A 72,089-nucleotide genomic window follows, 5' to 3' on the forward strand; every position below is an offset into this window, starting at 1 on the left:
CAACCCGGCCCCTTCGCTAACAATGTCTACCTCCACCCACATGCCTCTATGCACGAACTTAAATTGCGTGCAGCCGACTATGTCCACATGGAGGAAATGCAGACCCTCTATACCAAATTTTGTAATGACTATGCAGCCACCACCGCCAACCCTACCCCGCAACCTCCCCGCCCTAATACCCGCCCACGCGAGCCCTGCCAACCTCGCTTCACCCGATATGCCCCTCTTACCGTAGCCCGCTCCCGCATCCTCGATGAGGCCCTACAAGCTGACCTCATCCCTCCACCACGTAAGACAACCACACCTCCTAACGCTGATATGACCAAATATTGCTGTTACCACCGCAACCATGGCCACACTACAAAAGACTACAAAGCACTCCAGGATAAGATAGAAGAACTAGTCCGTGCTAGTCACTTTCGTCGCTTCATCCGTAGAGATGACCATCCCTCTCGATCCCGCCACCCCCTCGATCCGAACACAGACGCCCCCCACACGACTCTTGTAACATCCCTAAGGAATATTACTTTGAAAATATCATAAATAATTTAATTAAATTAAATTAAATACGATAATATAAAAATTATTCCTCATTTATATATGCATGTTCCCAAAACGTGGGAAAATTAAAGTCGTAATGTCAAATCATTGTACCGTTTAATAGTTCAAAAACATTACAACTCATAAAAGCCAAAAGTGGCTAATGTTCCAAAACATAAGTACAAAAATTCAAATCTTCAAAAGCTCATAACATGATCCCGCTCTCCAATCTCAAGCGTCTCCTGGCTCACCTGTCAAAACATCTGCTCCCAGATAGTAAATTATCCGATCATCGCCACACACACACAAATAGAGTGAGCTATGCACATTAAAAACAAATTTAAATATGATACCCATCCCAATAAAAATTTACAGGTTAATGTTAATTACAAATTATCCACCCCTGATCTCAGATTCCTTCCCGAGTCATGCATGAAACTAGGTCCTGGGATTTTCACTGTGCTTCCACGAAACTATTCCTTTCGTGGTCCAACCCTACGAGCTAATCCTGCTCATAGTCCAACCCTATAGACTCCTCGCCTGTAGTATCACATCCAAGCTTACTCAGCTTGGACCCTGGCATGCAATCACCATACTATGGACTCCTCGCCCAATAGTAGCCGACGGGAACATCACAGTTCCTTGCCCATCGTGCGCCCAACGCATGCAATCACCATACTAAGGACTCCTCGACCAATAGTAGCCGACGAGAACTCAACTAGTTTCATGCCCATCATGCGTTCAACCACTCAAGCACGTCCCAGACCCCTATTGGACTTAGTCCGTCAAGCCCAAGCACAAAAGGAGTGAACTTAGTCCTTCAAGTCCACTAATCAAAGCAAAAATCAATTATACAACCATATACACCGCCTGTCACCGCCTAGACGCCGCTAGACGGACACTGCCAGAATATCGCCTAGCGGCCAACACTCTACCGCCAGGCGCCTGCAACCATACAAGAGCCCTCCAGCTCCGTTACCGCCTGGCGGGCACAACATCGCCGCCAGGCGCCTCCTGCGAATAGTGGCCACTGCCACTAATTTATGACTCTATCGCCTGGCGATTTTGTCCCGCACCGCCGAGCGCTATACCAGTAGTGTTGTGCTACTGGTTTTTGGCATCTTTAACAGGTCTCCTGAAACCTCAAACATCTAATTCAGTGTTCACGCATCAAATATAATATTTCTCTTGATTATCACTAATTGACATACACCTTAAAAACACAAGATATTGCACCCTACAACACGTTCTACAGGTATTCCAAATCACCCACTCTCATATCACGAGTTCACTACATACTGATGTTCTGCTGCTGATGAGCCGCCTGGCGGTAGCCTCAGTGCCGCCAGGCGGTGCGTGAAAAGTTGAGTTCTGCCCAGATTCCTCTCGCACCCAGCAGAATTCTCCAACCCTCCAACATTAATGTATACCTTAGAACAGATACAATTTCGCATACCCACCATATCCAGGGTTCAAAACCTAATCATTCTACCAACGATCACACACAACCAAACCTAGTTCTCCTATCCAATATTATGTAATTCATCCCTGATCTACACATGAACCCTAAAACCCAATTTCAGACACAGACCATCCAATTTCTCCCATTTAGACATTTATAGATAACAACTCATGCAACCAAGGATTATCATATCGTAAGCATTACTTCCCATCATTTCCCACATCATGAAAACATCACGATTCAGCAAAACTGGTTAGGTCCAATGGGTGTCGCCTGGCGGGCAGCGCATAGCCGCCAGGCGGTACATAGCAAAAAACCCATAATTAGCGTCTGGAGGTACGAGTCGCCTAGCGAGCCTTCAACACCGCCAGGCAGTTTCTGGGAATTTCCAGAAATCCGACAAAGTTCAACGCAATCTCAAAGTGCACATTTCAAATCATCTAGAACAGTACGAAAACATATACATGATATATATAACACGCAAAAATAAGCTCCCCTAACCTGGATTAAAGCTTTCCTCGAGTCTTCTACTTCTTTCCTTGACTCCAATTGATCTCCCTTGTCTTCTCTCAATTCAGCCCCCACGGATCCACCTACACTCTCAGTTCCTCATTGAATTTCGCACTCTCTGTCTACCTCACAATACCCTCTGCAGAAAACTCTCTCTTCTCTCACAATTAGGCTCTTTAGTGGTGTTTTAATAGTGGGTTAAGACCTTAAAACGAAAAATTGCATTAAGGGTTAAGGTAATGGCCATTCAAGCTCACTAATTGACTTGTTTTTCCAACTACCCTTGACTGATATTTCTGCTAGGTTTTTCCTCAACCCTTCAACTTCCAAGCAAATCCAAAAATGACAAAAAAAATAGAATTTCATTTGGATCTCCCAAGGTTTGAACCCACACCCATGCACATGCCAACTTAATGCCTAACCAATGCAACCAATTCATATTTCATACTAAACAATACAATTCAATAATTATAAATATCCACAACACGTTTTAGTATACACAAAATAATACTAATTTAATAACACACAAAAATAACATACATAGGACTCGAACCCAAGTCCTCTCACATAAACCAAGTACTCTCAACCATTTGAGCTATCACTTTTCCACGTCATACACCCCGCATTTATTACCTTAAGGTTCTCTTTACCCACATTTATCCAATAATTACTTAATTAATTATTTCATTTTTCCCGGGTCTTACATTCCCCCACCTTCAAAAGTTATCGTCTTCAAAAACAAGACTTACCAGGAAACAGATGTGGGTAGGATAACTTCATGCGGTCCTCCATCTCCCAGGTCATCTCCTGAGTTGCCTCATCCCAAAGCACCTTCACCATCTTTATCTCCTTACCCCTCAGACGTTTGACTTGAGAGTCAAGGATGCGAACCGGTCCAGCTGGTATGGTCAAATCTTCCCGCACATGTACATCATCAGCCTCTAGTACATGGTCTGGACTTGCAACGTATTTCCTCAACTAAGAAACATGGAATGTGTTGTGCAAGTTCGCTAGATGAGGTGGCAAAGCAATCTCGTAGGCCGCTGGTCCAATTCTCCGTGTGATCTGATAGGGTCTTATAAACCGGGTGTCAACTTCCTTGATTTTAGAACCCTTCCAACTCCCGTGGTTGGGGTAACCCGTAGAAACACATGATCACCTTCATCAAACTCCAATGGCCGCCTTTTTTTATCAGCATAGGACTTTTGCCGACTCTGTGTGGCTCTCATCCGATCTTGGATTAATTTAACTTTTCTAGTTGTCTGCTGCAGAAACTCGGGACCAAGCACAAGGGCTTCCCCATCCTGATACCAACACAGCGATGTTCTACATCTTCAACCATATAATGCTTCGTAAGGGGCCATTCCAATACTAGCATGATAGCTATTATTGTATGTGAATTCCACCAAGGGTAATACATCGTTCCAATTTCCCAAATGGTCCAACACACAAGATCGTAACAAGTCTTCCAATGTTTGTATAGTATGCTCAGACTGGCCATCCGTTTGGGGATGATACGTTGAACTCATCCTCAATTGGGTTCCCAAGGCTGCTTGCAAGGATTACCAAAATCGTGAGGTGAACCTCGGATCCCGATCCGACACTATGCTTTCTGGCACCCCATGTAACCTCACTACTTCTCGTACATAACTTTTTGCTAGTTTATCCATCGACCATTTCTGATTTATAGGTAAGAAGTGCGCACACTTAGTCAATCTGTCCACAATTACCCAGACTGAGTCATGACCTCTGGTCGATTTCGGCAAGTGTGTCACAAAATCCATGGAGATACTATCCCACTTCCACTGAGGTATTTCCAATGGTTGCAGGGTACCTCCCGGCTTTTGATGTTCAATTTTGGCCTTTCGACATACCAAACATTGAGCAACAAAGTCGGCCACATTTGAGCTAGCACTTTTCCACGTCATACACCCCGCATTTATTACCTTAAGGTTCTCTTTACCCACATTTATCCAATAATTACTTAATTAATTATTTCATTTTTCCCAGGTTTTACAACTCCCGTCATGACAGATGCCCCGCCCAACCTGCTAACCAGGAACTCGAACCGGCCCGCACCGACATCACTCCCACCGACCCTCCCCTGCGTGGCACCATTAACACCATCTCTGGTAGTTTCGCTAGTGGAGGATCCACCTCTTCTACACGAAAGAAACACCTCCGCCATATCCAATCCATCAACCACATCACCCATTCCCACCACAGACGTTGCATGCCTCCCATCATCTTCATAGATGACGAATTTCATGGCCTCGACCATCAACAAGATGACCCCATGGTCATCACTGTTGAAATCGAAAACTACGCCGTTAAGAAAGTCCTTGTCGACCAAGGCAGCTCTGTTGACATCCTCTACTGGGCCACCTACCAAAAACTCCAACTTCCGGACACCACCATGGTCCCGTATGACGAGCCGATCTATGGCTTCTCTGGCGAACAAGTATCCACCCGTGGCTACATCGACCTCCACACCATCTTTCATGAGGGAACCCAAACCAAAACCATCCCAATCTGTTTCCTTATCGTCGACGCGCCAACATCCTACAATGTCCTCCTGGGTCGTCCTTCCCTCAACACCCTTGGCGCTGTCGTCTCCACCCCCCACTTGGCCATCAAGTTCCCTTCTCCCTCCTGTGACATCCTCACAATCCACTGCGACCAGCGCTTAGCACGCGAATGTTACATGGCCAGCCTGCGCTCGCAGCTTCCAATTCAACAAACCAACCACATCGAGCGACCACCTAGCTCCGGCATTGCCCTGTCAGGCGAAGATCTAGATCCCAGAGTAGGCCGTGATGTCCGTCTCGAACCAGTTGAAGAGACCTCCCCTCTTGAACTTCCCAACGACCACTCTATCAACCTAGGCACCGGTTTGAACTCTGACGAGCGTACCATCATCACACCCATCCTCACCAACAACACAAACCTTTTCGCTTGGTCAGCCACTGACCTACATAGGGTGGACCCTCAAGTGGCATCCCACAAACTATCTATCTACAAAGAAGCTCGATACGTATCCCAGAAGAAATGCAAACTTGGCGAAGAACACTGATTAGCGGCTAAGGTTGAGGCCAACAAGTTACTGAACGCATAATTCATAGAAGAGGCTCACTACACCACTTAGCTTTCTAATGTAGTCTTGGTGAAGAAAGCCAATGGCAAATGGCGGATGTGTGTAGACTACACGGATCTGAACAAGGCATGCCCTCGCGATGCCTACCCCTTGCCCAATATCGACCGACTTATTGATGGTGTAGCAGGGAATAAGGTGCTAAGCTTCTTGGATGCATATTCTGGATACAACCAAATCTCCATGGCCATATCTGACATGCACAAAACCGCCTTCATCACGGACGACGCCAACTACTTCTATAAAGTTATGCCTTTTGGTCTTAAAAACGCTGGAGCAACCTACCAACGGCTAATGGACAAGGTCTTCAGTCATCTCATGGGACAATGTGTCGAAGTATATGTTGACGACATGGTTGTCAAGTCTCCAAGCCACCATCAACATGCCGAGGACCTCTCGGTCGTCTTCTCTGCACTACGCCAATACAACCTCCGCCTCAATCCTGACAAATGTGTATTCGGCGTCGACCGTGGTAAATTTCTTGGGTTCATGTTGATCCAACGCGGCATAGAAGCCAATCCCGAAAAATGTAAGGTCATTATTGAGATGCGTAGCCCCACTACCATCAAAGAGGTCCAACGCCTTATAGGCCGTCTCACAGCCATTTCCCGTTTCCTACCAAAACTAGCCGAACAAACCCAACCCATCATTCAACTCCTAAAGAAATCCACCCTGTTCACGTGGACTGATGATTGTGAAAAAATCTTCCAAAAATTGAAAACAACCCTTACTTTGCCGCCTATCCTCCATAAGTCGGACACTCGCCAACCCCTCCTTGTATACATCACGACCACTGACCACACCGTTAGTGCTGCGCTCATACAAGAAATAGAAGGTACGCAACATCCTGTGTACTTCGTTAGCAGAACGCTGCAAGACCCTAAATCCAGATACCAAATGGTGGAGAAACTAGTCATGTCCCTGGTCCACGCAGCCTGCCGTCTACGCCCATACTTCCAAAACCACAGCATCACCGTCAAAACCGACTACCCAATCCAAAAAATATTGCGAAAACCAGATCTAGTCGGACGGATGTCATCCTGGGCCGTCGAGCTGTCGGAATTCAACATTCGCTACGAACCCCATGGCCCCATTAAAGCCCAATGTCTCTTAGACTTCGTCAACGACCTCCAGTACACACCCACAGAGGACCAGTGGACGCTCCATGTAGATGGCTCCTCAAATCCAAAAGGTGTCGGCGATGGCATCGTGTTAGAAGGCCCTAATGACATCCTCATCGAAAAATCCCTTCACTTTGCCTTCAAGACATCAAACAACCAAGCCGAATACGAGGCTATCCTCGCCGGCCTTTCCCTTGCCCGTGAAGTAGGTGTCAAGACGCTAACATGTAAAACCGACTCCAAGCTTACTGTAGGGCACCTAAATGACGAGTTCCAGATCAAAGACCCCATCCTTCTACAATATTACCATCTGGTCTGTGCAGTCATTCAATCCGCCTTTGAACGAGTCTGCATCGAACACATTTCAAGGACTGACAACATCAGAGCTGACATCCTCTCCAAATTGGCCAACACCAAGTTAAAAAGCCGCCATCGATCCCTGTTACAACAAACATTATCTATGCCCTCCATCACACATACCTGTCAAAACCTAACCCACGCCCCAGTTGACATCATCACCCCCTCCCAAAGCCATAACTGGACCACCCCCTATATCCAGTACCTAAAAACCGACAACCCCCCTCAAGATGCGGACAAAACTTGGCTGACCAAGGCCGCTAGGTACACCATGATAGGCGATGATCTTTACAAATGCGGGTACAACCAACCCCTCCTTAAAGGCGTCACGGCAGAGCAAGCACACTATATTATTAAAGAACTACACAAAGACATTTGTGGCTACCATTCTGGCGCGCGTACCATGGCTACTAGAATTCTTAGAGCCGTGTACTTCTGGTCGAGTATAGAAGCAAACTGCCAAGATTATGTCTGAAAGTGTAAACCATGCCAGAAACATGGCAACCTTATCCACCAGAAATAAGAACAACTACACCACATACTATCCCCATGGCCATTCGCTAAGTGGGGAACGGATATTCTCGGCCCTTTCTCACCCGGCAAAGGGCAGGTGAAATTCCTAATTGTAGTCGTCGACTACTTCACCAAATGGATAGAAGCCAAGCCGCTAACCACCAACACGGCCTAGCAAGTTCAGCAATTTGTTTGGAAAGATATTATATGTAGATATGGCGTCCCACATACCATCATCACAGACAATTGCCGACAATTTATAGATAAGGAGCTAGCCAAGTTCTACACTAGCCTGGGCATCAAACACATCACAAGTTCTGTAGAACATCCACAAACCAATGGACAAGCAGAAGCGAAAAATAAAGTTATCCTAGTGGAGCTACGCAAGAGATTAGATACCGCCAAAGGCCGATGGCCCAAAGAGTTAGTAGAAGTGCTATGGGCTTACACGTGCACCCCTCAATCATTAACAAACGAATCCCCATTCAGCCTAGTCTACGGTGCAGACGCCATGATACCAGTTGAGATTGGCGAACCATCCTTGCGCCAAGAACTATACGACCCAACCCACAACCACCAAAACATGGCTATACATCTCGACCTCCTACCTGAACTTAGAGAAAAAGCCCAGATACGCAATTTAGCTGCCAAACAAAGAGCTGCCAGAAAGTATAACACAAACTTATGTCCACGATCGTTCGCAATCGGGGACTTAGTATGGAGAATGGCCAGCAAAGCAAGAAAGAAGGATGGCAAATTCTCCGCCAACTGGGACGGCCCATACCGCATACGTGAAGACGCAGGAGGAGGAGCTTATCGCCTTGAACATTTATCCGGGGAAGAAATACCTAACACTTGGAATGTATCCCACCTCAAACTTTATTTCAGTTAAATGTATGTTGCAATAAGCCGAACATAACAAAATAATGATAAAATGATCACCATACCAAAGCATTCAAGTAACCGGCCTAGGCTGGCCTAACCGGCCAAAACCGGTAACCTAGACGTCTAAAGGAATGACCTGCCTAAGACAACCCATGAGTAACACAAACCGCTAAGGAAAGTAGTCGGTTTAGGCCGACAACCTCATTATACTCAGTAAAATCGAAGCCCCCCGTGTTCAATAGGTCCTAAGGGCCTGGGTTAGGGCCCAGACCCACTTATAGCCCAACCTAGAGCCCAAGCCAAGGCCTGGCCCATGGGATAACCAGACATAATTAATGCTCTATAAATACACATGGACCCTAGTAATTAAAGGTACGCATTCATTAATCACTGATTTAACCTTTTGAGAGTTTTGACTCACTTGAGCTTCAGAGCCCCTTCTGCAGGTAACCCCTTCTGGGTCCAAACCGACATGTACCAACCGGGAAGAGGCCAACTGAGGAGATAGCGGACTACACGAGTAAGGTGACGTTTGTGCCTAACTTATCTTGTTTGTTTTCTGCAGAAACAGTACCAATTTTCATTATATTTGAATACACCAATGTGATTTATTGTGTGATTTTTTTTTCACAAAATATTTTTTATTTATTGAAAACATGCACAAACTCACAAATTATTATACTATTTCTTGGTTTTGGCTTTATATATTATTGTACTTTCTTCTTTCTTAAAAAAATAATAATTAAATCCATTTTTTAATTTTCTACTTTAATTAATTTAGCATAAATATTCTATTATTTCAATAATGTTCAGCATAATTATACTTCTATCATATTATGTTCGATTAAATATATTATAACACACTAGCATAAACATAGGTGCGTTGCACATGTGTGTTTGCATCTTTTAAATATTTGTATTATAACATAAGTTATTAATATTTGTAAATTATCTCGTGTGTGTGGATGGATGTCTGTGTAGGTGCATGCGTGTGTAGGTGTGTGCAAGCATGTGTGGGTGTATGCGTACATGTGTGTGTGTTGTTAAAAAGAAAGTATGAACTAAAAATATCACATATTTACATCATTAAAATTTTCTTAAATTGGCAGAGATCAAATAAAGATTAATGTTCAAGATATGTTTAAGCTTCCATGCCATTTATAAGTAAATATTTTTGTTAATATATATGCAAATGACAAAAATAATATGTAGCAATTGGGTTTAAGTAGATGTAATAAATAAAAAAACATAATTTATCTTTTAAGGAGTATCCTTAATTCTTTTTAGAACAAATGATCCATAATTTGTTGAGTTTTAAAAAACTACAAATATTTTTTTTATGTTATGATTTACATGACACATTGTAAGTATATAATTATATAATGGTATAAAATATTGAATAAATAGTAATAACCTAAGTGATGCATATATTTTGATGTACACAAATGCATTTGTTACAACGAGTATGAATTGATAATAAATTTTGTTATGTCTTGATAATGGAAAGAAATAAATAAAAATATACAGATTTTGTTTGGTAAAACTGTGATTATAAGTAACATTAAACCCTTCCCCCACTTTTCTCCCCCAAGTCTTACAAGTAGTACAACCATTGGCGGAAGTATGAAGGGACAGGGGGAGCCACGGCTCCCCCAACCATTTTTTTTTAATTTTTTTTCTATATATTTAAAAAATAATTTTTATAAATTATTATTTTATTTATATTAATTAATTTTTATTTTACTTTACTTTTTATATATTTTAAAAAAATATTTATATATTATTACTTTATTTATATATTATTACTTATTTATATATTATTACCTTATTTATATTAATTTAGTTTGAAAAATCTTTTTTAAAATTTAAAAATTATTTTTTTTTCTAATATAATTTTTAAAATTTTTTTATTTGGTTTCTCTCTTCCGTGCCTTTATCTCTTTCTCGCGTTTTATTTTCATCTCAATTTTCACCATCAATTTCTTATTATTTTAAAAATCAAATTGCACTACGACAAAATTGAAGAGTTAAGTAACATTTTGGACCGAACAATTTCTTCTTTTGAGTAAGTTCATCTTTTCCTTTTTATTTTTGAAGCAATATATTTCTCTCTTGTACGTGGCTTTTCTACGCTCTAGGCATATCTTTATCTGTTAAAGATCATAAAATCATGCTTTAATTGTTGATCAAACTCTTCTTTGTGTAGATAGAGCTATTTTAGGCTTTGAAGTTGTGTAAGGGAAGAACAAGATTAGAAATCTACTCTAAGGTAAGGGAAGCTAATCATTTAGAAGTTATTAATTTTCTTAAAATATTGAGTCTTGCTTTTAAGATTTAATTATTCATAATTTTATCTTTTTGTAAATAGGTGAGAGGTAAAAATTTTATATTAGAAAAATTATGATAAAGAGTAAAAGAATTGATTCTTTTTTCAAGAGGAAGGCTTGTGATGAAGATGAAAAAAATGCATCTACATCATCTAAAATTGAGAATCTTTCATGAGAATCCAAATATTGAAGAAAACGAAAAACAACTCTCTAAGGTTCCTAAAGTTACATATAATGAATTTGAAAATACTTTAGAACGTGATCCAGGAAAGCGTCTTCAAATTTGACAATACCCACCAAATTAAATTGATGAGGTACGAAGGGCTTATCCAAAATGGGGTCCATATCAAATGTGTTTAGAAAATTGTCCATTGTTATATTGTTTAGATTCTATTGTCATGAGTGCTTATTTTGAATAAAAAAAATAATGTACAGAAATTAATTTTTTTTTAATTAAAAGAAATTAAATTTTTTAATTAAAAGAATAATTTATATATAACAAATATAATTTGCCCCCCTAGAATTTTTGGTTAAGTTCCGCCACTGAGTACAACACACAATACACAATATGAAAACCCTAAAATATCAATACACCAATAATTACAATAGCGAGAAAACTCACTCTTTTTTTAAAAGACTAGCAAATCCACCATCAAGTTCAGTAATAAACCTTTTAAGGATCGTTATGTAAAAATAAACAATTACAACATGAAAAAAATATTTGTCATAGTAAAATATCATCATGTTAGTGACCAAGTAACTCAAACTCTCAATAGGAAAAAAAAAGGTTATATGCATTAATACAAATATATATTTAAAAAGTGTGGACACACGTGATAATACTTATGTTTTTGCTAGTATATGTAAAGAAGATTTTTTTTTTTGATATCCTTTTTTTTTCAATTTTATAAAATAATTATTAAATTTAAATAATTATTTTATCAATTTTATTCGACAGTTTCATTAAATTTTGTTCGATTTGAGAATTTTTTAAAATTTAATTTTTTTTAATTAAATAAGAAATATTTACAAGAATCATAAAAATTATTTATATTTAATTTTATCATTATAATAATAATAATAATTTGATTATTTTTTACTATCATAAAAAAAAAGTGAATACACACCTTTTTACTAGTACGTAATTATATTTTTACAATTGTCCTTTAACTACTGTAAATAAATATAAAATATTAAATTAAATTATATAATTAAATATAAACTAAAAGTTGTAGGTTCTGAAGTGAATGCTTATTAAAGTTCCACATATGAAGAACGGAGATAAATATACAAAGAGTTGTTTTCATAGATATCAAGTCGATAATCTATTGGTTGTATGAGAGACTTATAGTGTCATTAGATTAAATTTTGGTTAAGAAAATTTGCAGATTTACAATTTAGAAAAGTTGCTCCCAGTTTTTGGCATAAAAATGTATTAAAGTTTAAAATTTTTATCTGAAAATTACATTTTGAATAATAATTTTTTTGTTATTGTTAATATTTAGACTTTATACAATTTTACAAGGTTGTTACATATATTTTTTCCATAATAATTTCCTAAGTGGAGGGAGGCAATGATCTCCTAAAAACAACAGTGTAGACTTGTTTTACATTAGTTGTAATTTCTCTCTCTTCATTTCATTTTTAAGTGAAATTGCATAATGAATATATTTGTTTCTTTTGAAAAGAAAAATACATTTTGACTACTTATTCATTAAAAATATCTACTTTACACTTCTTTTTCTTAATAAAATATTATATATAACAAAAATAATACATTGAATGTAAATAAATTGTCAATTAAAAATTCCCACTACATGGAATCTCGATGGAGGGGTCTCAAGCTTTTTAGAACATAACAAACATTGTATTGTGTCGCTTGTCCTTTAAAACTTTTTCAATAAACATTTACACTTTCCAACACACTGAAAACAAGAAATTAAATACACACAATCGTATTATAAAAATAAACTTTAAAAAAGAAAAAGATGATAAGTGAAAGAAATCTTTTAACAAACATGATTTTAACTCCGGCTATATCACCTTGTAAGCGTTCGAAAACGTATTATATTTGGCCCGACTTGGTCTTGAACCTGGAACCTCCTAGTAATTAATAGGATATTCTAACCAACTGAACCAAAAAACCTACATGATCTTACATAAACATATATATAATATTATAAAATATAAAGTATTTATTTGCAAAATGAAAAAAATAATACATTTGGCCCATGCAGGTCTCGAACCTGCGACCTTCGCGTTATTAGCACGACGCTCTAACCAACTGAGCTAATAGGCCATTTTATTAAATTATTGCAGTTAAAAAATTTATAGTATTGCAATAATTTCTGGTTCACATTTTAAATCAAATAGTTCAACTTCACTTGAAAAGCCGTCAACATAGGTTAATTGAATACAGAATTGATTTACGATATATGAGTTACTATGATGTTTTAAAAAGAAAATTCTGTCATTGATTGAATCATACTATGCGGATAAAACATTTAATAGCTTAATCCCAATTGAAACATCATCAATCAAATAATGATAACAATTAAATATTACAAGTTTATCTAATAAATTTTGGTAGTATTCATAATTATTTTTTCAGTTTACTCTCTAAATAATCTCTGAAATTTAAACTTTTTTTTCTAATTTAGCCGTTTTGTAAAGTTAATTATTAAACTATCTATAAAATAAATATAACTTTTTTTTTCTAATTTAGATGTTTTGTAAAGTTAATTATTAAACTATCTATAAAATAAATATAAATTATTTATAAAATATTATCTATATTAATTTTATAATTATAATAATAAAAATAATAATAATTTTATTATTTTTTATTATCGAGTAAACATTCACACAGTGATTTGTGTTTTATTAAAATAAAACATGATTATATTTTGTCAACATTTAATATATATTTATACATGTATGTAAACTTAAAGTAATATATTCTAATATTTAAATATAAGTTTTCAAAACACACATTAACATTGATTAACAGTGATAACTAAAAGAAAATGAGAACTACTTTTAGATTCAGAATTGAAGTCGGAGAAACCACAAATCCAATAAAATCAAGTTAGGATATCCATGAATTTATATTTAGTTATCTTATCGTGGCCATTGTTCCGCATATAACTACTTCTCAATCGTAAAATATGCACTTGTTTAATTTTGTATTCCTAAATTCGCATTTAAAAGAAAGAAAATTTTTAGATCAAGTTTTAAATGATTTTATCTTAATTTAGTATTGTCAAGCAAAATTTCACATGGATTAAGGTATGGATTACTTCAATCAAATAGTAATCTCGAAGTTCTGACTTTTATCTTCACATAAATTTTGACGTTTACATTTCTGCTCATTTTTCATAATAGGATGAATTATTTTTTCAGTAAATATATAATTTATTATCATATTCCATAATTATATAACTTTTCATATTTCATAATTATAATTATATGACCCTAATATTTTATAAATATATGACTCATAATATATCATAAGTTCATATCAAACTCTCTCTATCAATGAGTTCTAATATATCATTTTTTTTCCTTACTCATGTTTAGGGAAATCTTTGTCGTAGATAACTTATTATCTACCATTAGTGTGTAAGATATTCAGTCAAGTGTAAAATTGATTACAGAAAATATATTCAATAAACTAGGAAAATCCTTGAAAAATTAAATAAATAATAAGTATAACAATACCTACCTTTACAAGTAAGTATTATGATTCTATTTTCTGAAAAATTAGTTTCTTGTAGTAAAAGTGAGAGCCAGAGAGTCCATGATTCGGTCCATTTTAATCCATTGGGCTGTCATTTGGAAGAAAATAAACATGTCTTAACCAACCAATTTGGCAATTGCTTTCTGGACTCCATCAATTTCTTCCTACACCAATCAATATAAGAAAAATACTTAAATATTATTCACCATTGAATCACGCACCTGCTTTCTTTGCTGCCGTCACTGCCACCATAGTAACCACCACCGAATCACTATCGGAGAAGAAAATAAGAGAGAAAATTCTAAAAGAATCCATTTCGAAGAGGTTTTTCCAGAAAATATTTCATATGTTCTGAAAAGTTTTATTCGAACTCATTTCATGTAGGATGCGCCGGAAAATTCATTTCAAAATGTATAATATGCTTTATGGAAGGTGTATTCAAGAAATCTGTTCCAAAAAATATGTTTCAAATTTTATTCTGAAGATTTCATTTGGAAAATTTTGTTCGAGAAATATTATTCTGGAAATTTCGAAAATCTTGTTAATATGAAAATCACTACTTAAGTATTGCTTTAGTTGCATTTTGAATATGTAAGAATCTCCATCTACTTTTAATCTTTTAGTTATTACTATACGAAAATACGAAAATTGAATATTATTTACGAAATATTAGTTACAAAATATTTTTTGTAAATAATTTTATTTTACCTACGAAAATTGGTTGTAAATAATTTCATTTTATCACATCTGTTTGGTTGTTTTAATTTATTTAAGAATTTCAATATAAAATCATGGTTTGTATAAGGGTCGAGTACCTTTAAAGTGCCTTAAAGTGCATCGGTATATATATTTATATTTTTTATTGATAAAAAAATAAAATAAAATAAAAGATAAGATGAGGATGTTGGTGTAGGAAGAAATTGCCACAGAATTTGCTTGACTTCCAACCTTTCACGAAACATAATTGTGGTAGATGTTTCGGTTGTTTAATAACCAAGGTCTAAATATTGGTCAAATTTTCAAAATTATCATTGGACGGACCCTTTTAGGCCTCGATTTTTATAATCATCCAGACAACTTCTCCTTTAACCCTTGGTTTTGAAATAACTGAGACGTAAAGGTGTTTCTAGGAATCAAAATTGCAAAATGTGTGCCATTGTCGTTGCCCTATGCCGTCGAACACACCCCGTGTGCTGTGTTCTTGTCCATCGCCACTATTCGCGCCAGGTACGTTTTTTTTTTCGCATTTTTTGTTTTTTGCATTTTTTTCTTCCATTTTTGTTGGTTTATTTGCTTTTGATAATTGCATCTTTTAATATATCTATATGTTCAGGTATTGTTACATTTGGTGGTTGACTATGTAGCTCTCCAAAATGCAGGTACTATTGCATCATCCTTAGAGCCAATAATTTTTCTAGTATACTGTTTTTTTTTTTGTATGTTTCATAAATTAAATTAATTATATGCTTAAATAATATGTATGTTGTTGTATTTTATTTAATTGTATGCTTAAATCAATTGATTTATTTGGTTTGATTTGATATTGTTATTAGATTTAGTCTTAATTTTCCGTTTGAGATTGAATACGAAAATTATTTATTGTCTCCAACATTTTGTTTTTTGAAGAAATTGTATTTTCTAAAAAAATAATTTAAAAAGAAGACAATACTAATAATTTAAATATATTTAATCTTGAGATTTAAGAAGATTAATCACTTTTTAGTACTTCATTAATATATATATATATATATATATATATATATATATATATATATATATATATTAATATACATATCTTAATATTCATAAATATTTACCTGTGTTGTATTAATTTTCATATACATATTTATTTGATTGTGGTTGATAATTTCACTTTCATTACATTTCATGTAAGTTAGACCTTTTAAGTTATCTAAGAAGTAAGGTACAATCACTTGCATCTAGGGGTGTCAAAACGGGCCAGCCCGGCCCGTTTTTGGCCCGTTTTAAATGGGCCGGGCTGGCCCGACAAGGCAAAATGGGTTGTTTTTTTGGGCCCGGCCCGTGGGGTGGCGGGCCGGCCCGCCATCCTTTTCCTGATATGTTCATTTTGTGGTCCAAAATCAGATTTTAAATCTTTTCATTTCAAATTTAGTTGACTATATGCAAATATGCTTATATTAACATACTGCATATGCATTAATACAACAATAGTCCATCATCACAAAGTCCAAACAAATTGAAATGATTAAAACAAAATGTAAATGACGTCTGCCTCTTTCATAGTCATCATGAAGATCACGGTTGCAGTTCCAAAGTGCAAGCTACATAAAAAAAAACAGAAGCATTATTTATCACAATGAATATACATCAGAAGTTCTTGACTTTTCAGTTTTCTTACTACTAGAGGATTGTCTAAGTTTTACACTATCATCCATATCCTCTTCAACCGCATCAACATTCTTAGACTCATACTCATTACACACAGTTTCAGTTTCATGATCTTTACTTGGAGGAGGACTACTATTAGACTCATGCTCATCCATGATATTAAATCTGGTTCACTAAATCCTAACAACAAGATGATAAAACAAAAATGAGTATACTGACTCTTCTACAAAGTTACATCAAACTTACAGCAAAATGAGTATACTTACATCAAAATTAGAAATTCCCCCACCATATAGCATCCAAATGGGGACTGTCTTCTTTTCAACCTTTCGCAAACGTGAAAATTAAGTGGCCAAATCCTTAAGAACCTGTAACATCAAGTCAAACACAATTTAGTACAACTTATTTAAACAAAGGATTGGGGGAATTTCAGATATCAGAACAAAATCCAAATATCAGAACAAAGTTGAAAATTGAAGGATTGGGGGAAAATTGAAGGATGAACAACGAAATTGAAATTGGGGGAAAGTCACGGCGACGGGGGAGTTAGGGTTTGGAAAGTACTGCGGCGGGGAAAGAAGGGGATCGGAGTCTGTCGGGGTGGAGACAATCGGCGGCGAGAGCGGGTGGTGGTGGAGAAGCAACGACGGCTTCAGCATAGGAAGGAGGGTCGAGGTAAGACGGCGACGGGGGAGTTAGGGTTTGGAAAGTACTGCGGCGGGGAGAGAAAGGGAATCGGAGTCTGCCGGGGTGGAGACAATCGGCGGCGAGAGCGGGTGGTGGTGGAGAAGCGACGCTCTCTGTGTGTGTGGCGCAGCAGAGGTGAGAAAGAGTCGCGTGGTGAGAAGGAAGAAGAGTCGCGTTGTGGTTTGGTGGTGGGGTGGGGGGGGTGCGCGCAGTAGGAAAGGGTGCCAAGGAATAGGAAAAAATTAAGAAAAGAAGAAAATGTGTGTGCGCAGCGCAGTGTCCTCCACCTGTTTTTATCTTACGGGCCGCGGGCTGGCCCGACGGGCCAACGGGCTTGACGGGCCGGGCTGGCATGGGCTGGCGGGCTGCAATTCGTGGCCTGGCCCATACCTTTTCAACCGGGCTGGCGGGCCGGCCCATCGGGCCGGGCCCATTTTGCCATCCCTACTTGCATCCACTCAATCTTTCGACAAATTATGCTATCCATATTTGACACGAATTTATTTGTGGTAGTTTGGGAGTAAGTTTTAAATAATGTTTTAGTTTGTAGAAATTGATAATCATACTCTAAATCGATGATGAACACTTTTTTTCTTATAATTTTAAAAATTAGAGAGGAAAAAAATATATAAAAGAATTTGAGTGACAGAATGGGGGTTTAAAAAATAAAAAATTGTGCATTGTGTTCTTGAGGATATTACCAATATAGGTCGACCCAAGTGTTGGAAATTTCCAAGTTGTACCAAAGACTCAAAATCATCGATTCCATGACTATGGTCAACACGATATACGTGACTGCCAACCACTACGGAATACAGATTCAACAACAACACAATCAAAATCACAGAAATGCGATTGCATTTATGTAAGGTATAAAAATAAGTATTCAAAAGCATATATAGGCTTAAATATGACCCGTTAGATTGAAGACCAATTAAAAGCAGCCCTTGAGTCAACAATATAACTTCACAATTAATCAACCGCTAAAAATTCATTAAATAAAATCCCAAATTAAACAAAACAAGAAAACAAAGCATGATTGAGACATCTGCGTGCTGCGTATCTTCATAGAGCCAACCTAGCAGTTTCTCCTTCTTCTTAAATCAAACAAACACACGCATCAAGGAAAGCCAAAACGAAGATCAATTCACAAGTCGTCTTTTTCTTCTTCGATACAATGGCAGAACCGTCTCCTCTCACTGGAAGCAAACCTCTAATCACGGACTCAGATATGGAAGCTGCGCAACATCTTATTCAACTGAGCGAAGATAGCAGCAGCGACAACATTGCCGGTAACAAGAGGAACAAAAGCTGTGACGGAGAAGAGGTTCAACAAAGGCCCAGTGTCAAAACCGCTAGGAAGAAGAGTCTGGAGATTTTCGGGGAAGACGAGGTTTCTCAGCCAAAGAAACGGAAGAGGTATCGATCTCTTGTAAGCATATACATGGCCACTGTACCTGTATCATTGTTTCAAAGGTGAGTGATCATAACCTTCCTCGGTAAGGGTAAAAGAGAAAACCCTAATTAACCCGAGAGATTAATAGGAACAATTAGATAGGATAATTAGATAGGATGTAGAAAGGTAGATGATCTTAGCATTTCTTAAGATAACTGTACTCATCATTCTTTGTATAAAGGTGAATGAATTTTTTCTTCAATAGAGAATTGAAGTCAGGGATTTCAACTGCACTGGATGGTGTGCTTGTATGAATTATTAGTTACCTTGTTCATTCTCAATCTCATGATCGATGATACAAAGTGCATGGTGCATGATTATCGTAATTGAGTTCTCACTTTTTTATTATCCTTTTGTTTTTCTATATTTATGATCATAATTTTGTATACCTTAGGAGTTAAAATCTTTTTCCTGCATTTCATGGTGCAGGCGTGTCTGTAGATGTAAATGTGTGAATCCGCTATGGAGGAACCTGGTGAATGAGTTGTAGTTTATGTAAGTTCTTAAGTTCAAATCTTTTAGAGGAGGTAGTTTTACCAAGTCTTCTCTGCATGAATAGGAGACTGTGATGTTATAAGGAGACATGACCAGTTTTGGTTTGGCCTTTGCAACACAAAATATATGAAAGGTTTGTAATGTGTAGAGTTAATTGGACTTCGTATATGTGAGCCAAGTCATATGCTATATATCAATGTATCAGAAAATGAAAAGGAGGAAAGAAGATGGGGATAGAAAGAAGGAAAAGAAAAATGAAAACTAAGAGGGAATTTCATACTTACACAAGATCAGAATGATTAATAAGAAGAAAAATGGTAGAGAAAGTTGAGGTACGTGAAGAAGTGGAACAAAGGAAGGAATTCAAAGGAAGAAGAGGGTCAGAAAGGCACCAGGAACTATCTGAATCTACTATCGACCGGTTGATAAATAAACGAATAGTTGATAAATAAACGAATAGTTGCGCGTCCACATTTCTAAATTCTAACTTCTGTTACTGTTACTGTAAAGTTTAGGAATGCTTGGTGCATTACAAAGTAAAAGAAGAGAGGAAGAGATTGAATATGAAGCATGATGTTGATACAGATTAATTGGTAAGATCTTTGAAGTTGCTCCTGATAAATCAGCCATATATAGCTTTCCTAGGGGTTTTTAGCTTTCCTTATCTTCTCACGTAAAAATGATTTTCTTAGGTTGCACACCTTTGCCAATAGTGAAACATGATAAAGGAAACTTATTTCTGTTGAATGCAGACTCAATTTAATTAAGTGTCAACACTATAGCTTGAGAAAGATTTACGGCATATCTATATAAAAAGAAGGAATATAACTATTTTCTTCTTTGTGTGTCTTTCTTGTTATCATCTTTCAACTATATTATTTACTCAAACTTAATACCCAAATCAATACACAAAGGTCACAGAAAATGGACAAACATAGTGAAGATCGGGACTAATTCCTCAATCATGTATTATGTTTGGAAAATTTTGTAGTAAAATGTGTATAGATCAGACTAAACGATTGTATAATAGTGCAGACAAGGGAATCCATAGGTTAAGTTTACTTAGTTGTAGAAGAGAGCTGATACATCCACACTCTATTTTTTTACTTCCTCCTAAAAACTTCATATGATCATTCTTATAATTTTTATTTTATAATTTAATTTAAATTTAATATTTTATTACTAGACATGATTGTGAGATGAGAGTATTTACAAAATCCGGTGTGAAAGTAACTTTCTTCGTTGTAGAATTCAAGTGGTTTATTTAACTCTTATTCTTCTTCAACTTATTATTATTATTATTATTATTATTATTATTATTATTATTATTATTATTATTATTATTATTATTATTATTATTATTATAAAGAATAGTTAATTAGTTAAACAAACTTTCTAAAAAAAAGGAAAAGAAAGGGATAATGTGTTTGTACATTAAAGATGTTCACTATTAAAATAATTCATATTTTTTTTAAGGGTTAAATATGTTTTTGGTCCCTCAAGTTTCAGCGAAATTTGGAATTAGTCCCTCATCAAAACTTTTGACCAATTTAGTCCTTCATCTTTCAAAATGCATGAATCTAGTCCTTTTAACCAAATTTTGTTAAGTTTATCTGACGTTTCAAGCGTATTTCATGATAGTATTTAAATTATTTACATTGTTTGACACATTTTTGCTTTAATATTAACTTAAATACTATCATGAAATGTGCTTGAAACGTCAGATAAACTTAACAAAATTTGGTTAAAAAGACTAAATTCACGCATTTTGAAAGATGAAGGACTAAATTGGTATAAAGTTTTGATGAGGGACTAATTCCAAAATTCACTAAAACTTGAGGGACCAAAAACATATTTAACCTTTTTTTTAATTTTGTTTTGAAAATTTTTTCGTAAGAAATACTTACAAATTTTGTTATGAAAAAAATTTGTAAGAAATTACTATCAATTTTCTTGTAAAATATTTTGAATAAAACACTTTTCACAACAAATTTTATAGAAAATATTTACAAATTTTATAATTTTGTAACAAATGATTACCCACAAAGGAATTACATGTCAATTAAACTTTTTTAAAAATGGTAGAAAAAAATATTTTCTTACAAATTTTTTTAACAAATTTGTAAAAAAATTTCATGTAATATAAGAATTTTAGTAGTGATAGTGTGACCTATAAAAGAAAACTAATTTCTTTTAATGTATAAACATCATCAAAGTAAATTGTTATTACCGAAAACTCTTTCATATTATCTCATCAAATAAACTTCTAACAACAAATTTAAAAGAACACAACTTTCCAATTTATATAAAAAGTATCACTTTACTTAAAAAATCATGTTCTAAACATTTCCATTCCTTTATTGTGTTATCTAGATTTTTTGTCATCGGGAACAAAATTTATAAATCTAATTAGCACAGGCATGATGGTTGATTACAAAGCGTAGTATTGAGCAGAAAGTATCAACCTGCTTAGTTTCAAGGGGAAATGGAGGTTTTTCTTTTTTTCAACAAATATAGGAAAAGGTTAAAAAATACATTAATATTTCATCGTACAAACAAAATAAAATACGAAAAGGACAATAAAAATTGTGTTAAAGATTTATTTTAGTATTTTTTTTTTTACATTATTACCATTAAATTACATACTATGAAATATAGCTCGACGTATTTATTAAAAAATAAAGAATCATATCACAACATATAATAATACTAAAGTTTATTATATTTAAATTCACAATTTAATGCTTTACCACCACTAAAACAATTAAGACGACGTTAAAAGTTGCTAGCACGTAAAAAAGAAAAACCAAAAAATCAGTTAACTATGCATGTGGATAACATGTTGGTAGTAGGTTCCAGGAAACTCGAATTCAATAATTGAAAATATAGTTTACTGGAGAGTTTGATATGAAATACTTTGGAACAAACAATATATATTTTCGAAGCGTAAGTTCACCGAGATAAATATATATATGGATATCTGACTTTGTTAGAAGAATTATTTTATGAAAATACTGTGGCAATTTCAACATATAAAAGATTGTTAACAAATCTTCATATCTGTTTCCTATCAATCGTAATTTATTTCAAGTATGAGTCCTAACCGTAAAGTAAAGAAGATGAAAATATGTTTAGTACCGTACAAGAACTGTGAGAAGCTTTGTATATATCATGATGATTTGTACAAAATCAGATATTGTACATGTAGTGGAAGTGATTACTGTCTTCTTCATGATAAATTTTGGTGAAAAGCATTGGAGTGTTATTAAGAAGATCATTTAATACATTAAAAAGAAAGCTCAAGTATTGCATTATGTTTGAGAAAATCATAATTGGTTGTGAAAGGCCATGTTAATTCGTATTTTGTAGTTGATCTTCATAAAACAATATCTACTACTATTTGTGTCAAGCTACAAAGATGATGTACTTTTGTATAAAGTTGGATCCATGGTAGTTACCTAAGCTATGGATTCAAAGATTAATGGAAGAACTCGAGCACAAACAACAAAAGATTATTATGTGTTGCAATAATCAGAGTAACTTATACATTGTAAGAAATCATGTATTTCATTCCAAGACAAAACGCGTAAGAAGGAAGTATAGATATGCAAAAGATCCATACTATACGTTCGATCCTACACTCACATATTAAAATGACAAAAACATAGATGACAAAGAACAAATCTTTTGGAACTTAATTTTATTAAAATCTTCGAGAGGTAAAATGTGAGAAGAGAAATAGCAAATAAGGTGATATTTACTTTGATGCTTCCCTTTTTGTTATTGAAGAACAATTATTTTCTTAACAAGAGTAGTTTTTTTTTTCTTTAGAATTTTCATGTTTTCTTCTTGAATTTAGAGAAAAATATATAATAATTTCTTTAATAGAATTATATCATTGTGATTTCTTATATTGTGAATGAATTATTTAAATATTTAACCCACTTAATGTTATTTTATTTTTCATGGTTGATTAATTTTTTTCCACTTCCTTTAGCCTTCCCTTATGTTATGTCGTTACACATCTCTTAAGAAAAATTCTTTCGAGTAGAATGTTAAGAATCCAAGTGTGAGTCTAAGTCCCACATTGACCAGAAATGAGAAAGTAGAACACTATGTAAGAATAAAGACCCATAAACCCATTACCTTAAGGTTTTGAGTTGAGAGTGGTGTCAGTATCTTATGTGGTTAGGCTCAGATCTCATTGATGTTGTTCTCCCCAGTGAAACCCCTCTGTAAAACCTAACATAGAACTGGGTCCGGTCAAGGCTGGATTTGCTTATGTTGAAAGTACATTTATATACTTTTAATATTGGTGAATGATGCATGCTGTTTTTGTTTTTTGGTCCAACTACCAAAAGCACAGAGGAGATTACAGGTGAGAGAAGAAATGAAGAAATTTGAGAATTTCCATGAGGGTCAAACACTTGATCCCCACCACCCATAAACAATTAAAACGGAAAAATGAAAAGCAAAACGTAAAGAAAAAGAAGATGGGTGCAATGACGCTACCAAATATCATCCACATTCTAAATTCTAATTAACACTTCTCAAACACATTCATTCCATTCCACGTAATGCATGAAATCATGGTTCATTCTTGTTATGACTTTGCTCAACTTTGTTAGACAGCGTATAATACCACGCCATAAAGCAAGGAAATATGAGATGCATGAGAGAGAGGGAGAGAGAGATGTACAATTATAATAATTAAAACAACTAGGAGTTGTCTTTAAAGTTTAAGGGTTTATTTTAACATGTGGATTATATAAACTATATTACATTTAGAATGTGTAGAAAATAAATAGTTGTGTTGTGAACATGTGAAATTAATGACCTTATATAATTCTCTGAAATGTACTTTTTAAAATATCATTCATCTAACACTTACTTTTAAAATAACTAGTATTTATAGCCGTGCATACGCACGGGTAATTTTTTTTTTCTTTGTATTTTTAAGTTATTTGAAGTGAATATATATAGTTACTTATTAAAATGTAGCAGAAAGATAAGTATGTGTTAGTTTTCCTAATAAGGATTATTAAATTAGTTTACTTTGTGTTATATATTAAAATGTAGGGAAAAGTTAATCAGGTCTTAATGGTATTGGTTAAAGAATAATTAATGTGTGCATTAATTTCATCATTATTATATACACTATTAAAAATTCTCATATTACGTGGGATTTTTTTTGCAAATTTGTTAAAAAAATTTGCAAGAAAAGACTTTTTCCTACTATATTTTCTAAGAATTTTAATTGGCAGGTAATTCCTTCGTGGATAATTATTTCCTACAAAATTTATTGCGAAAAGGGTTTTATACATAATATTTTGCAAAAAAAATGGCAGCAATTTCCTACAATTTTTTTTTTCATAACAAAATTTACAAGTGTTTCCTACAAAAAAAAATAAAAAAAAATTGACAGGAAATATGAGTTTTTGTAGTAGTGATAGAAAGCTGGAATAATTAACTTCTATTAACTAAAATAATATAAATGCATATAACAGATTTTATAAAGACAAAATTTTCCTTTGAAATTTCTAAACAATAAATCTATGATACAAAATAAGCATTTTGGAATTTTTAAGGTCTCTACTAAAATGTAAGAAAAAATGTTTTTGTGGCATATTGCTAGCTCACTACTAAAAAATTCATATTTTCTGCGTATTTTGTTTTGAAATTTTTTTCGTAGGAAATACTTACAAATTTTGTTGTGAAAAAAAATTGCGAGAAATTGCTACCAATTTTCTTGCAAAATATTTTGTATAAAACACTTTTCGCAACAAATTTTGTAGAAAATACTTGCAAATTTTATAATTTTGTAGGAAATGATTACCCATAAAGGAATTACCTGCCAATTAAAATTCTTAGAAAAAATGGTTGAAAAAAGTCTTTTCTTGCAAATTTTTTTAACAAATTTGCAAGAAAAATCTCATGTAGTATGAGAATTTCTAGTAGTGGCTTTATGTATTTATAATTAATAATTTCAGATATTGAAATATTGTTTGTTTCTTTAATACAAGAGATTTTTGTTAAATTAAGAGGAATGTTGCAAAAGATTATCGAGAAGTCAAAGAAAAGATACTCAATGAAGTCTCAAATTGATACTTTAACTGTTTAAGTTTTATAAACTTCTTAGATATTTAACACTATTTTTTGTTGGTTTCTATGTTAATTTAAACTTTTTTATGTTTATTTTTTTTAACCTTTATTGGTGAGCATTATATAAAATATTAAACACAATTGTACAATACTTACGAACATTTTTTTTTTCTTTAAATAAAATAAAATTACATTAATGATTATTAGATCATATTTCATTTAATATCACAATTAACTAAGAACTTTTGCAAAATTCAATGTGTATTAATTATTCTTAACTAATGCCTTAGGGCATTGGTTAGCAGGAACCTATATTAAAACACTAGTCTTTCGAAAGTAGCATCTAGATGTATTTCTCTATTTAAGCCATTTAGGCTGAAATGTGCTTGAGATTAGAGATGACAATTAAACTCATCCTCGTGGCTATTATTTGAGCTCGTCCCCGTTTTGACGGATAATTCTCGCATTGAATGGGTATGGGTATGGGTATAGGGAATCCCCGACTTTTTCAATTGGGTATGGGGATGGGTATGGAGATGCGATAATACTCATCCACATTTAAATTATTAAAATATTCACAATTAATTAAGTAACTATATATATATATATATACTTAGTATTTTTTATTTCTTCTAATTATTTGGTTTGTCATGAAATGCATTCGTATCTCAATTATATTTTTCATCTTATCATAACCTTTATGTAATTATGTTAAAAAGATGTATGTCAATTAAAAAAAAAAATTATGTCTAACATTTGAATATTTTTATTATTTTTTAGGCTTAAATACATTTTTGGTCCTCATTTTCGTAGTGTTTGTTGCGGATGGTTTTCATTTTGACAGAATGTTTAAAATAGTCCTCATTTTTACCGAATGTTTAAAATAGTTCTCATTTTCGCAATTCGTGTTTTATTTGGTCCTTTTCTGTAACGTCGTTTAAATCATTAACGGAGCATTGTACAGGTGACACGGTTTGTATTAGGGTGTGTTACGTGTATTGTACATATGACTAATTAACGTTAATTTTTCAATTTAGGAGAAATTTTGCAATTAGGGAAATTTCTTCATCTTCGTCTTTCTTGAGCTCGGATTTGTAGAGGAAGCAGCTAATACTTGTAATTTCATCATTGGATTGCAGTTGTGCTCTTCATTTCAATTTTCCAATTAATCATCATCAACGAGGTAAGTGGGTTAAGGGTTTTCTGGGTTGTGTTTGCTCGTGGGTTAGGATTTTCGTAATTCTATTTAGGGGTTTGTTTGTCTTTCGATTGTTGTGATGTTCTGCATGGTTTCTAAATTACTTCCATGATTTTGTGTAGTTTGTGTATGTAGGTGGGGTTCAGTGGGATATTATTTTAGTTGGTTTGTTTGTCGGTTGTCAGTGTTGGTATAATGGTCCTTGATAGACTACATAAGGAAAAGGAGTTAACCAAATATTGGATCCCAAGGTTAGGTTTTTGCTTTTTTTAACACAATCAACTTATTCGTATAGTGATATGTGTAATGATATTTGCAGCTAGTCAGGAGAAAAACTATTTGAAGTGAGGCACATATCCATGGTTGGAGATAAGTACATAGTGAATGTGGATGCTCAACATTGCAGCTGTAGGAAATGGCTTCTGACTGCTATCCCTTGCTGCCATGTTATTGCAGCAATAAATTTCATCAATGTCAATGCTGAGGACTTCATACCAATCTGCTTCAGGAGATCCATCTATGAAGAAATATATCAATCCATCATCTTTCCAGTCAATGGTGAAGTCTTATGGGAAAGAACTCCCTACCCTGACGTCCATCCACCACATAAGAGGATCTTACCAGGAAGACCCAAGAAAAAAAGAAGGTTGGAATAGTGGGAGTTAAGAAAGGATAACACACAAATCAGCAAAGGAGGTCATAGAAAAAAAAATGTAGCATATGCAGTTAGATTGGACATAACAGGAATAATTGCCTAGATAAGCCTGTGGATGAGCATACTACAACACCTATTGAGACTGCACCAGATGCTCAAACTGCTAAGAATGCACCAACTGCTGAGAATGCACCAATTGTTGAAACTGCTGAGAATGCACCAACTCTTGAAACTCAAACAACTCAACCACCAAGGAATGAAGTCGAGAGTCAAGCAGCACCACTACCAACACCAGAAGAACCATCTCAGCAGTTTAGAATGAAATTACAGATTAGGAGGAGGCCATGATAGCAGCTACAAACGTCTTAGTTATTTTTTGGAATTTCTAATGTAGAATTCATTATCGATGTACTATATTTTGACTTTCCTTAAACTTCGTTAAATTTCACTTTTGCCAAACATTGATGTAGTGCATTTTGATGAGGATGAATTAATGTTATGAATTTAACTTCTTCCAAACTTAGATCAATTTAATTTTTCCCAAGATTAGATCAATATCACTTACTTCAATGCTCAGATTAAGATGTCATTTTGAACATGTTAGGACTAATATCAACATAATCAAACTAATTCATTTCTTCATTTAACAATAGTACAAAACATATTGAACTTTAAAAGATTACACACAATAACAATATGAATAATACAATAACAAGTGAACCTTATTACTAACTGCAGCCTCTTCTCAGCAACCTTCAATGACTTCTCCAAATCATTAATCTGCCTCATTTTTGTCATGATGATGACATCTTTTTCATCAACACCACCATTTGAAAAAGTTGCAGCCCACATTATTGGAACCACCACTCTGTAAATCAATAAACCAAAAATTAAAACTAATTTATTATTAACACAAAAATAAAAACAAATTGTACCCAAAATTTTCTACCAATATTCTTTGGAGTTCTTGTCATCCTCAAAGTTGTCATCTCTCCGCAACTACAAATTGGGATTAATCCATTTCTTGTTAAACCACCAACAGTGCACGAAGTGATACAACATGATTGCCTCCAACGATTACAACCAGAGGTAAAGGAAGAAGATTGGGACCGTAACATACCTATATAATGGGATTGCAGGAAGAAGAAGATTACAGCAACACCAATTGGGAATGGAGGAACAAGATTGTCAAAACTCACCAACTGCCCAAACATTCCTTACCAAAACTCTAGCTCACTTATTTATTCCCAAATATCTAATTACCACACTTGTACAGTACACGTAACACACCCTAATACAAATTGTGTCACCAATACAATGTTTCGTTAATAATTTAAACAACGTTACAGAAAAGGACCAAATAAAACACGAATTGCGAAAACGAGGACCATTTTAAACATTCGGTAAAAATGATGACCATTTTAAACATTCTGTCAAAATGAGGATCATCCGCAACAAACACTACGAAAATGAGGACCAAAAAGGTATTTAAGCCTATTTTTTAATATTTTTATTTATTGTATATTTTCCTTTCACATGAAAATGTTTAATACTCTCAATTTAAGTATTTAATAGCACAAACCTTTTGTTTACTAAGTAATATAAAAAAATTATTTACTTATTATTATTAGTTTTTGTTTCATTTGAAGAACTCTTTTGTTTTGATAACATTTTTTTTTATTTCTCAACCATTAAGTATATATGTTGATATTTGAAAAGTTTTTTTAGATCTCTAAGGTATTTTTCATCTTATCATACTCTTAATTATACATTTGTTTTTCTTTATGCGATTTCTTTCTATAGTCTCTCAAATTGTTTCAAAACATTTGTTAATTTTTTAATATTTTTATTTGTTGTTTATTTTCATTATGTAGAATATTATTTTGATATATTTTATCTAATTATTTTTTATTTTCTATCTCATTATCAATCATACTGTAACTTTTTCACTATAATTGTATAAATAACTTTTATTTACTACAATATACAAATTTAATGTAATTGTCATGAATATTTTTTTATCACCATCTAACATAATTGAAGTTCAAAAGATACAAGATCTATCTTAAAATTTTATTATTATGATTATTATATGTTCTTTGTATCATTTTGATCAAGTGATGTAATATAACTTTTATTAGTGTATAAAAAATATATTCATTAGAATTTAAAAGATTGAAGTAAACAAACATTTAAAATATATTTTAATTGGAATATTTGTTTTCCTTTTATATTTTTTAAAAAATATTTTTAAATTTTATCAACTAGGTTTCATTAATGTTTGCAAATTTAATAAATGTGTTGATTCTCGTGAAATTTTATTTGGTATTATAATCTAAAATGTAAGCAATTATAATTCAGTTTAAACTTTTATTATGATTATTATTTGTTCTTTGTATCATTTTGATCAAATGATGTATTATAACTTTTATTAGTGTATGAAAAAGAGATTCATTAAAATTTAAAAGATTGAAGTAAACACATATTTAAAATATATTTTAATTTTATATTTGTTTTCCTTTTATATTTTTTAAATATTTTTAAATTTTATCAACTATATTTCATTAATATTTGCAAATTTAATAAATGTTTTGGTTCTCATGAAATTTTATTTGGTATTATAATCTAAAATGTAAATAATTATAATTTATTTTAAAGTATTTGATATCGAAGAAACAACCATCTTCTAATATTGAATATTTTGATAACATTGTGTTTCTTTTACCATAATTTTTTATTATTTTATAAAAAATAATTAAAATTGATATTGAAGTAGTAAGAAAATGGGTAAAAATTAATTAAAATTAATATTGAAGTAGTAAGAATACGGGTATGTGTATGGGTACGAGATTATACCTGTTACCCAGTGGGGATGTGGATGGGACAAAAGTTTGATACCCGTTTGGTTTGAGTATAAGGATGAAGATGAATTTTTTCTACGGAAATGGGTATGGGATAGCAAAACCCATGCCGTCCGCCTCGTTGCCATCTTTACTTGAGATTTTGGATATATTTGTGTGGACTAGTGTTAGATAGTTGATTTTGATGAATGTGAACTACTTGAATATTTAGACTTGGTTTTTATTGAAAATGGTCATTGAATGAGTATTTAAGTGGTAATAGACGGCGAAATGAGAAAAGTTAAGCTAAGAACTGAGTTCTATTATGTTATATTTTCTTTTATCTTATTTTTTTCATTTTAAATGCATTAACTTACCCTTGTTTTTCTTTTTTTTTTCTTGTGTTTGTTTGATTCTTCTTCATATGTAATGATCTTACAATAATAAGTGAGAAGAGGTAGTCACAAATGATGGTAATAACACAGAAGTTGAAGAAGGTTAATGAAAACTATAATAATAATTAATCTTAATAATGATGAATACCATCTTTTGAATATTTGTATCTATCGTAGTCTGTCATTTTTGAAATACTTAATCTTTACACTTATATGTTATTTTGAACTAAATGTAAATTGATCTTAATTATTTCTAGATTTTTTATATGTATGTTAATAATCATTTCTTCAAGTAGCAAACTAAAATTTTAGGTTGTTATACTTATTAAGTACCATTTCAATCCTACATTGTATCCACGCAAGATTTCACTTTTAAATAAAGTAATATATATATATATATATATATATATATATATATATATATATATATATATATATATATATATATATATATATATATATATATATATTAGCTTCAATTACTTTAAACAATAAAATCAGGTATCCTTCCATTCCATAATAATCATAATAAAATTACTATAACCAGCAGAAACACTTAGGCTGGTGGCACCTTTGTGTATCCGCTGTTTGAATTACATAAGAACTGAAAATGAATGTTAATATACTATGCATTAAGTTTGGAATAGTAGCAGTTAGTTTGTAGAAGGTGGAGATAAAAATTGAATTGTGATAACTTTTTGGTAATTTAGTGATTAGATGGTAGTGAAGGGAGAAAAAAGTTGTGACAAAATTCTTATTTATACGCCAGATTGACATGTTAAATAATGTCATAGAAATCAACATATACACAATATTATACACATTTTCTTATGACAATGAATAATGAAGAGAGTCAATGATTGGAAACTCTATGTCGATTAAAATGGAAGTAATACTCATATAGTTGTTAGAAATAATATTTTTTTGTCTTTTAGCTAAGGGGTATAATGCTTTTGGTAATGAAATATCATTTCAATTTCTCTCTCATGCTATTTCTATAGAAGGTTGGTTCTACCTTTAATCAGAGCTTTTTATCTTTCTGGTAAGTTGATAAGTGCTGGTAGAAGTTATTCATTTAAATGAGTAAAAAGGATTAGTTGAAATATGTTTGAGTAGTTTGTTAAAATGGCGAAAAAAAACCAGGTGAGACAAAGATGTCTGAAAAACGTGTAAAGCAAAACATGGTATCCCCTCTCAGATCACATGAATTTATTAGAAATTTTTGGTGCTCACAATCGAAGGTGTTACGCTAAAGTTGATGCAAAATTCAATTTTTTAACTATAGACTCTGCTTTTAGGTGCCAGACTCCTTCCCAAAATTTCAGTATACACAAGAAATCAAATGGCCTCCACTTGCGTGTTTCATCCTTTTCTTTTGAAAATTTTGTAAAATTGAAAAAAATACAATTCCTTCGAGATATACAAAACCAATCACACTAAATCAAACTTCAAGAAAAAAAGAAAAAAAAAACTTTCTGCAATAATTCCTATTAAGAAATTTTACAATTGTGATTTTATCTTTAAACAACCGAAAATATATCTAACTTGACCTACCCAACTAAGCAAAATTAGAGGTTACAGAGGGGGAGGGACGGGTACATAATCAAAACTGCAGGAACATGGCTGCAACATTGAACGCTTCAAATAATAACAAAATTAAAGTAAATCTCACAGGAGAACTAAACAGAGAGGCACCACCTTCTAACTTAACATATACATGATAAGCAACAACAACTTGATCAAGCAGCTACTCCCCGATCCCTTCCACGACCACGGCCTCTTCCCCTTCCACGACCACGGCCTACAAAACCATCAGATAAAAATTATATTAACAGGTCTACCAAGGTAGCAACTAACTAGGATGAGAACTCCAAAAGGCTGATACAAGAAGGAATAAAATAGAAAGGAGGAAATTAGAAAGATATCAAGGAAAACTGTCTGAAATCAAATCAAGTAATTTTCTTCAGTTTCTTTTATAGCCTGACTTTATCAGAGGCGCCATGTAATGCAAACAGCAATAAAATAGGAGTTAAAATCAAATTCATCCACTATGTAACCAATAACCCAATCAAAATGTTATCTGATAATACAATAGTAATTTAAACAATAACTTTCATCAACACGCACGATATCTAAATTTTCTGGACTTGCATGCTTACCACGTGGGGCAGGTGGAGCATCATATTCACCATAGTCATAGTACCCAACTGGCTGGGCACCATATCCTCGTCCTCGTCCCCGAAAAGCACGCCCTCTGGCACGGCCACGGCCTCTTCCACCATAGCCACCACCATAGCCACGTCCACCATCCCAACCATCACCATATTCCATACCTCCATTGTAAATTCCTAAGCATAACATATTATTTCCTAATAAGCAGCTTTTACATTTTAGAGAAACCCCGACTAAAAGTTATAGAAGCATTTTATGATCATTGCATAATATATAACAGTCAATTAGTGAAACAAAGTACCTCTACCCCGGCCCCTTCCACGACCACGCCCTCTTCCTCGCATCCTTGGTGAGGCTTCTACATCAGATCAATATCAGTCAACATTCATTCACTCTTTGAAATAGTAAAAGAAAAAACTAATCAATTCACCTCCTCCCTCTTCATATTCATTTAAAGGTTTTACTTGATCAACTGGAAGAGGAGGTTGGTATCTGCATGAGAAAAGCAAAGTTAAAATCATTCGAACAATGAAAATTGAAAAGCCAAATTTTAGAAAAGCAAAAAATGAAAACTGCAAATTTATAATCATCAGAATCGAATACAATAAAAAGAAATGAAGTTGAATATTTCTATCATTCACATGAAAGTCAAAAAGGTTAAGTAAAACAGCACAATAGAAAGGGTCTTTACTTAAAATCCAGTATCTAACATGCTCCCACATCCTCATTACATTATTGATAATTTTAATTGTAGAAGTCAGATGGCAGGCAAACAAGGAAACATATTAAGTAAAAATTCACAACCGTAACTCTCCAAGCTTAATGAAATTATACAGACATAACACTTAGAAAATAATATAACAACCATTGGTTTCAACTTAGAAGAAATCAAGGGATTTATGACTTCATGTGACAACTTTTAAGACAATTCTCTCAAATGTGTTCTAATAAAAATCCCTTGGTCCTTCAAATTCTTAATTTGATAAAACTACCTAAAGCTTGTGTTCCAATAAAATAGTCATTCTCTATTCAAACAGATAGTAAGATGTATTACAGTATTCCAAAATGTTACAACTATGGTTGTCACAATATCTTAAGCACTTTACTTAGATCCCATAATTTTTAGAACTATAACTATAGAGGAATGTATTACCAACCAATAGATGTATCAATATAAAATCTATATACATAACTGATCGAAATCATAAATGATTGTGATTCATCAAAGAGAATAATGAAACCAATCTTAACTAGATATCTAGCACCTTGACTCATAAATAAGACCTATTAAAATACACGGCATTAAACAGCTACATTCAGAGATACAGATGACAGACAACAACACAGAAGTTCTTACCCTGTGGAGGACGTATCCAGTTCCTTTTTTGACAAGGTAATTGTGATCATTGAAACATGGCGAGTAGTCTCCAAACTGTTCAAGTATAGAACAACCAAAACAATCACTCCTAAACACAAGTTCAGTATATGACAAGGTAGTATATAACAAACAATAATACATACGGAAGAAGGCCCTCTTCAAGTGGTTCCCATGTGTCAGTTATATCAGTTGATCCAATTACGGTATTTTGATGCAAACCAATAATCCTTCTCTGAAACAAATAACAAAACCGTTAGAACTCGCAAAAGTAATATGAATAAAAGCAAATCAACATATTCCATACGGATATTGATCCTCTCACCTTGATCAGTTCAGCAATCATTACAGTCTTATTTATTGCTCGTCCCATTGCTTTGAGAACAATTTCATTGGATTCTTTCTCCTATAGAAAATAGGTGTGGAGCAAGATAATTGTTAAAAATAATAAAAATATATTGGTTTATTCTAAAAAATTTTGGAAATCAAAAAGGAATATTTGTGAATACTGTGGATATCATTTGAAAATGGACAGTTCAGATAGAATCGAATTTTCGATTGATTCGGGTACTTGGAATCCTATGGATGAAGACATGGTTTCTCTGGATCCCATTGAATTTCATTCAGAAGAAGAACCTTATAAAGATCGTATTGATTCTTATCAAAGAAAAACAGGATTAACTGAGGCTGTTCAAACAGGGACAGGTCAAGTAAATGGTAGCAATTGGTATTATAGATAAAATGATATCATGCATGGATCACACCAGAAAAAAAGGGAGAAACCTTATCACCAGCAGAAAATCAATGAAAATGATGAAGTAGAAAAATAGAAATAGTGAGAGATAGGCCCACACAACAGTAAGGCGCTAAGCAGGAAGATTACGCTAACAATTAGATAATTTATATGGTATTGTTCGTTTTTTCAGTTCGTGAAAGGAAAAGTCGTCAAGTTCACAAACAAAGAAGTAAAGGAATATCATCTAGAGGATAAATTTGGCGCAGGCTTACAATCGGGGTAATTTTCATGAATCATATTTCTACAGAGAATTGTAAAAAAATCCATCCTTTAAATCTTATCTCAGAATGACCCGCATAGCATAAGCTCTATTGTTTTATCTATTACATACATAAGTCACGTTAATTTACCAGAATATTTTCTTCATTGGTTGTGCAATTTTTTCTACTTTATGAAGGGTTTTCTAAATTTTTTTGATTGCCAACTGCCAAAAGTTCAGTCCACCCCTCAACATTTTTCTGTTATCAGATTCTTTACCTGTTAATTGTCGATGCTTGTCAATTCACTCCCGTGTAGGGATAAGATTTTCTCGTGTTTTTCCTATGATCATATTTTCAATTACTAGGTTTCAGAACGCGTGTTTGAGAGAGAGAGAGAGATTCCATTTGCGAACCAAGCGCATGCAAAAATATCAAGGGTTCACTAAAACTTCATTCTTAAAAATCCCTCCTTGATGTTATCATTCCAAACAAATTTCAATCTACTAACACCAATTTAAGGCGATCCAGAACAAACAGTGTAAGAACACCACACCACACAGCATTAATCCGATTCGAACAACCCGAGCAATAGTCAATTACATAAACGGCAAGTTCAGGACAATTAATTTGAAAAAAATAAAAAAGAAATGACCCAATAAAAATGCAGGGAGGGGAAGGGGAAGAGAGTGATGGTAGAAGTAGAAAGAAACCTGAAAGAGTGTGGTGGCGTAGGTGATGTAATTCCTCATTCTTCCTTGAGTAGTAACGCGTATCTCGTTCTCGTTTATTGGAGTCTCAGCCTTGGGCTTCTCTACCCTCTGATACCTATCCATCTACAACAGAACGCAAAAGGAAATAAATTTCAGAAACAGAGTGAAAGGAAACTGAAGGGTGGTATGCTATGCTAGGGTTTAGAGAATGATCAAATCTGACATACAGTTAGTTATGTTGTGCGATAGAAGAGGGATAAGATATGATACGATACTCTATATCACTCACTCTCTCACTCTGCTTGAGTTGACAGGTAGGTTTTCGGAGTATGGGTTTGTTTGTTCGTTCTGTTGAATTTTAGATTCAGGCTTGGAATTGAAAGAGAGAGAGAGAGAGAGAAAGCGTGCGTACCTGGTGAGGTGTGGCTGCACTCTGCGTATGGAAAGAAAAGTGTAGTGTACCAACCAAGCAGAGGAAAAAGGCTTGTGAGTAGGGCTATGACGTTGCGGTCTTATCGCCGAAGAGACCGCCAAATTAACCTTCTTCTTTCTTTCCCTTCACACTATGGCCTTTTCTCTTTATTGGACTTTTCTCCTTCTCGGGCCTCCCTGCCTAATCCGGGGCTTCTCCATGCACCTCTAACCTTTTCTTCTGCACTCCAATTTCTTTTCAAATTTCCAACTAATCCTTTGACTTTTAACAATTCAAATTAATTAACTTTTTTTTAGGGGTGGGCATGGATTGAATTTTGAATGATCCAATTCACATACATTTTAGATTCAAATAATTGGATTAGATTTTCAACCCAAATCTATTTTTTTATCAAAACTAGTTCGGATTTTTTTAAAATCCAGATCCAAATATTTGGATCAAGATTTAAATCCAGTCCAGATATTTGGATCAAGTTCAAAATCCAGAATCCATTTTTTATAAAAGAAATTTAAATTGAATTTTCTAAAATTTGTGTCCTTAAGGTTAATATGACTCAATCCGTACAGGTCGTTGGGCACAACTCGTCTGAGTTGTCAGGCCAACCCATTCTAGTCCATCTGAGTCTTCAGGCCTGTCGGGCCCGTTTTGGCCATCAAGTCTGCCTAGCTAGTTCGGTTCTACGGGCCCGCCTAGTCCGTTCAATTCTTCGAGCTCGCTTGGCCAATTCAGATTTTTGGCCCCGCTTGGCCAATTCAAATTTTTGGCCCCGTTTGGCTCGTTCGGGTCTTCGGGCCCGCCTGACCTATTTTGGTCATCGGGCCCGCCTGACCTGTTTTGATCATCGGACCTGCCTGGCCCGTTCGGTCTTTGGGCTCGCCTAACCTATTCGAGTCTTTGGGCCCGCCTAACTCATTAAGGTCTTCGGGCTCGCCTGACCCGTTCGGGTCTTCGAAACCGCTTGATCTGTTCGGGTCTTCGGAATCGTCTGACCTGTTCGATTCTTCGGGCCCGCCTAGCCCGTTCGGGTCCTCGGGCTTGCCTAGCCCATTTGGGTCTTCAGGTCCGCCTATCCCGTTTGGGTCTTCGGACCTGCCTATCCCGCTCGGGTCTTTGGGCCCGCCTAGCTTGTTCAGGTCTTTGGGCCCGCCTAGCTTGTTCAGGTCTTTGGGCTCGCCTAGTCCATTTGGGTCATCGGGCCCGCCTGGCCCGTTCGAGTCATCAGGCTCATCCAAATTTTTCGCGTCGTTGGGCCCGATCGACTCATCTGGTTTGTCAAGCCCGCCTAGCCCGTTCATATATTTAGGCTCGTCCAACCTCTTATGGTCGTCGGGCTCGCCCAACCCTTCAGGGTCATCGGGCATGTTCGGTCCGTAGAGGTCGTCGAGCAAGGTTCGTCTTAGTCTGAATTTAGCCTAGTCTATCTCAACCTTTAGCCTAACCCAACTAAAAATTTAAACTTAAAATTTAGATTGGATTTTTTGGATTATATATATTTGAAAATCTTGATTTATAGAATAGATATCTAATCCATAAAATATATAAAATGTAGATTAGATTGAAATCTATATCCATTAAATGGATTTTAAATGAATTGGATTTTTAATAAAATAGATTTTAAATGGATTGAATCAAAGCAAAAGCGGATTGGATCAAGAAAATTAGATTTTTTGCCCACCCCTACTTTTTCTCTCTCATCTTTGTTATTTAAGTCTACTACCCACCTAATCTCGCAACCCTTATTATTTGAGCATATTATAGGTGGGTCACGGTCTCTCTTACGAATTTTATTTTTCATGATTAAAAGTATATTGAATGTCAAAATTCGATATGCATAATCACAGATTTCGAAATCCAAAATAAATAAAAAAATTAAACTCACCCAAAACATCCGATAGAAATATTAACCGAATATCGAAATTCGATATATGAAAGAAATTTTATGATGTATACCGAATTTTAATTAACATTTTTAACTTATTAATTTTGTTTTTAATTTTTATGTATAATTATAAAACATTTAAAATATACTTATAAAAAAATAATAAAATAATTTAAAATTAATTTAAAAAATATATAATATTTTAAATATCGAATATTGAAATCCATAATAAAAAAATGAAATATGTTTTTTAGAAATTTGACGTTGACATCCTGTGTAGATATAAACTAGATGTCGATATCCAGTAATATAAGTTGAAATCCGTTTCTTTTTTCTGGACGTCCGTATGATTCAAATCCTAGTATATAATCTTTTAACCATTGAGTACATGTATGGTTCTTTGTCTTTTAACCATTAATATTGTTCTATGACTGGATTCTTTTAACTCAGGAAAAATGATTAGGCAGCAGAGGACAAAAGTGATGTGCCAAGAATGAATAGGTCAAAAGTTGGATCGAAAGCTATGCTCTTGTGACACTATTCAATTTCAATCTTAAACCTCCTATATATAAGTAACACACTCCCCTCCCTCCACTTGCATTCTAAAGGCATGTTCTCTTGCATGGATGTAGCTGTTGAAGGGAATAAGCGAGCGCGGATTCATTTTCAAATTGTGTTCCATTGCATAGATGTGGACCGATAAGCGAGTACGGATTTGAGGGATGCACAAGTTTTTTCATCCATTATAAAAGAAGAAGATTAGCGAGTATTATCGACCACATTATCATATTGCCCTCGTTTTTACTTTCACTAACTTTCATACAACTTATCTCCAAATCTACTCACTTTACCCTCTAAATCCACTCAAAAAAACACAAACATTCATTCACCCACCCATGAGATGACAATCATAGTAAAATCAAGAATCAATGTCTTGATCATGCTCACCACTAATATATGAAGAATTGTTTCCAAGAAAGTATCCATATAGTCTAAGAAAGCATGACTAATATTACAAATTTTCTATCATGTTATTCAACAAAATATAAATAAAAAAAACTATACATTTTTGTCATGTTAATTTAGAAAAAAATTGTTTATAAGACGGTTACTTGAGTAATTTACTATAAAGATTATAGTTAAAGATTAAAGTATCAACATATATAACTTGACAATCAAATTAATTAAACATTCAAACTATTCAAATATTATTGAGCAACATTCTAGCATTTAAAAATATGAAATTGTGAACATATATAATAGTAGTAAATAATTATTAAAAAAAAATTTAAAAATTAAAAGAAAATTTAAACAAGTTAAAAAAAATTGTAAAAAAATGTTGGTGGGTTAAGTGAGCCAACCCACCTTCAACCCGGCTCGAACCCATTTAACCCGTGGGTTAAGTGAGTCGGGTTGAGTTCAACCCACTTTTGAAAAAATTGAATTTTTCCCAACCCAACCTGGTTCGAACCCGTGGTGAGCCAGGTTGGCTCACGGGTTGAAACCCATTTTGACATCTCTAACGTTAAGGCAGCCAAAGGGGCTGAAAAACAACTCCATAATGACCTTGAATGGCAATTATCATAGGCATTAAACCCAATTTTCGTTTTTGGTTAATAAACTCTCATTTAGACCTAATTAAAAGGAAAATTGGAGATGATAAAAAGGTTGTGCGTGGCCTTTGATTATACTGCACTTTAGGGAGAGAAAAACCAGAGAGAAACGTGAGATTAAGTGCTAGCCAGGAGTTGAATTGGGGGAGAGAAGAGAAGTTATTCTTTGATCAAAGGAGGAGGCAAGAATTTTCAAGTTTAGCAAAGGAAACCAGGTTAGGGGAGTTGGAAAATCGTGCTTTATTGTATATTATATAATTGCATGAACTGTATGTTGAATAGGTGTATTTGAACTATCTAAATTGTATGAAATTTTACGTTTCTGAAATTTTTCCAGAAACCGCCTGGTGGGTAATGACTGGTCGCTAGGCGACTCATCCTTTCTATGTAAATTTTGGGTTCTAGAAGAAGAACCGCCTGGCGGTACACTCCCGACCGCCAGGCGACGTGGGATCTGTGTGCCAGTTCTGGATTTCTGTTTGAACTGCCTGTCGATGATGAATTTCTGCTAGGCGACACGAACCATTTTGGGGTTCTGGGGCGATTTTGATCATGGCGAAACCAGGGTTATTCATTGAAGGATGGTTTGATGTTGAACTGACGTCGAATTTCATGCTATGGATAAGTTAATTCGAATGAAACAGTGTTAAGGTTGGAAATACTGAGGATTTTTGTTGCTAGACAAATTAGGGTTGTAATTTTAAGGGAAAATTTGTAGGCAATGATTGAAAGAATGCAATTGGGACGAGAATCGTATGCCATGAGGGTGAGAAATGGACTGAAATCATAGTTGCAGCAGGTCTTAGGGTTCATAGAATTTGGAGGAATTGGTGTTCCTGGAAAAAAATGCAGGAACCGCCTGGCGGCTCTTAGTTTGCCGCCAGGTGCCGTACCAGAGTGCAGGATTTGGGGGTTCTTGGTGTGTTTTGGTCGGAAGAAACCATCTTAGCTCATGAATGATATAAGTTTGGGGGTTGGGAATGATCTAACGGAAAAACTGAGGTACAAACTTAAATGGTTTAGGGTGATGCAATAGAATGATCCGGACTCAATTGAGGTTAATGGTATGAATAGAAGGTGCATAGAGGATACTTAACAGAAGTAAAATTGTAAAGGATTGGTGAGACAAGTATTATGTACTTCAGCACATGTATAGGTGAAAGTTCATAGGGTAATTTTGGGTTTGGTAGTTATGGAATAGAATAAGGTATAGAGACTCATGGAATCATGTAATAAGAAATGTGATATCAGTAGTGTTGGAAGAAGACCCTATAACAGTAGTAACTGGCTTGGCATTAACTTAAGGATAAGGAATTCGTGATTAACAATAGTATGGAAATGAGAAAGCTTGATTTGGTAATTGTGATGGTAGTAGTAGAATATGAAATGCTATCAAATTAGGGAGTGATGATTAAACCTCACGGTTGTTAGTAACCATCTAAGTTATAGGATACAGGGATAATGACCAGATGAAAATGATGTGAGAAATTGTGCCAGACTAGAGCAGAAACCAGCAACGTGAAACACTATCATGGCGCTTGGCGGTGATGTGCGAACCGCCAAGCGATAGCGGTGACACATTAGGGTCCCTGGACTTGGGACGCTTGGCGGCATAGAGCTTTCCGCCCGGCGATAGCTGCTACAATAATGGCACTTGGAGCTCGTGCGCCTAGCAGTAAGGGAGGTTCCGCTAGGCGATATCTACAACGAGGATGAATCAGAGGTGGTACGTGTCCCTCGCCAGGCGGTCTGGAAGCTGGTAGTGCCTGGCGGTACGTGTCCCCCGCCAGGCGATTTTGCTGTTGCAGCCTAGAGTTGGTGGATCCTACATGTGTGATCTTCAATGCTTTTGGTGATGCTTCAAAGGTGGGACTGCTGGTGTTCCTTGAGTTGAGCTCGAAATGGCATCCCTCAAGTTGGGCTCGGGATGGCAGATGAACACGAGGAACCCTTGAGTTGAGCTCGGATTGGCGAGTGTTGTCGGTGTGAGTGTGCTGGTTGTGGCCAGTACGGATGAGTCCAGATAGAATGCCCTCCTCGGTAAACAGTTGACGAGTTTGGTAGTCTTGGGACGTTGCAAACTATGTTCGTATTTGGGAACTCCACCTGGCGTTACGGTGTATGATCTGTAACAATGGTTTCCCGCATGTGCTCTGTTGGTTGTGGCCAATAAGTATGACAGCAGGTCATCTTGAAGTACTCACTAGGAGGTGTAGAACGCGAATGTCATGGTTGTGGCCATGCGAGATAGAGTCAAAGGAGAGTATTTCTATAATGTGATTGGGTGATATCTATATATGGTTTTATGTGAGATTAACATATGTATATGTGTTTTATATGTTTAATTTGTTAAGCTCACCCTATCTACTTGTGTTTGGCGATGATCGTATACGCGGTACACGTGAGCATATGGTGTTGATGCAGGTGGTTCTGGTGAGGCTTAGCCACGGAGCAGGGGAGCTTGGGGATTTTATTTTATATTTTTGAATCAGTTTTAACATTTATGTTATTGGAATTTCATTTTATAATGGACGAATATTTGTTTTGGATTTTCATTATTGATATGTGAAATAAAGTTTTAAATTTTCCGCGTTTTGGGAAATGAGATTTTATTAAATGCGACGCAATTAATTATTTTATATTTTATTATTTTTAATCTGTAATATTCGGTCGGGATGTTACATCAATTCCTTGTTTGGGTTTGGGTCATGTCTTATTGTTTTTGATTCCTTGTACTAAAATTATTCCTAACATGTATTTAGGCAAGTGTGTCTAATTAAGATAAATAGTGGTACAACTAAAGGTCAAAATCAAATGGAAGTGTACTATTTTGAAAGGACTCACATTTGAGGAATGGACTATTGGGAAATCAAATATGATTTTGAGTCTCACATTGAGTATAAATGAGAAAATTGAAAAATATGTAAGAAATAATATCCATAAATCCATCGTTACCTTGAGGTTTGAGAAAGAGATGGTGTCAGGTCTCTTATATGAGTTGACTCACAACTGATTGGTATTAAATTTCCCTGTCTATCCTTGATAAGTGTCTATTTTACTTAATTTGATACATGTTTTTTACACTTAAAGTAAATGAATTTTATAAAGCTTTGAGTAAATCAACCTCTTTTGGCTTAGACTGCATAACATTGTATCGAGAATTCGTTTAATGTGAAATTAATATGTTTTTTTATTAAATTACAACATTTTTTGCAAGAATATAGGAGTTATACAATTGAGCTCTATAATTATGGCTAAAATGTTGAAAGGTGGTTTAGGAAAAGTCATATATGGTCTGCATAGCTGAAACATCAAAGCATGGTACTGAAGTCAAGGAGGAAACCCTCTAGTGAAGGAAATCCCGAAGATTGTATCTAGAGAGCTTGAGCTTCACAAAGAAGAGTTGCAGCCTAAAGGAAACCCTCTTAGGAAGGAAACCCATGGGTTGGATCACCAAAGTAGAAGCTTGAGCCATGACAAAACACTGCATAGGAGGAAACCTCTATTGTTAAAGAATTGAGAATGGAGTTGAGCCATACTTATATTTTCTATAAAAATAGAGTGCTATTATGTTTTAGGAGCTCTTCTTTTAGACTTTTTTCTTAAGATTTCTCTCTAAATTTATTGTAACATTTTAAGAGAGTATGAGAGGGGGACAACTACTCCATATGCTTGTAAGTATAATCATCAACATAAGTAGCTAAGCTCTTTTGTATTGAGGTTGAATATAATATATTTTGATTCTCTATATTGTTATTGTTTCATCTATAATATTTTTGTTATTCATTGTTAGTGATTTAGTCTATGCTTTTATGTTTGGATGAACTAATCACTCATCTTGTTTAACTAATTTGGATTGAATTGGAAAACCAATCTTGAATCTAGGGTCCAACCAAGTCATCTAATGTGTTTGAATGCTAGGAATAAATTTATTTGCTTTAGTTGAGTTAAAAGTCTAGTACTTAAAGTAAGGGTTCATGCATTAATGCTTGAGGAATCATCGTTGTGCTTGAGATCTTTAGGTTCTAAACTCAAGAACTTGATTTAGATCCATCTTAGAACTTTCTATGACAATGAATGATTGTTTTGTTTTATGTTAAAACACTAAAAGTGTAGTTGAAGAAGATAGGTGAAACTCAAAATCAATACGCATTTATATATTGGTTATTTTCAATCCTTTACTGCTTTGTTTAAAACCCTAACATTACCATCAACATTATTTTTTTAGCAAGTCATAACATATTTAGATTACTTGAATATTTTCCTAAGTTCTTATGGATATAACACTTGCTTGGTACTACAATTGACTCAATACACTTGCTAAAGGTTAGGAAAGATTCCAATAATCCCCTCTCAAGACCTAACATACCCAAACTCCTATTCTTCAATCTAATGGTCTTCATCGATTTTGAGATGACGTAATACTTACTATGCTATCTCATCAATCATGTGTCTCTTTATAGTAAAATCCCTCAACAAGCTATATATCTTGACCACTCTCTTCTTCCTTTACTCATCCTTGTTGATTTCACCTTCCTCAAAACAATTTCATTTTTGGGTTAACAACATCTATATCCAAGATTTCTCCTTCCATACTAACATGTATCATGTTCCATCCTTGTTCTATATTGTTGTCACATAGCACCAACATAATCACAAATTCACTTATGGTCCCAATTCCTTAGTGAAGGAACCCTTGCATTAAGAACAAGACTCTTTAAACTAATTAAAGCCTCATATTAATGTATGGTATATGTCAAGCAATAGGAGATTTAATTGGATCTAAACACTAAACCAGATGTATATGCTATCTAATGTTGATGAAGTATGATGAGTGATCAAGTCATCAAATCAATGAAAACAAATCAAATAACCAACACGTAAATCAAGAACATAATATATATATATATATATATATATATATATATATATATATATATATATAATCAAACCAAGTGCAGTATAGAGTTTACAAATTACATCCAATCCCAATTGAGGAAGAGGTTGGTTGCTCATAATGATGTATACAACAAAAACATGGAGTAACTTTCCTCTTTCCATAACTTACAAAATATATACAATATAAACCTAAGCTAACTATAGAGTGTCTCTCTCTAAAGTGATTCAAAAAATCAGCATGAAAATAATAAAGACATGCTCTGTATTTATAGAATTTTGAGTGTTGCTTAAGCTCCATTCCAAGTAGGTCAACCATGGAGGTTTCCTTCATGAGTGGATTTTCTCCCAAGCTTGGGCAGTCATCTTGGAGATCAGTCATGGAGTTTTCCGTCCCATGGGGTTTATTGATGCTCAACTGTCATTTTAGATCTCAAGGTTTCCTTGCACTGAAGATTTTCTAAAATGTGGCTCAATGATAATATTGTTGCTCAACCGTAGGCTTGTATTCTAGATCTTCTTATTTAAATTAATCTGGTTGAGTTGCAACTTTGGGGCTTAGCACTAACTTTTTATTTTCCTTCATTTTTCCTGCAAAAATAGCATAAATACATTAAATTCCACTTTTTATTACGTATTCTCTCCTCATTTTGTATTTTAAAACAAAAGGAGTTGTTTTAGTGATTTTTACATTGAATTTATGCAAGATAAGTGTCTAAATGATATGCAATTTTACTAATACTAGGCACTTATCACTTTTTCATTAAGATCTCCAGGAAAAAAAGGTGTTTTTAACATCTAATTTCTTTAGGTGCCAATTATAAGATGCAATTATGGCCAATAAAATTTGAATAATGGAGTGCCCAAGTTATCTTAACCCTCAACATGGCATGCTTTATAGCTTTGAATACTACCATCAACATCATATTTAATTTTACGAACCCATTTACATCTTGTAGTAGTCTTATAAGTAGAGATGGCAAATGAACTTGTCTTTGTAGGTATTGCTTGAAACCATCTTCATTTTGACAAGGAATCCCCGCATTGAATAGTACGGGTATGAATATAGTAATACCTAATTTTTTCAATTAGGTCCGTCTGTCCCCGTTCTTATACTTGTGTCGATATATATCCCATCATCATCTTGTTCCTATTTAAATTACTAAAATATTCATAACTAAGTAACCTAATATATATATATATATATATATATATATATATATATATGTATATATATATATATATATATATATATATATATATATATTTTCTCTTGTAATACTTGGCTTGTTTTATATTTACAAAATCCACACATATATCTCTTAGGTATTTTTCCTATTGTCACAACCTTGATTATACTTTTTTTTCTCTTTGTCTCGTTGTATTCAAATGGTATATTATCAATTTCAATGAATAAAATAGATTTTGTCTCACATTATATTATTTTTACTCTTTAATATTATTATTTATCTTTTTCACATAAAAAAGTTTGACTCTCAAGTGTTCAATCACGTAAGTCATTCATTTACTAGATAATATAGAAACTTATCTCTTTTTATTTTATTTTATTTGATCTTTAATTTTTGTTTTATTTGAAAAGCTTTTGTTGTTAAAACAACTTTCACTATCTTTCAACGGTTTGACTATTCTAATATTTGTAAAGTTTTATCATATCTTTAAGGTATTTTCCATCTTATCATATCCTTAATTATACAGTTTTCCTTTATACAATTTTATTTAATTATGTATCAATTCATTTTGTCTTTTTTACTATTTTTCAATATTCTTATATTATTGTTTAATTTTAGGATTAAATATACATTTGGTCCATATTTGTGTTGTTTTTATTCAATTTGGTCCCTATTTTTGTTTTGTGTTCAATTAGGTCCTTATTTTCGTAAAATTTTGGTTAATTTAGTCATTCTCACTAACGGTGTTTAAATAGTTAACGTTTTTTAACAATACATGACACGTGTCAGCTCCTGCTTTTTTTAAATTTTTTTTAAATTTTTTTAATTTAAAAAAAAAAAATTGTTCAAGTGTCAAGTTACAATTGTATCACGTGTCAATGCTAGTGCCACGTGTCAGTTTGTGGTATTATTAGTTTTTTTTTCAATTTAGTCCCTATATTGGTTATTTTTGTTCAATTTAGTTCCAATTTTTGTTAAAATAAATCAATTTTGTCATTTTTAAATTGACACTAAATTTAATATCTTTTATACAAATTATATTAATATTTTTTCTAAAATTTACATTTGAATTTATTATTTTTTAAATTCAATTATAAATTATTTAATTTAATTATAAATTGAATAAAATTCTTATATTTAAATGCTAAATAGAATATAATTATTTAAAATATTATAAAAATATAATTATTAAATGTTTTTTTCTAATATTTATATACTAAAATACTTTTAAAATTGATATTTAAAAATATTTTAAATATTCAAAATATTTTAGAAAAGTAAACTAGTATTTTTAAAATTAACATTTAAATATAAAAATTTTAGAATTTAATATCTAAAATGCAATAAAAATATTAAATATATTAGAATTAAATGTCAATTTTACAAATATTAATATATATTTTTAAAATTTTAATAATTATATTTTAATAATATTTAAATAATTATATTCTATTTAACAATTTAATCTAAGAATTATATTCAATTTATAGTTAAATTTTATAATTTATAATTGAATTTCAAAAATAACAAATAATAATGTCAATTTGAAAAATTAAATTGTTCCATTTTAACAAAATTTGGGACTAAATTAAACAAAAATAACGAATATAAGAATTGAATTGAACAAAAATAACGAATATCAAGATTAAATTGAACAAAAAGAAATAATACAACCACAAACTCACACATGGCACTAGCATTGACACGTGACACAATTGTGACTTGACAAGTGGACAATTTTTTGAAATTAAAAGAAATTTAAAAAATCAAAAAAATTTAAAAAACTAGGAGTTGACATATGGCATATACTGTTAAAGAACGTTAACTATTTAAACACTGTTAGTAAAAAAGACCAAATTGACCAAAATTTGGCGAAAATGGGGACCTAATTGAACACAAAACGAAAATGTGGACCAAATTGAATAAAAACAAAAAAAATAGGAACCAAATGTGTATTTAAGCCTTAATTTTATTACATAAAATATTGTTTTGAAATTTTTTTTATATAATTATTTTTTTTTTCTAATTATTTCTCATAAGTTTCTCAGAAGTATAATTTTATCACCACAATTGTATAAAATTATTTCATTTACTATCATACAATATGGATTGAAATTTAAAAAAAAAAATGAGAGATTTATGTCTAAATTTAAATTATTATTAGTTTAATATTTTTTTCTCTTTGCGATTTCGTTCAATATAATATTAATTTGTATATAATAAAAGAGATTAGTGAAGAGACATTTGAAATATTTTTAATCTTGGTTTTTTGTTTTCTTTTTATAATTTTTTGAAAATACTTTTTAGTTTTATCAACTTTGTTTCATTATTGTTTGCAAAATTTATAAATATTTCGGTTATGAAATTGTATTTATGTTAATTATGAAGTATTTTATATGATTCTTTCACTTTTATCCAATTGGTATTTGATAGGGTTAAGTATATTTTTAGTCCCCGAACTTTGACTCAAAATTGAAATTCGTCCCTGTCTGAAACTTCGATATATTTTGGTCCCTAAACTTTAAAAATGAATGAATATAGTCCTTTTAACCCAATTATGTTAACTTTTTTTTGACGTGTCAAACGATTTTCATATTAGTATTGAAATTTTTTACATTGTTTAACACATTCTTGGTTCAATATCTACTGAGAAATATGTTCGACACTTCAAAAAAGTTAACATAATTGAGTTAAAAGAACTATATTCATTCATTTTTAAAGTTTAGGGACCAAAATATATTAAAGTTTCGGAGAGGGATGAATTCCAATTTTGGGTCAAAGTTCAGGGACTAAAAATATACTTAACCCTATTTGATATTATTATTTGGAAACCAAATCGTTAGACTGAAGGTTAAGCAAAGTAGACTCAAGCTTAAAGTCAAATCAATTTAGATTGAACAGTAGTTTAAGAAGAATTAGCCTTGGCCAAAGGATGAGATGTGTCAACCTGAGCCAAAAATTGAGACAAGTCGATTGGATCCAAGGTCGAGACAAATCAACACGAATAAAAGGTCGAGATGAATTAATCCGGACCGAAGGTCAAGTCTTTTTAGCCCATGTCAAAAGTCGGGCCAAAGGTCTTGTCGAGTAAGACAGGGTTGAAATTTGAGTTAAGTCGAATGAGCCTATGTTCGAGTCGAGTCAACCTGAACCGAAGGTAGGGCCAAGTTTGTACTGGCCAATGTCTAGCCAAGTCGATACGAGCTTAAGGTCGAACTAAGTCAATTCAAGTTTAAGGTAAAGCCAATTCAAACTAGACCAAAGGACAAGCTACGTTAGCCCGAACTAAAAGTCGTTCCGAGTCGATCCGAGCTAAAGGTCCAATCAAATCAGTTTGGGCCAAAGGTCTAGTTGAGTTAGTCTGGACAGAAGGTCAAACCAAGTTGGTTTGAGCCAAAAGTTAAGCCGAGTCAACCTAGACTGATGGTCAAGACAAGTCGACCCAAGTTAAGCAAAATTAAACCAGGCTAAAAGTCAAATTAGATCCGATAACACCAAAGTGTAACTAAGTCAAACTAGACCAAATGTCATGTCAAATCAAACCAACCGAAGGTTAAACTATGTCACGTTCGTGCCTATGGTCAATCATAATCAAAATAAAAGTCACATCAAATCAAAACAGCTTTGATAATTGTCATATCAATCAAATATCAAGATACATCTATGACTATAAAGATAGAGACAACTAAACACAAGTCAAAAGTTATGTTAACCCATATGGAAAGAGAAGTTAAGTCAACTTAAATCTAAAATAAAGATAAGTTATCAAAATAATTTTAAAATAGAATTTTCCGAAAAAAATTAAATTACTATAAGAAAATAAAATCTAAAACTTTTCAATTACTCTGTCCAAACAAATTAATAAAAAAAATCAATTTTAAATAATTCAAATATTTCAATTTCTTAAAATACTTTCCATTCAAACAAAAGTATGTATTTTAAATATACTTTCCATTCATGCACAAGTATGGGATTAGGAATTAGAAACTTAAAATTTAGAAAAAAAACGTTAATCAATGTATCCAAGATCCAAATAATTCTCTTATAATAATTATCTAAAGAATTAAAAATATGTTTGAATAATAGATTCAATGAATCAACTAAATCAGATACAAATTGAATTAAATTGTCATTCAATCTAATTGGGTTTCAACTAATTTGTAAAAGATATAAAACTGTAAATGTAGAATGATTATGAAAAAAGTATGTATATGAATCTTATACATACCAGTTCTAATTTAAAATATGAAAAAGAAAAAATGAAAAGCTTGAAAATATCAGTTCAGGACTGACATTTTATCGAATTTCTTACTAGTTCCAAGATCGGTCGGTTTTTAAGGTAAACAGATCAGTATCCAGAACTATTTCTGGTCAAACCAACCATCAAAGATTCTAAAACTATGCTACAGTTAAAAAAGCTGAATCTATGTTTACTACCCTTAGTATCTTACAATTCACTACTTTAGAGTTGGCAATAGCCCCATACCATTAGTCCAGTAGTAACCAAGAAATAAACTCAGAAGGAACCTAGGTTACAATTGAATACATTGGAGATCAAAATAAATTACTGGTCATGAATATCACACCACCTGGACAGTGAAATTTCTGTAACCATACATCTAATAGTACAAGTCACGAATCAAAATTTATAAACTAAACTCAATTTCTGAGAACTACTGTGAGAAAAATATGCAAACTATCGTCTGAGAACTAAAAGGTGTATAAGCACTTCTTCAAGCGTCGCCTTTAAACTTGGCTTCGTATATCTGAGGTTGCTGCAAAATAAAAACGAGTTTGAGATACCCACTAAAAAGAAAGTGATGCAGCAAAACCACAAGTTTGCTATTTGAGAATCAATGTAGGCACACCATTATTACACACAGTTGCACATACAGAGTAGCAGTTGAAGTTAACTTAACCCACTGCGAAAATCATTCTACACAAATGTTCAATGAGGCACAGTGAATTAAGCGCCCATCTCCTAGAAAACTATATACTACCAATAATACCTAACATGCAAGGCAATGTCAATATAATACACATCTCAATCTTTCACACTTCACTTCAAAACTACGTACTTAAGGATTCTCTCATTTAAAAAAACGAGTTTGTCAAGTGTGAGAATGTCAACATTTAATTGTACAAGACTTTATCAACAAAATTTAAAGGTCTAGTTTCTATTGTGTTAGATATCACACATCAACCAGAGATATAATTAAACTATAATGTACAAAAGTATATGTAAATTTCATCTTCGAAACCCATTTTGCAAGTTTAAGTTCACTTTTTAGATAGTATTAGAATTCATCCTAACAAAGGTTATTGGGCATATCATGTCACCCATCATTATTAGTACCTACAAATATTTAGTCTCACTTGATATAAGTCCAGTCCTTTTGAAGTGTATTAGAAATCTTATAAGATGGTTTTGTAAGGTTAGGTTAGACAGTAAAAATGTAATTGGAAATAATCATTTCCCAATTATGAGTGTGGTAATAAGGAATGCACAAATATGCACCACCAATCAGAAAATATATTGTCAAAGGGGTTGGTTCAATTCCCACTACTTTTCAGATCCAAACATTCCCCCATCCAGTTATCCCATGTGATTTGTTTAAGTAACACTAGTACTTATTTTGTAAACTACATTGATATTAATCTCCCAAGTTAAAAAAACTTCATCAGACAATACCCAGTTCACAGACACAAACCCTCCATTCAAGACGGTTAAAATCAGAACATTAAAATTGCAAATCTCAAGAAACAAAGTCAGCGGGTAACTCAAGACAAAGTGGATAAATGCATACCATATAGATAGCAGAAATCATTCTTCCTGCAAACCACCTTGTGTGCATTGCACGTTGAGCAGCACTAGCTGCTTCAACTGTTTCAAACTGCAAATACACAAAACCTGCACTTCTTCTGTAAAAAAGATGTATCAATTATAAAATGGTAACTACACACTGCATATGTGGGAAAATAAGATAAAAGAAAGAATGTATTATTTATGGACAAGTTCTACGTGTTCATAAACTTACTTGTCAACATAAATATGTTTCACCCGTCCATATTTGGAACACTCTTCTTCCACGTCCTCTTTAATGTCTAGATCAAAATCTGGCTCTGTCTGCATCTTGTAATATTTGATATTAGTACTTTTGAGTGAAAAAACAGAGGGTAATTGTAATCAATCAGTAAATCCTCACCTCAGTGTTGGGATCAAACATATTCTTCAACAGTAGACACTCACTGGGGTTTCCAACAGGTTCAATCACCGGGGTAGGCACAATTTGCGTAGGGACAGCTGGTGCTGGTATTACACCTGGATTACCAATAGGCATGATAGCCTGTTGAGCAGGAGTTGACCCATTCCCAACAGGCAGACCAATGCTGCAGTGTTTGAAATCTGTTAAGAAAAGGAATAAGTTCACAGAATATGATAAAAGAAAATATTTAAACAAACCTTGCTGCAATGCCAGAGCGGTCCAGTTTCTGCATAAGCAATGCTCTTGATTGGGCATTTAAAGCCTGTATACAGAAAAATGCATAATATATGAGCAACAAACTCATAACAAAAAACAGACTAAAGTAGCATTTTTGTTTTCTCAACCACCACACCATGTCCCAGAAGCCCGCCCACATAGAAAACCAAAAAAAAAAATGAAGTTTCTGGCCACAAAATAAGTGGGAGCATAAAATACAATTTAAAACTTCAGATTTTGAGCAGGATATACGCCTAGTGAATATGCAAAAACAGGCACAAGTAGCAAAACCTCAATTGGTATTTAATTTGTTTGACATCAACAATTTGTAATGCCTTCTCAATCCATAAGCGCTATTTACTCAGTAAAATAATAAAAATGGTCAACACTCAATTGAAATAAAGCTTCAATCAAGTATCTATCAAATAGTAACAATCTGTGTAAATATTTAAAGCTAAACTTTTAGTTACCAAAGTGCTACTGAAACAAACATAAGTTCTGGTCAAATGAGCAAAAAAAACTGGAAAAAAAAAATCCACCCAAATAAAATTATCATACAATGAGAAATGCCAGTTAAAAAATGCCTATCAATTTTTGCTTTTATTCAACTGAACACTCACCAATCCACCCTCATCGTCATCAAAGTCTGCAGATTTTGCAGTTGTATCTTGATTTCCGACATGATCCGTTACAGATGAAACCTGTGTTTGATGAACAACATTAATTACAAACTCAAGAACAAGCAGTGCGAGAAAAACAAATAGACCCACACGAAAACATGTCTACCTTTATAGTCCTGCCAGCAATTTCCAGCTTTCCATTTAAACTCTGAGCAGCCTTGGCATGCTCAAGATGGGCAAACTGTTCCAGATAATATACAAAAGAGATGAGTAACATCATTATCATTGGAAACAACACTTCTTGAAGTTAAGCATTAGTAACAAACTTGAACAAACCCAAAGCCCTTGCAATGTCCTGTCTCCAAGTCAAGAGGCAGTTGCACAAGCTCCACTGGACCGAATGGCTCAAAAATCTAAAGAAAAAAAGTCAAAAGCTTATAAATGACAAGTTATCAAATTATTTTAATTAATGTCTGACAGCAGACTAGATTGCACTAACCAAGTTTAGCAGTTCCCAGTTCACTTGTTCTTAAGGTTTTATTTAAATAAAATCAGTGTTTGGTTCTCCTCTTTCATATTCCCTACGATGACCGCAAGTAATGAAAATTCATGCCATATTCACCACACAGCAAATTAAAATACCTCTCTCAATTGACTCTCTGTCATGTTGAAGTGAAGATTCCCCACATACAGTTTCCTGTCCACAGCTCCATATGGTCCTACTACCCCAGCAGCTCCACTGGTAGCATTAGATTGGACAAGGTTCTTTTCAGCCTCAGAAGGTTTGACCATTACAGGTTGTCCCAGAAGAAGTTGGCCAGAGAGAGCAATTGCCATTGGCACTGACATTGCATCATAAAACTCAATGTACCTGCAGCCTCATCAAGAACTTACATCAAGTTTTCAGAACTACAAAATACAAAGAGTTCAAACAAAACAAACAAAGCATACAGCAAAGATGTAGGGAAACAAATATTCTAGCGCACGCAACTCAATCTGAGGGTATCTTTTGATGCATCTGACTCGTGAAGTAAATGTTAGCCCGACGTAATAAAAATACCGAACTAAAGCATATATTTTAATCAATAGAGAATAAGATACATGTCAGAACCAAAAACCATGGGGAGCCACTAAGGCGGGGAGGATAGTAACCAGCAAGCAGCAACTCTTCTTTACTTATATATGTGTGTTCAAGCAAATGAAATGCTATGAACGGGACCTACGTAAGGCTGGCCTGTAGAAGAAATAATTTCCATACTTACTGCCACCACCTATCCCCCAAAAAAGTAACAAAATGAATGGAGAAGAAATGTACTTCCATATCAACCTCGTCCAGAAATATGAAATAACCAGTTCAAGAGATATAAACTGAAAAGGCTCAACAACAAACGAAAGAAATCCTCACTGCATGCATATCAGAAATGCAGAGGAAGAAAATTGGTAAAAGGACCAAAAAGGAAACCGGGATTATGTCATCTACCTTGAGTACGCAGCATGAATTGATTAAACATGAGTGCAAGGTATTCCCATCATCCCTCATCATTATCGCATTGCTAGTCCATTTAAGAATACAGTTAAACATGATTCTTGAAAGTTGATATCCTAATACCACAATTGTGCATGCACATGAAGAATAAATTATGCTATAAGAGAGCGCATACCCAACTCCTTTAGATCGTCTTGAGTTCCTATCCATGATTAGACGGACATCCCTTACCTGAAAATAAGGAATACTAGACGTAAATAGAGGAACTATTAAATAGAGCATACAGAAAACCACATCCAGTTGTTCAAAATAACATATGTGTGCAAATTTGAAGTTTACTGACCTTGCCAGCTTTTGAGAAGAATTCATATACATCCCTCTCTGACGCCTTTAAGGGCATCTGTAATCATCACATAGCAGATTGGCACTAATTAGAACGAAATACCAAATCCCAAATAGATCAGGTCTTTTAATATTTATAACAAAAAAGGCTCGATCAATCAACCTGGTATGCAAAAACAGTTCTCTGATCCCTTTCTGGATCTGCCTCGGGCTCTGCTGCCTCTTTCTTGTCCCTAAATCTCCTGCAATTGGAATTGAATTTTAGCATAAGATATGTATAGAGTAGTACATCAAACTTATACCCAATATTTAGATTGTATAATTTGTAGCATAAATCCAAACGTACATTGCTAATATTAGAGTCCCAAACAGCACCTAATCTTGAGAGGGAGTAATGTCTCAATCTCTTAACTGTAGCCATTATTCCAAAGTATATTGTTAATATAACAGTCCAAAGTAGCATTCATTCCTATAACATTCATATATACCAGTGCCCCTGTTCTAGACTTTATTTTCCCCCATAAATTTGTCAAAAATATTTCCAGGTTCTTAACATTTAAAATCAAATTCAACGTCCTAGCTGCATGTGTATCTCATTATTTATCCCCATATTTTCAATCTCAAGTAGCAGGGTGCTGTAGAAAGCAGGTTGCTATTTTAAATACTATATAATACAAACAACATAAATTATACTCCTCGTACAAAAACCAAAACAACCAAAAATTGAAGAAATTGATGATAATAACAAGTTGCTGTTCACGCACACAATCACCATCAACCAAACAAAGTAAAAAATGGGAGATAATAGCGGAATTGATACTAAAAAAATAACATATTAGATAAAACTAGCAGAACGTGAACTAGGAAATATAAAGAAACATGTAATCATGGACAAGGGAAAAGATAGTCCTCTAAAGTGAAAGAAACGTGGGCCAAAACAGAGGTAAGGTTTTGCGGGATAGTAAAGGAAAAAGGGTTTAAAATCTCACTATTTATATGAAGCAAGAAAACCATTGCAAAATGGGGCAGAAATCACAATTGCAACCCAAAAATTCAAACATCATTGTTTCTTGGGTAAAAAGTCTATATCATGGTAGCACCAATAGAACACATGGAAATGGTTGCTATCAAAAATCACACCCGTCTTTGAATCTCATAGCAGCTTAAAACCTCCCCCCTATAGCACACTATTGACTTTGTACCTTAAGAAAAACCCAATATTTACATTAGCAATGATGTAGAAAATTTAAATCTACATCCCGGGTGGAAGGCATCTGACAATAAAACACCTCGCTCACGAATACAAGATTCAGAGAGTAATGAAAAATAAAATAAAATTAGTGCAAAAAAATTGACAAAAACTCTACTTGGTTTCAGAAAAGGTTTGTGTATTCCCTGAAACAAGTACTCTTAATTTCCCTGACGCATCTCATTTTCTTAAAGTAGAGTGACTTGAAAGAGGGGACATGATGTTAATCATACCATCATGGACTACAGAATACCAAATACTATATCTCTTGTGATTTAATTACCCTAATATATAATGTATCCATAAATTAAAATGAGAATTGGCAATGAAGAAGAAAGATTAGAAACACTACCTGGTATCTCTGGTGTCGAAATCCCGTTCTCTTTCCCTTTCTCGCTCAGAACGACTCCTGCTCCTCCGAGACCTCTCCCTCTCTTCCCGTTCTTTGTCCCTTCGGTCTCTATCTCTATCTCTCTCCTTTTCCCTGTCTTTGTCCCTTTCCCTCTCCTTCTCCTTCTCCCCCTTCTCCCTCTTCTCTCTATCTTTGTCTCTGTCCCTCCGATCCCTCTCCTTGTCTCTCTCCTTCTCCCTATCTCTGTCTCTGTCCCTGTCCCTGCTACTTCTCTCGCCATCTCTGTCTCTATCTCTATCTCTGTCTCTGCTACTTCTGTGGCGCTCCCTGTCGCGCTCTTCGCGATCTTTGTCCTTCTTCGAGCCATTCTCGTCGTCGCCCCTTGACCTCTTGCTCCTCCTCTCCTCCGAGGCCTCGTCGATCTCCTCGCGCTTCCGGTAGCTCCTTTCCGTCTCTTTCTTCTTCCTGCTGGAGTCACGGTCATCTTGCTCCTCCACTGTCTTCTCCAAGTAATCGTACTCGTCAAAGTCCATGGCTCCTTTTCCTCCGGCGATTCTCAAATTCTAGGGTTTTGGGTTTTCAGTTATCTGCACTTAGATAGATAGAAAAAGGAAAACAAAGGACCGGTTTGGTTGGCTATTCCGTCTTCCTAATCTATAAAACCCTTTAATACTAACAAGTGAAGACACATAAAATAAAAAATAATAAAATTGTTATTATTGTTGCTATTATAAAATTAAATATAAATCATTTTTATAATTTTACAGCAAATAACTTTTATATATTGTAAATAATTTAAAGAATTTATCATTTAAAAAATTGATAAAATTAATATTTTAATTTTATAAAAAATTATTAAAAAGATAAAATTAAAAAACAATCATGTATCAAAAAGAGAATCTATGTTATATATTGATGTAAATAATTTTTATATTTTTATTGTAAATAATTTAAAAATATTCTTACTAAAGAATAAAATAAATAAAATAATTATTTTAATTTAAAAAAAATAGTTAAAAGATAAAATTAAAAAACAAATATGAACTTAAAAAAAATCTTCTGTAAAACTAATTTCAAGAAACTCTTGATTAAAAAGTAAAATTAATAAAACAATTATTTTAATTTTAAAAAAAATAATATTTATTCATAATTCATAATTCACTATATATATAATTAATCTATTATATTTATTATAAAATAATAATTTATTATCTATTATAATATAAGAAAAAAATTTAGAAAAATTATTATAATAACTATGTATTTTGTTGACAAGTGTCCAAAAAATTATGTAAATATATCTTATACTACATATTTATGATTCAAAATTATAATTCGCACAGAAAAGTATTTTATAGTGACGATAATTTTTTTGTAGTTTATTAAAACTGACGTTATGTTTTTAAAAGATTAAATTTAAATTGTATTTAGGGTCATTTTAAAATTGACGAGAAATTTGTTTTTTAATTCTTCATGTTACCTTAGCTTCTTCATCCTCCCACTTATTTATTTCTCTTTGTTATTTGAGCTTCTTCATCTTCCGGCTTCTTCATTTCTCTTCATCTGAATGTTTCTTTCTCATCATCAATAGAGAGCACATTTTTTAATAGAGACCATATCCTATCCTCTGGATTGAATCATCTTATTAAAGGAGCCATCCTTTTCTTCTCGTTCTTCTTGTGTCTTTCATTGTTGTCTCAGAAAATTTAGTCCTAAGTATTTTCTCTCTTTGTTTTTTTTTCTTTTACTATCGAAAACTCTTTTCTCTCCCATGACCTAATTTTATGTGACTACGACAAGTACAAAAGATCTCTTTCTTTTATATCAATGGAAGTCATATTCTCAACTCTCAATTGAAGCCATCTTCTCTTGTCTTCGCAGCCATTTTCTTCTCCTTTCCATAAGTATTTTTTTCTCTTTGTTTTCTTTCTCTTCTTTGTGTAGGTTATTGAGTTAAACATATTAAGCTACTCTTTCAGAGCTTTTGATATTGTTACAGGGGTAAAAAACAAATTAATTAGTTGCTTCTCGGAAAGAATATAATTATCCTTTTAATTAACAGGATTTGTGGTGCAGTGTTTGCTTTCTTCGTAAAGTAGCATCTAATCAGCTTTATTTGTAGTTCTTAATGTTGTTAAAAAGCTTTTAGATTTCTTATTTGTTTGAGAACAATATGGCAGTAAAAGTTTAACTCATTCATTCTTGAGATTTATAAAGCACAACATTGATCTTAGGCTCTATGGTTTAATTAAACGATCTAAATCTTCTTATGAAAACTAATCTGAAAACTTTAGATTAACAATACACTAATTTAATTGTACAAGATGAGTTTGAAGGTAAGCTTAAAATTTGATAAGTAACATATATGCTTATTTCCTATGTTATATATGAAAGATTACATCATTAATAAAACTCCTTTTGAATAGCAATGTAAAATAATTGTAAGATAACACATTATTGTTGGCACAAATAGCCTAGATGATTTGGTGCTTGAAGATTTGATGAAGACACATGAAGTCATTGCCTTGGAACATGTTGGAACCATGCTTACATTGATGAAGATATGGAGATTTGATATTTTACGTGTTGATCAAGCCTTGTGTACGTGCTCTATATCTGGATTATTCATGGGGAAAACAAGCTTGAAGATTGTAATTCATGTTGTAGACCATTTTGCATTAATTTGATGTATAGGGTTTGAGTTGTGTCTTTTGATTTGTTGAAATGTTTTTCAATAGGTTAAATGGTGTTTTTTCATCTGTTGAATGGGTTTTTAACAAATTAAAATGTTTGTTACAATAGTCTTAACAGGTACGTATTCAATCAGTTGATTTATTTCGTAATCGATTGATTTCACTTAAGTTAACTAAAATCAAGCGATTGATTTGAAAATCAACCTATTGAATTTCGAAACAGTCTAACTATAAAAGTTGTATTTTTCGAAAGAGAACTAAGAAAACCATTTTTTAGCGCAAAAACTTTATGGAATCTGTGGAACTCTCTCTTTCGTGTTCATACAATGTGCAGTTGTTGAAGATTGATCTTAGATCATTCTTGAAGCTTTTGCTTGGTGTTTTGAAGATTGGAGAAAGTGGTTTTGGTAGGCAAGGTTGTTACCACTGAGGTTTGGTCTTTCTCAAGCTTTTAGGTTGTGTCTGGTGATTTTCTAAGTTTGTAAGAGGTGTCTTGTTGTGCTGGTGTGATTCTTGTGTCATTCAAGAGTCATTATGTGGTGTTTTTGCATATTTTAAAAGTGTAGTGTTGTAAACTTTCTAAATCTTTTGAAATAGTTCAAAGGTTAGGCTCGGGTTGCCTTGACCAACTAGATGTAGCTTAGGTTTAAGTGAACTGGTATAAAATTATTGTGCATTGTTCTTGTCTCTATCTCTCCACACTTGTATTGCACTTTAAAGTTTAAAGAATTTTGATTTGAACCATCTTTTTGACATTCTTATGTGATATAGCATAATCTGAAGCTCTGATCATGTTTATATAACTCATAAGAATCAATCTTCTTTGATTTTTCATTTCGTTCCGGGCTTAAATTACAAATTCGCATTTCTGTAATTTTCCAAATATTCCAGTCGACTGTTTTTGTGATTTAATTTGTTGATTCTATCAGTACTATATTTGATCGATTGAAAGTGTCTAGTCCAATAGTGTTTGCATTCATACTTCGTGGTTGATTTGATTCAATTGAAAACTATTTTAGACCTTTAAAAGTCAACATATTTTTTAACTAGCCAATTTAACCTCCCCCTCTTGACATTTCAACCATTTCAATACTTAAAATTACATTTAATTGTTTCTAAGATTGATAGTTGAAAAGGTGTAATTACAAATGTGCATTGCTTAACTGGTATTAGAGAGAAAAGAGAAACAAATATGAATGCAAGAGTAAGATAGAGATATCCAAAGAATATTGTTTAGAACTCTAGACAAGGTGTCGTTAACCACTGGCATATTCTAGATCACCCAAAGTCTCTCCTAAACTAACTTCTAGTTCAATTTGTTGCCTAACAATTCAGAGCTTTGCTTTTTAATAATAGGATCTCATTCTATTTAAACCTTTTAATATACCCTTTTTTATTACTGAATGCCTATCGGTTTAGGTTAAGTACTTAAGTTGCTCCTTATATTATTTCATTATCCATCATTATTTATTTTAATTTTTCAATAGCAAATATTTGATTCCTGTCAGAGGAAGCATAAAACCTCCACCTGGTCAACTTCTTAACTATTTCAGCAACCGTGATTTTTCTCTCTTAAATCTTATGCTTAGTACTTCTCTTCATCACAATATGTTTAGAACATACCAATTATGACACCAATAGCAATCCTTTGCTAGCATCAAATGGAACCCAACTCAACAACAACATTTTCAATTCTAACTTTGAAAATCATTTAGTGAATCTTTGTACTGTTGGATATGTACAATATTTATTTGTAAGAAATATTTAAGAATGTGGTTCATTTCTGCACTTGGCTCATAAAAAGTCAGGGTAAATTTATGAGAAATTTCTTTAAGCTTATTGTAGTTTTCGGTCAAGGATGAAGTTGAAATCCCCAAATTGTTGACACTGCAAAGCCACTTTAACCAAAACCTTTGCTTCTAAAATATAATGTATTCATTTTCTTTCCGACAATCGAGAATTTCTCTAGTCAAAAGATTATGGGATATATCCAAGTAATATAATGTATTCATTTTCCTTCCCAATTTAGAGCATAATATACGGAAAATGGGTCCAAACGAGAAATTGTAAGATGGATCTAAATAGAAGGCATTTGATGATATAAATGGTAGCCCTCCTATAAAATTATTGTGATTCATAAGTATACATTTAGAATTTAGAGTGACATTTGATAAATCAACACTAATTTTGTTCTTGGACAATCTGATTGATTTGACATTGGCTAAAATGCTCCAAAATCTGTTTGCGTTTATGGATGAAATTCCTGAGTAAGAAACATCCAAAGTTTCTACTGTTCTTTATGTGTATAGCCATTCTAGAAAGTTGGACCTAGAATTGTATATCTAAATTCAATTTCATGGAGTTGAAAAGAAAGAATCCAGTTGGGATTCAAATCAAATGAAAAAGTTGAAAGCAAGACAAGTGATTCTAACCAATCTAGAATAGGTTCTGTAAGTCCATTGTCATCCAATCTTAAAGATTTAAGCTTTCGAAGATTTAACAAACTCTTAAGTATTTGGCCCCTCAAACCATTGGTGGTAACTTAACTACATATATTATTATACTGTATTATATATATATACATATATATATATATATATATATATATATATATGTATATATAGTTTAGCCCTCATGTTTAGTTTCATAAGTAGATAAGACTACTCAAAGACATGTGTTTTGTGTTAACTCTGCAAATGCTTATTTTGTTAAGTTTATTAATTTAATATATATGGGTTGATTGTTGAATTGATTTACTCTTTAGTATAGACATTATGAATATTTATTGTATTAAATCAATGCAACAATATCTTACTGTATTAAATCATTGGTCCTTTCAAAAAATAATACTAAGTTTGTGCCAAATTTTGATATTTTTCTTTTAATTTATATTTTCTTAATTTTACTTATATCAAAAAAGCATCAATGCGGTGCACATGATCCAATATGCTTAGTTGTGCTGACCAGGAATGATGCATAAGCATTTTTGTATCTATTAATTTTTTTTATGATATCATATTACATTTCTTGTGTATGTTTTCTCTCCTTCACTTTTTGTAGATCATCTATGTTCCACTATGAAAGAAAGAATACAAAAGATAAATATTAGGGGTGGAAAGATAGGAAAAGATAAATCTATACAAAAGAAAATGGAACTTTATATGGTTTAGTGTGTAAAAACTCTTTATTGTGAAGTTGTTTGATTTGAATTAAAATGAAAATATTGCTTTACCGTTACAAACAAAGTTTGACAAATTTTATAATAGATTATCGAATAGGACAAAAATAATCAATACAAACATTTATTTCAATAGGATGTTATATGAAAACAATAAAAGAAGATGCTAATGAGATGTCTAATGTTAGTTCTATTTAATTGTATATTTTTAATTTTGTCTAATGAGATAATGTACTTTATATAATTCATTAATTTTTTTGTTGCCTATAGAAATCTAATTATATGGTTTATATTATACTAAGTTTTGCTCTACTAGGTGCGTTAGAACAATACTACAACATTAACATATAGATTGAGGTAATGTATGATATAAATTTTGTTGTATATGTAATTTAAATTGTTTTGCATCATCATATATATCTTATTTCTATATTCACTTAATGTTTATAATTCATTGTTTATATTTAGAGATGGATAAATCTTGGATTAAGTTGTCACACAATACACCAGAGTATTTAGTGGGACTAAATAACTTTTTAGATTTTGCCTTTCAATATGCTACCAGTGCGAATACGATAATATGTCCATGTAGTAAATGTGACTTTAGGAAGTGGAGAACTCGAGAAGAAGTATATGACCATTTGCTTTGTAAACCCTTTTCCTCAAGGTTACACATTTTGGTGTCGTCACGGGGAGCCTATATTGGTAAATGGAAATGACACAACAAATACAGAATATGAGGATCCAATGCAAATAATGATAAATGATGCATTTGGATTGTCTGACATGTACACTCATGCAGAGTCATTTACATCATCATTTGAAAATAGAGATGATGTTGAAGGAGGTGTATTAGAATCACAACATGGAGGAAATATTATGGCTCAAGAGTTGTTTGATTTACTTAAAGATGGGGAGCAACCACTCTACGATGGATGCGCAAAGTTTTCAAAATTGTCTTTCTTGGTGAAATTGTATCACATCAAAGTTTTGTGTCGAATTAGCAACAAAGCAATGGACATAATCCTTGAGTTGTTGCACAATGCCTTTAAACATGCAAACGTCCCTTCATCTAATTATGATGTAAAGAAGCTCCTCAACAAGATTGGCCTTCATTACACTAAGATTCATCTTTGTCCTAACGATTGTATGTTATATTGAGGACAAGATGAAGGTAAAAAGGAATGCAAAACATGTAAGATATCAAGATGGAAGCAAAAGGGTTATGAAACTACTAGTCAACACAATTTGATTAATGAGAAGCAACAAAAAAAAATTCCAACAAAAGTTTTACGGTACTTTCCATTGATCCCACGATTTAAAAGGATGTTTATGTCTTCAAAGATATCTAATAGCATGGTTTGGCACATTGAGAATAATGACACTAATGGGTTGATGAGGCACCCTAGAGATTCAAAGGCTTGGAAGACTTTTTGATAGAGGACTATCCCAAGATTCCATACGAACCTTTACAATTTAAAGGACCTATGACAAGGGTAAGGAGCAAGAGATTGAAATATCAAAACTATTCAAGGCTCTTAATGCTGCAAGCAATCTGAAATTCAAAGAATATGAAGATCATGACTTGAAGCACATTTGAAGGATAGTTTTTAGGAAAATTAGTTTATGTTTTTAGACTTTGGATTTCTTCTTAGAAATTAGTTATGTTCTATGTTTTTGGGCTTTGGGTCTTCTTTTATAAATTAGTTTATGTTTTTATGTTTTGGGTTTAGTCCTTCTTGTAGGGTTCTCAGGTTTTCTTAAACTTTTATGCCTATATATAGAGGTACCAAAAACAATGTAGACACTTTTAGTCATATATTGAATTTGATTTCATTAAAGAGAGGATTCTATTTGTTCTTGGCTTAGGCCTTCGGTTCTTATCAAAGATTAACATCTTTGTGGCGAATCTTCACTTGACTTATCAATCAGCTAGATTGTGGCGTCCTCCATCTCTGTCTTATTCCGCGTTCTTCTCTGATTTATTTGTGTCGTGCCTCTTGAGGATTCAAATTCAGAAACGATCATACTCTTTCTTGGATAGGATTGTATCACTTTTGAACTAAAATATCATGATTTTGCTTCGGATCTTTGAGCAATAGTTATAGTATTTGACCATTGGTTCTCATTCCATACAACACTCCTCCATGGATGTGTATGAAGCAAACAAACTTTATTCTCTCAAGCATAATTCCTGGAAAGCGAATGCGAGGTAATGACATTGATGTCTACATGCAGCCACTTATAACAGAGTTGTGGGAAAAAGGTGTTGAAACATATAATGCTTCAAAGAATGAAGTGTCCATTAGCGACTTTCAACCGCCATGAAATATTTTGACATACTGGCACTTTTAACTGCCAGAAAATATTTCGACATACTGGCACTTTCAATCGCCACGAAATATTTTGACTTACTTGCGCTTACAACTGCCATAAAATATTCTGACTTACTAGTATTTGCTAGTGTCGCTAAGTATTTTTTTTTTTAAATTTACTTAACGGCGGTTAAAACAAACTTTAACAATATTAATGTTGATTGTTTTGACAGTTATGATAAATTGACGTTATAATGACTTTATAACATTAAATTCTGTGACAGTTAATTAACTGACGGTAAGGATAATAGTGACGATTCTAACCACCACTAAATAACACGCAAACTTACGTGAAAATTTAAACTTTTAGTAGTGACAATATATATTATTAATCTATTATATTTATTAAAAAATAAAAATTTATAATCTATTGTAATATAAGAAAAATATTTAGGAAAATTATATTATAATGAATGTGTATTTTGCTGATAACCGTCAAAAAATAGTTTTTTAGTTATTATCCATATTTTGTTGACAAACATACAACTAATTATTTTCAATTATTTGATAATGATAAATTTCTTTATTTATATCTATTTTATTGTCACATGGGATTATTTTACTTTCTTAACCACTAATTTTATTTTTAAACTCATTTGTTCTTAAAATGATAATATATTTCTCTACTATATTTTCCATTTTTAATATTATTTCTTTATAATTTTTATTTAGTTGATCATCTAATAAACTATTAAAAAATAACTTATATTTAAAGTATTATCATTTTTTTTATATCACTACTAAAAAAATTCATATTTTCAATTTTGTTTTGAAATTTTTTTCGTTGAAAATACATACAAATTTTATTGTGAAAAAAATCTACAAGAAATTGTTACCAATTTTCTTGCAAAATATTTTGTATAAAACATTTTTCGCAACAAATTTTGTAGGAAATACTTGCAAATTTTATAATTTTGTAGAAAATGATTACAGAAATTACCTGCCAATTAAAATTATAAGAAAAAATGACAGAAAAAAGTCTTTTTTTGCAAATTTTTTTAACAAATTTGCAAGAAAAATTTCATGTAATATGAGAATTTTTAGTAGTGTATTTTTTCATTTTTAAATTTATACTTTGATTATTTCTAATTACTTAATCATTTAATAAAATTAAATTTATAAAAATATCTTTTACTTATATTTTTTAAAATACTGATTTAAGAAATAATATATATATATATATATATATATATATATATATATATATATATCAATAATACACATTTTTTATAAGATCATATAAAAGATTGTCTCTAAAAAATAGTTTACTCTTTTATCCATTTAATTTGTTTTTAAATTAATTTATGGTAAGAATATAAATATATTTTAAATATATCATTTAATATCTAATAAATATATCATTCAATACCTAATAAATTATAAAATTGAAATTATTTTCTTGATCAAGTTAACCCAATACATGCATCTCTTAAAGTTATATAAAAAAATTATTTGATTTTTAAAATAAATAATTTTTTAATATGTCTTTAGACACACTTTAATCTTCATTAAAAAAAATTCTAACATACTTTTAATATATTTAATATTTAAGAATTACTTATATTTAAAATATTAATTTTTGTCTATACTTTTCTTTTCATTTTTAATTTTATTTTTTTAATTTCTAATTACTTGATTATTTAATAAATAATTAAAGATAAATTATATTTAAAGTATTAATTATTTTTTATACTATTTTTTTCAGTTTTAATTTTATCTCTTTGTGAATTTCTGTTTATTTGGTATTTAATAAAGTTAAATTTTGAAAAAGTATATTTTACACTTATATATAAAAAATTATTTCTGAGTTTTTTTTTATTCATTTGAAATTTTTAAATTGGTTTATCGTAAAAATGAAAATATTTTTCAACTCGTAGTTTCTTAAATTTAGAATCTTAAATTTCTAACACCTGATATGTATAAAGTTAAAACTTTTTTGTTAATCAATTTTATCCACGATAGTTTGATTCTTAAAATAAATAAATTGTTAATTCTTTTAATCTATATCCTTATATATATTTTAGTCATTCGTAAAAAAAATCTAATGTATTTTTAAATATGTTTATTATTACAGAATAATTTATACTTAAATTATTAATATTTTTCTTTTATATTATGTTTTTCATTCTCAATTTTATCTTTTATAATTTCTAATTACTTTGTTATTTAATAAATTATTAAAGAATAATTTTTATTTAAAGTATTGATTTTTTTTATACTCTTATTTCCATTTTAATTTTATAGTTTTGTGATTTGTAATTATTTGGCCATTAATAAAACTAATTTAAGGAAAATATGTTTTACTTTTATGTCTTAAAATAATATTATTTAAAAGATAATATATATTTATTAATAATACAAATAAATTACGAGGTCATATAAAAAAAATGTCATATGTAATAATTTTGTAATGATCCAATAAATTTGATTATACTATTTTTTATTTCTACAATTTAGTATTAAAGAGTACCAGTTGTGCTGCAGCGCAACTGGTAGCATCTGCTGGCGTGCCAGAGGTGTTAAAGCTCAGGTCTGGGGTTCGATCCTCCCTGGGAACAACCCACCCAGTATGAATGGACGGAGAAGGGTGAAGGGTTGGGGTGCATCGGGCTGCAGTAACCTGACAGCCTCTGGGGCCCGAGGAGGGGTAGCCAGGGATGTTACAGCCTCTGGGGCCCGAGGAGGGGTAGCCAGCTCCAAGAGCATATCTAAGAAGTGAAAATGAGCTGAGTTTAGAGCTGGGTTGACCAAGATTGGGGCTAAACCCTAGCAGAGCCTCTGTGGGGTAAATGAGAGTGTGAGAGTATTATTTTTGCAAGAATGACATAAGTGAGAGGGGTTTGGCTGCCTTAGGGGCCTTGGACACCCTATCGTCCAACCCTTAGGCCCATAAGATTAGGGGCAACCCTTTAAAAATTAAGGCAGAATAAAAGAGGGTTTTACAATTACAGTCCTTACATAGTCATAGTCTTTAAAAACTACTTGGGTTTATAAAATTTTTTCAAAATACACTTGAAAACAAGTAATTACATCATTTCATATACTTATATGCATACTTCCAAAAATTCCTTTCCTTTAAGGGCCTTCAACCAACTAGTTATTCATATCACCACCTACAGTCCTATATACTCACGCCATGATAACGATCACATCAAAAGATAACATAATAACCAACACACAACGAAGGATAAGCTAATGATAAATTTGAGAAATCAAACAATCAAATAAATTCAAAACAATACTCTTAATCATACACTTTGTAGTTTAGACTACATTCATAGACACAAAACTTCTAGACTCGATTTATCCGAATTTATGCATTGACTCAGATATAAGAAGTTATGCATTTGTCATAAAAGTGGATTGCGGTAAAGCCCCTGGCTCCACTTGGCCTAACCAACACGAATCAATTTCCTCTGAACATGGTAAGTTACTTATGGAATCGCTAGATTATTGGTTCCACCCCTAATCCCACCATAAGAACCTCCTTCAACTCTCACCACCTAGATCAATATACTTTATGAGTTTGTAAACCTAGTAGAGTACATGATATCTTATAACCAACACATAACAAACTACTAGTGAGGATTGCACTTTTTTCCTTAAAAGCACAACTCTTATACAACAAACAATTCAAATAAACTTTTCTCATTCCATTCCACTTATTCTCTTTTATACTTGTAACCTCATCACTTCTCCATAAAACATGATCTCACACTGAGTTCCTCATACCAAAAAAATCATACACAACTTATTTATCATATTCACATATCATATTTCATAATTCCATGTAATAAGCACATTGAAACATCAATGTTCAATAGCAACTAGTAAAACTTCATAAACATAAATACAAATACAAATGTCACACATGATAGAGGGGAAATAAGAGTTCATGTTAAAGGTGAAAACAACAAACAGAAGGTTCCACAAGTAACCTGTGGATATTACTACAACCTGTGGATTTGGCTCTAGTGTGCAAAATTCACATCAGCGTGTTCCACAGGTAACAAGTGGATATTTTCATAACATGGGGATTCAACTATGAGAAACATAATTCAAACAGTGAGTTCCACAGGTAACCAGTGGATATTTCTACAACCTGTGTATTCGGCTACGAGAAGCAAAATTCAAACCATACAAGCAAAAACAACCATACTCATCATACATCAAATTCATCAACATGCATTCATTAATTTCAAAAAATGTTACATGTGATGCCCCGACTACTATATTAAATTATTATTATTTGATAAAAAGAGGAATTTTTTTTTTACAATAAGATTTTTCTTGAGGGGACACTGACAATGACATAACTTCATATCCACACACACACACACACACACACACACACACACATATATATATATATATATATATATATATATATATATATATATATATATATCAATAGTTTACATCTATGTAATTGTTCATGAAATATTATAAAAATATGTATTTGTATAATATTAAGAATTCTACATCAAAATAGAAGATCATCTATATTTTAAATATCTCCTCAAGATATTAATATAAATTATACACGAGTCAATCTTCAGAAGATCCACCAATAATATCTCATACAACTCTCACTAAGCAGATTCCCCTTCTACTCATGCAACAAGTACATATAAAAGAAAAATATGAAAGGAGTGAGGTCTTTATAAGCCTTAAATATCAATCTTAATAAACTCAACAAACAATAATACAGACACTGGGGCCTAGAATTGGACCTACAACCACAAAACTAGATCTCGTTATACCAAACATATGGATCCATATTCCACTTCTGATGATTCATTATGAACATCAAAAGTTACTTTGAGAAGTGATTAGGTAATTGAGTATTTCTCATAAAATATTGGTACAATCATAATTATTTCTTTTTCAAAAATATTACTCATTTATGGGCACATAAAAGAGATATATACTCACTACCTAACCTTGGCAATGCCGAGCAGATATCAGATAGTCCCAAGTTTGGCCTATGAATATCCTAGTCTAGTGCGCTATTCTGAATTATCCAGATATTCATCTACTTGATAAAATTTCCTTAGACCTCACCATGGTCCATACCTTTCATTTCGCAGTGTACCAAACTGTGACTTCCTAAATACAAACTAACTAAATAAAATAATATTTACTTTATTTTTATTTATTTTTAATTATAAAATAATGAAAAAAATAAAAATTAAAGCAAGAACTTTAAATAAATAACTAGATAAGGATTAGAATGTTATAAACAAATATAATAACAAAAATATAAATTAAACAGGACCAGTACGTAACTGGAGATATATTAAATGAAATAAATAAACATGACCAGTGCATAATTGGAGATAAAATAAATAAATAAAAAGGACCAGTTCATAATTGGAGATAAATAAAATAAAATAAATAAATAGGACTAGTGCATAATTGAAGATAAATTAAATAAAATAAATAAACAGGACCAATGCATAACTCGAGATAAATAAATAGGACCCGTGCATAACTAGAGATAAATAAAATAAAATAAATAGACAGAACAAGTGCATAACTGAAGATAAATAAAATAAAATAAAGCTTGAGACCAATTAAATAAATATAATATGATAATAAATGAAAATAAGTTAAATGAAAGTAAATAGAGTAATATATGATTCAAAATAAATAAAAGATTAATATAACACCCATGAATTTATCAAGATTAACGTCACTCCAAATCCTTTGCTCTAAACTTTCTCTCTCTCCTTTCTTTCTCTCCTTTCTTCTTCACATTACTCTTCTCTCATTTCATCATATATGATATATATATATATATATATATATATATATATATATATATATATATATATATATATATATATATATATATATATATATATATATATATATATAAAGCCAAGTCATGCAAGTGTTCATTTTTAATGTTTAAACTACATCATGATAAAATATAAAACATTAGTAATAATAGAAGATTTTCTAACTTTTATTTAAAATAAATAATACATTCTGAGAGCACATGCATAACCACCACCTCACAATCATGAGAATTGATTCTTGATTCAAGAAAAGAGAAGAAGATAAACTTAATCTTTTGAAACGACCTAGCAAAGATGAAGTTTTCCCCCTTTTTAGAGTAGGGTTGAAGAAGGGGATGTGCTCTCCTCCTCTAGGATGTTGTTGTGCCAGATGAGACAAGGGATAAGAGAGAAAGTGAAAAAAAAGTTGGGTGATATGAGATTTATAAATTTTATTTTACAAAAAGTTATGAATAAAAAATTTATTTATCATGTTATATTAAATTATTATATAAATGTTCTTATTGTTGAATATTCTTCATATTTTTATTATAGAAAAGTTAAATTGATTTTATTTAATAAAAAACTAGCATGAATCATATATATATATATATATATATATATAATTTCCTATAAGATTTTAAATAATTATATTTGTAACAAAATAAGTTAAAATATTATACTTAATATTTTATTTAAAAGGTTTAAAATATATTTTTATAATTAAAAAAAATCATACTTCTTAATATCATAAATTTTGTTTTATATTCATTGGATTTGTTTTTTACTACTTCTGACTTCAAGTTGTGCTTGTGACTTTAATAAGACCGAAACAAAAAGTAAAAGCTAAGACATTATTGTCTTAAAATATATTACTAATGTATTTATATTGTCATTAGATAAGTCTAGAAATATATATTATGTGTATGTGTATAATGATTAGACGAGTCTAACAACAAACAATAGATGAGTATAATGAAATATATTAGATAAAAATAACTTATATTTAAAGTATTAATTATTTTTCTATGTTGCTCTTGTTGCTCCAATGGCTTAAAGAATCAAAGTGTCTCACAATTTTTTACAATGTCCAAAGTAAATGATGGTACAAGTATGTTATAGTTAGTGTAAGGTTATGTTGTGTTTTGGCTAGATATAATTGTGTTTAGATGTGTTGTAAGTCAAGCTAGAATGTCCTTAAAATCGATCTAATTACAACATAATCAATTAAGAGTAGTTATGACACGCAATAAGTCATTTTAAATGCAAAACTATCATAATAATCGATTAGATAAAATTTGGAAGAAACATTGATTTCATAATCAATTTAATCAATTAAGAATAGAATACAAAGGATTAAATCATTGATGCTTGAAAAATTAGTTTTTCCTGTGTTAATTGATTAAATCATTAAACTAATCAATTAATTTGTTTTTTTTTTTTCATTTTATGGGTTTAAAAC

At 32.5% G+C, this 72,089-nt stretch overlaps 3 protein-coding genes, 1 long non-coding RNA gene and 1 other non-coding gene across 11 annotated transcripts; 1 reads left to right on the forward strand and 4 right to left on the reverse strand.

Annotated features, from left to right (window-relative positions):
* The first annotated feature begins 5,702 nt into the window (after nucleotides 1–5,702).
* Nucleotides 5,703–7,616, forward strand: LOC146883891 (uncharacterized). Its single transcript, XM_085666766.1, has 4 exons — nucleotides 5,703–5,801; nucleotides 6,027–6,273; nucleotides 6,778–7,011; nucleotides 7,108–7,616. Exons 1-4 carry the CDS (start codon nucleotides 5,703–5,705, stop codon nucleotides 7,614–7,616), a joined length of 1,089 nt encoding a protein of 362 aa, XP_085522892.1.
* Nucleotides 7,617–13,091: 5,475 nt separating this feature from the next.
* TRNAI-AAU (transfer RNA isoleucine (anticodon AAU)) lies at nucleotides 13,092–13,165 on the reverse strand. The gene has a single exon. It is a non-coding gene; the product is annotated as a tRNA-Ile (tRNA).
* Nucleotides 13,166–16,692: 3,527 nt separating this feature from the next.
* On the reverse strand, nucleotides 16,693–17,890 carry LOC114196174 (uncharacterized). The gene is made up of 3 exons (XR_014984317.1): nucleotides 17,540–17,890; nucleotides 17,242–17,343; nucleotides 16,693–16,908 (listed from the first exon to the last, which is right to left on the reverse strand). It is a non-coding gene; the product is annotated as an uncharacterized LOC114196174 (long non-coding RNA).
* A 14,375-nt stretch (nucleotides 17,891–32,265) lies between these two features.
* On the reverse strand, nucleotides 32,266–36,624 carry LOC114196316 (uncharacterized). 6 transcript variants are annotated; one of them, XM_028086922.2, is made up of 9 exons: nucleotides 36,469–36,624; nucleotides 36,057–36,179; nucleotides 34,676–34,756; nucleotides 34,497–34,585; nucleotides 34,333–34,407; nucleotides 33,406–33,467; nucleotides 33,277–33,330; nucleotides 32,963–33,151; nucleotides 32,266–32,604 (listed from the first exon to the last, which is right to left on the reverse strand). In XM_028086922.2, the coding sequence occupies exons 2-9, from the start codon at nucleotides 36,177–36,179 to the stop codon at nucleotides 32,543–32,545; spliced, it is 735 nt and encodes a 244-aa protein (XP_027942723.2). In that variant the 5' UTR covers nucleotides 36,469–36,624; the 3' UTR covers nucleotides 32,266–32,542. The 6 variants fall into 6 exon arrangements, with proteins under 6 accessions (XP_027942723.2, XP_085522304.1, XP_085522301.1 ...); XM_085666178.1 differs by having other exon boundaries at nucleotides 32,963–33,172; XM_085666175.1 differs by having other exon boundaries at nucleotides 32,963–33,172; nucleotides 33,277–33,333.
* A 13,872-nt stretch (nucleotides 36,625–50,496) lies between these two features.
* On the reverse strand, nucleotides 50,497–57,242 carry LOC114163872 (uncharacterized). Of its 2 annotated transcripts, XM_028048246.2 has the most exons (14): nucleotides 56,599–56,766; nucleotides 55,344–55,408; nucleotides 55,161–55,239; nucleotides 54,999–55,055; nucleotides 54,831–54,886; nucleotides 53,812–54,040; nucleotides 53,496–53,582; nucleotides 53,336–53,410; nucleotides 53,170–53,250; nucleotides 52,531–52,595; nucleotides 52,274–52,457; nucleotides 52,106–52,194; nucleotides 51,875–51,989; nucleotides 50,497–50,842 (listed from the first exon to the last, which is right to left on the reverse strand). In XM_028048246.2, coding segments are annotated over exons 2-14 (1,161 nt in total). In that variant the 5' UTR covers nucleotides 55,346–55,408; nucleotides 56,599–56,766; the 3' UTR covers nucleotides 50,497–50,800. The 2 variants fall into 2 exon arrangements, with proteins under 2 accessions (XP_027904047.1, XP_027904046.1); XM_028048245.2 differs by lacking the exon at nucleotides 55,344–55,408 and having other exon boundaries at nucleotides 56,599–57,242.
* Nucleotides 57,243–72,089: the final 14,847 nt, after the last annotated feature.

The sequence above is a fragment of the Vigna unguiculata genome, chromosome 9, assembly GCF_037176805.1.
Source record: "Vigna unguiculata cultivar grain cowpea cultivar isolate G323 ecotype 2 chromosome 9, ASM3717680v1, whole genome shotgun sequence".
In the NCBI taxonomy this organism is placed as follows: Eukaryota; Viridiplantae; Streptophyta; class Magnoliopsida; order Fabales; family Fabaceae; genus Vigna; species Vigna unguiculata.

What these genes read in the sequence shown, in the direction of transcription:
- LOC146883891 (XM_085666766.1), top strand. Translation starts at nt 5,703, where the DNA reads ATGTGTGTAGACTACACGGATCTGAACAAGGCATGCCCTCGCGATGCC. An exon ending in ATGGTGTAGCAGGGAATAAG is followed by an intron (nt 5,802 to 6,026) that starts GTGCTAAGCTTC and finishes ATGGTTGTCAAG; the next exon opens with TCTCCAAGCCACCATCAACA. An exon ending in CCGTCTCACAGCCATTTCCC is followed by an intron (nt 6,274 to 6,777) that starts GTTTCCTACCAA and finishes AATGTCTCTTAG; the next exon opens with ACTTCGTCAACGACCTCCAG.
- LOC114196316 (XM_085666175.1), bottom strand. Translation starts at nt 36,179, where the DNA reads ATGGATAGGTATCAGAGGGTAGAGAAGCCCAAGGCTGAGACTCCAATA. An exon ending in ACGCCACCACACTCTTTCAG is followed by an intron (nt 34,757 to 36,056) that starts GTTTCTTTCTAC and finishes TATTTTCTATAG; the next exon opens with GAGAAAGAATCCAATGAAAT. An exon ending in CTGGATACGTCCTCCACAGG is followed by an intron (nt 33,468 to 34,332) that starts GTAAGAACTTCT and finishes TTTCTCATGCAG; the next exon opens with ATACCAACCTCCTCTTCCAG.
- LOC114163872 (XM_028048245.2), bottom strand. Translation starts at nt 57,131, where the DNA reads ATGGACTTTGACGAGTACGATTACTTGGAGAAGACAGTGGAGGAGCAA. An exon ending in ATGACGATGAGGGTGGATTG is followed by an intron (nt 52,596 to 53,169) that starts GTGAGTGTTCAG and finishes TTCTGTATACAG; the next exon opens with GCTTTAAATGCCCAATCAAG. An exon ending in CGCTCTGGCATTGCAGCAAG is followed by an intron (nt 52,458 to 52,530) that starts GTTTGTTTAAAT and finishes CAAACACTGCAG; the next exon opens with CATTGGTCTGCCTGTTGGGA.